The following is a 72,089-nucleotide window of genomic DNA, read 5'->3' as shown; positions in this document are numbered from 1 at the left end:
CAAGGCAAGTTAGGGCAGAATCAAGGATTGAATTGGGAAGCAGTAATACCATGCCCATCTTACAAAGTGAAGACTCAGGAAAACCAACTGTACTGTCTAGGGTTTTAGAGTCAGTAACTTAGCATATGGGCATCCACCCAAGGCGGTCTTACTTCTGGTGTGCTCTGAACTGCTACCTGCCCCATAATGCATCACTAAGGTGCTTTACATGCAATCTAAACTTGCAGGTTAAAAGTCATACCGCTTGACACTATTTTACCACATGCATGTGTTCAAATATATTTTTTCTCAGTTACGTTTTCTTCCTGTCCTAACTGGCTAAATCGAGGAATAAATTTCATAAAATTTTCATGTTAATGATGGTATTAGTAACAAAGAGATGTATTCAATCTGGGCTCCAGAATGAAGTTGCTTTAATTTTTTGAGCACAAATCAAACATTATGAATTATTTAACTTTGTGTATTTTGTATGACAACCCAAAAAGCTAAGAAACTTTTCAGATGAAACTGTCCCATGAAAATCTTTTTGAGTTTAAATTTCACACCACGTTTTTCTTCTGGTCAATTGACTGCTGTATTTCTTTTTCCGTGTACTATTGCCTTTTTTTTTTAACGTTTATTTATTTTTGAAGGAGACTGAGTCAGGGAGGGGCAAACAGAGAGGGAAACAGAATTCGAAGCAGGCTCCACAGAGCCTGACAAGCCGCTGGAACCCATGAACTGTGAGAACTTTACCTGAGCTTAAGTCCGACGCTTAACCTACTGAGCCACCCAGGTGCTCCTATGTACTATTACTTTTAACATTTCCTCCTTTCCCCTCCTGTCATCAGTTAGTATTTTCTTTGAGGCACGGGTGACCTATCTCTGAAAACACATTCTCATACAGTCCTTTTAACCAGCTTGAAGATTACTTTTTTTTTAATTTCAGGAACTTGTTACCACTGTAATATCAATATACAGAAGGTTACTAACACAATTTCAAGTAAAACTTAGTCCTAAGTAAGTTTCTATTTATTTATAAAACAAAAAAACATTAGGGTAAGTATCTATGTTTTCTATTTTCCGTCCATGTAATCACTAATTTCTAAATTCTTCGAGTACCAGATATTGAGCCATAGAGCCTTTTCTTTCTAAGATTCCCTTTATTATATAATCTGAATGTATTGTTCATCATTTTTGCAAACCTGGTATTTTTTTTTAATTTTTTTTTTTAACGTTTATTTATTTTTGGGACAGAGAGAGACAGAGCATGAACGGGGGAGGGACAGAGAGAGAGGGAGACACAGAATCAGAAGCAGGCTCCAGGCTCCCGGCCATCAGCCCAGAGCCTGACGCGGGGCTTGAACTCACGGACCGTGAGATCGTGACCTGAGCTGAAGTAGGAGGCTTAACCGACTGAGCCACCCAGGCGCCCCGCAAACCTGGTATTTTTAAGCAGTTTTATTATTAGAGTATAGCTGACAATGTTACCTTAGTTTCCACTGTGTTGCACTGAGTCCACAAGTGAATACATTATGTTGTGTTCACAAGTGTAGCTGTCACCTGTCCAGATAGACTGCTATGACACAGGATCACTGACTAGCTTCCTTATGTTGTGATTTTACTCCCAGGCCTAATTCATTCCATCACTGGAAGTCTATCTCCCACTCTCCACCCATTCTTCCCAACTTTCCACCACCTACCCTGGTGGCACCCAGTTTATTCTCTGCTTTTTGTTTCTTCTTTTTGCACACCTCATTTATAATATCTGAGAAGTAGAGTCAATGTGAAATTTAACAAGTAGAGTTTAAATAATGGTACAGAACAAGTTCCTAATTGTTCTAGCTTCTCCCAAAAAAATTCCATTTGTGTAAGTAATGTGGAAATAATATTCCAGTGTTGTGAACTCATCTCAAAAACACCTCTTCCTTTCTTCCCAAAGCCCTCATCTTCATAACAGGTTACGTTTTTCTTAGAGTCAAATACATTTCAGTCTTTCATTCCTCAACAGTCGTGCAATGCAGCAAACGAAGATTTTAAGAAGCCTGAGGTCAGTACTAAAAATGGGCATTTTTCACTCTCCAAAATTGGGCTCAGATACCTATTTACTCATATCACATACATCAGTGCTGCTAAAACAAACAAAACAAACAAACAAACAAAAACTAGCCATTCTGGAGGAGTAAAGCTGAGAATCCCTTCTGCTTGGGGACCTTATTATTAATCTTTTCATTTTCCACATTCTGGACTTCTAGAGTCTCAACCTAACACTCCATGGCACTGCCTCCTCCTAAGTTAGCTCTCTGTTTTGCCAGGAAGAGAATTTCAGATTTTCCATTTTCATTTCAAAATATCAGACCTGCATGTGTAACATCCTTCCACTTAGCCAATGAACAATTCTCCATTCCTTCAGCTTGTGTTTCATTTTTGCAGCATGCATTATGTGACAGTCTCCTGGCACTATTGAAATGTCCACGACAATGAAGAGGTCAGTTTTCTAACACACACAGAGCACATGGTATGCCAGATGCAGGTGGTACACAACCTCTACAGAGGAAAGAGGAAGAATCCTTCCTCTGGGAGTTTATATTCTAGCTTGGGACATTGGTAACTAAAGCAACGGTACAAACAGCACTATGACGTAAGTAGACACCAAGTATTAGGGATTGTATAAGGGAGGAGTTGAGACACTCTGAGATACCTTTCTGAACACTGTGTGTCTTTGAAGGAATTAAAGAGAAGGGATCTGCCAGGGAAATCCAGGAGGTAAGTCCAGATAGAAGAAACTTCTGCACAGATGCAAGCAATGGCACACATCTCTCTAAGAAGTACAAAGAGCTGCATTGTAGCTGGAGCCTCAACTTCCAGCAAATTGGGGAGGAAACACTAGTAAGAGGTGGTCCTGAAGAGGAGAATTTGTCCAATTTGAAGTGCTTATAATCTGTGGAAAATGGATTCGAGGGGCGCCTGGGTGGCCTCAGTTCTTTAAGCGTCCAACTTTGACTTAGGTCATGATCTCCCAGGTTGTGAGTTCCAGCCCCACATGCTGTGCTGACAGCAAAGAGTCTGCTTTGTTTGGATCCTCTGTCTCCTCCTCTCTCTCTGCCCCTCCCCTGGTCCCCTCTTTGAAAAAAATAATATTTAAAAAAATAAAATGGTTTTGAAAAGCAAAGAATGAGCCTCTGGAGGTCCGTCAGGGGCACTGGTGTGATCCTGAAGGAGGGAGAGAGATGGACAGTCTCCTTTCAATCATCCCCAAAATAGCAGGATTATAACAGACTATAATGACAAAAAAATATATATTTGCTATTGAATTGGTTTTAGAGACTTGGTTAATATGCTACATGTATCTTCTAAGATCCCATGTCATATAAAACATTATCAAGGATTTAAAATCATAATTTTTTTGAAGGTTGAGTTTCTCATTTGAAAATTTAATTATAAAACCTAATTTTGCTTTGTTACACAGTTCACATCCATTTTCCATTCTCTAGTAGTCTCAAGTACTCATTTCATCCTCAAAGCACGGGTACAGCTTCCTTTTCTTATATATTTTATCTACCTTTTAAAATATAAATGCTCTTGAGGCACCTGGGTGGCTCAGTCAGTTAAGCATCCGACTCTTGGTTTCAGTTCAGGTCATGATCTGACCGTTCATGAGTTCGAGGCCCGCGTTGGGCTCTGTGCTGACAGCGCAGACCATGCTTGGGATTCTCTTTCTCCCTCCCTCCCTCCCTCCTTCCCTCCCTCTCTCTCTCTCTCTCTGCCACTCCCCTGCTTGCTCTCTCTTTCCCTGTCTCAAAACATAAACTCAAAAATTCTAAATATAAATATTCTTTACTGTAAATTAACTCCTGTTTATTTTGCAAGTAGCTAATATATAAGTATCAATAGATCCTATCATCTTTACACTGATAATTTACAACTCTAAATCCTGAACATGAAACCCTAAATGATACAGAACAACCTGAAGGGGTAACTAGCTTAAAAAGCAACTGGAGTAGTGTTGATGACACTTTTCTTTAATAGTCTTCCATAGATGAAAAATTTTGTCTGAAACCTCAATGTTACTGTTAGGTCATGGTAACACATCTATTTTACTTAAGGGAGAACTTTTTAATGGGAATCTTTTTTCATTATAATGTTTTGACATTGTTAACTAGTCAAATATAAAACTTAATTCATTTTTAATCTACCTCCAGAGTATCTTAACAACTATTCTACATGGATGTGCTTTTCCAAGAAGAATTTACTTCACACCAATGATACAAAAGCATAATGTGCTTCCTAAATCTAGTCTTAGTCAGGAAGCTATTATAGTGCACTGTGAATTTTTCATCTAACCACATGAAGCTATTAGACTTAACTGTTAATGATCCCAAATTCTCAACAACAGTTCTAGGAAGGTTTCAAAAGTATTTCATTCACTTGTGTCATGTACTTAATTTTCGTTGAGCGAATTCAGCATTAATTAACAGCTTACTACTGAGTAGGCAATGTTGTATGTACAGAGGACATCACCTCTGAGCCGGTATACACCACCTTCCATGCAGGCCGTCATCTACCTTGAATTTAGGCTACAAATGTTAGTTGAGTACCTTCATACAGCTGTGGTTTAGTAACAGTATCTGAGGAGTTTGCTTGTCCTATTTATAATTTTATAGCTAACTAGATAGTACCTATGATACCCTCTGGACTGAGAACTAGTTTAATATACACTATAGGGCAGTAGTCCCTACTTCCCGGTTGTGGTATTTTTTCTTTACACGAATCTGTTGCCTTAATGATTGGTGGTAGGCAAGGCTGAGACAGAACTCACTGTGGGTGGTCTGCAATATACTGAACTGCTTATGCTTCTATTGAGCTTATTCAATCCCCTTCACCCTCCTCATGGGGCCTACTTTTCCCTCTGCTTTGTCTTTATTGAACAAATTACAAAGGAGATGCGTAGGAAGATATAGGGAAAGGGGAAAAGGATAAAGGGAAAGAAAAACTAGCCTTCCTTCACCCAATATTAGTTTTCCTGAGAAAGTAAACTTTCCCATCCAGTTTCCCCAGTATTCTATCCCTCCTGCTTTTGTGTCACCTGCGTGCGTACACACACACACACACACACACACACACACACACACCCCTTCCTGCCATGTGACCACACAGGATCATGGAAAGCTGCCATCTGGGGCTCCCTCTATAACCTACATGCATTTGGAGTACCTGTTTCTGAACCCCTATACCCACTGTCCTCTGATCCAATAAAGACTTCCTGGGTCATCTTTGCTAATATAGAATGGACTCGAGTAGGCTCTATTTCCGGGACTTGGCTGAGGAAAACTGGTCCTTCTTACCATAATTGTTATCATTTTGTTCCACTGGCCCGTTCTTCAACCAGAACTCCATTTTCATCAGTCTGTATTGAAAACCGTATTGCAACATATATACAAATTTAATCCCACTAGCATCATCGTTATCAATGTGAAGTTAATCCCCATTGCAGTATACGTGGTCTGCTCCTAGCTCCCAGTCCCTCCTTCACTGAGATAACAATGTGGCTAAACACTCTCTTGGTTCTGGTCCTCAAAGGCTCTTCCTCTGTAGGTTAACCACACAGCTGTCTCCTGCTAAGCCTCCTCTGCATTCCATGGTCTACATTTTCACCCAGGTCAAAATGAAATGACTGTTCATACCATAGATAAAACTAGCTTATTTATAATTGCTCAGTATTCGGATTTATTGTTCACAGGATGAATAGAGTGCTTCTATAGATTTAACATAACCAGCTCTTACTCATTACTGAACACGTCATGTCAATTTTGAACATGCTGGTATTATGGTTTTTAAAATATGCAAAATAGCTCTCTTTAAAGTCTCTCTGGGAGAGGTCACAAGAGTTTTATAAATGCAGACTTTGCTAACGGGAAGGGGAAGGAAATTATAGGTTCTTCTGATGCTATCAGTGTTGAGTTTCATGTAATACCCAGAGGTCATTTAGATTAGAAAAGTATTTCTGACAGGAGCATCAGTGGCAGAAATAACAGTTACAACTTTCTTATTCCTAATCCCCTGGCATCTTATTATTAACTAACCTCATGTAAAGATTGCTGTAACATTTAAAATATAATTGACTGCACATCTCAAAAAATGGAGAAGAGTTGCAAAAATCAGAAAGGAGTAAGACAAGAAAACATGTAAATGGCAATATTCGAAGGAAATGTTGATTTAAAAAAAAGCATTTAAACCCATCCAACAGTGTGCTAGCAGGGGAAAGGGAGGTGAGAAACAGCAATAAGGAATTGTTACTATGGTAGAGCAATCTTTTGGAACTTCTAAAATGTTCAAGAAATCTACAAACACAGGGACTCCATGAAATGATTTTGTTTTCAATAGGTGAAATCCGTCAAGATTAAATTGAAGGACTAAGAAACAGACGGACACATAAATACTAATTCAGCATTATTTTAGGTATCATACTAAATATATAAGCCCCAAGGATTAAGTTTTATTAAGCAATAGGAAAGGAAGGATTAATATGGTTAGGAAGTACAACTATTTACCAGCTATTAGAAGGACATAGCTGACATTTGAATCTAGCTTTTTTAATTGAACTGTTTTTAAAGGGACACATTTGAGTCTCCTGTGACTGAAAGCCAGTTGTGAAACAAAGAAACCCTTAATTAGAGTCAGATTCTGGATTTCCTCCAATTGCCAATTTCACAGTTCTGGTAAATCCACATTGGTTCAACATTAGATCTTTCTTGCACATGATTTTCAGCTAATGGTCAGCTAAAAGTTATTCAACATTTTTGAGATTTTGAACAATTTGTTCCATTTGTGAACCAAAGCCTTGCTAAATGGCCAAACTTTTAATGTAATTCAGAGCAAACCAACTCCTCAGGTAATGCTCAAGGCCATTGGATTCCAGCCATTCCCCCAGTTATGAGTCCAAAAGGAGGACTTCTTTCCACGGGAATCCACCCATCACCTAGCCTCTAGTCGGCTTCATGAAGTTTCGGCAGGTCAAGAATCCTAACACGTTCACATGTATCATATTATTTAAAGCATACACATGCCTCTAAGGAGGTCTTTAGATTTTGCTACAGGTTTAGAGCTGAGGAAGGGAGCCTCAGATAATTAAAGTTCACAAAGCATGAAGCCTGAAAACAACAGATAACCAAGTGGTCTCCAACTGAAAATTCTGTGCACTTTCCACTATGGTATATAGAATCTACCTCAGTGCCCTACAGCCCCTGACCTAGAAATAATCCAAAACTGGTGTGACTTCGGGGAGGCAGTCTAGGAGATTACTCATTAGCAAGAAGCTGCAAGAATTCATTCAATACAGGCAGAAAAATAAGAAAAATTACACACTATTGAGTCATTTTGTGTGTCATAGAGCCCAACATGCTTTCAAATAAATAGCAACGTTTCACTTCCATTTTCTTCTTTGATTCTTACATATTAAATGGACTGATCACAGGTATACATAGCAATCAACCTGCTATTTTAAGTTTTGTATCTATGAAGAGTAACAAGTATTCACCGTTAAGTTTGGAGATTTCTTGGTGTCTTTTATGGTATTTTAAAGAACGGCCAATGTGCTTTGCCTCACCTAGCTCTCCCTAAACCGAGGACAACATATTTTAAACACAAGATTCCATATTCTACAAGCAGAGACTTGAAATAAAAGCATGAGTAACAGAACGTGTCCAAGAAGCGAGTTTCCCTTCTCATATGCTCTAAATAGACTCCTAGGAGCTCAGTGATGGCGCCCAAAAATTCCCCAGAGAAAAACATTCCACAGAGAAAATAATTAACTAAACCATTCATGAAAGACTACAGAAAACGTTTCAAAATGACACATCATTTCCGTGAGTAATCATTCATTGAATTTAGATACACACGTAGAAGGAGAATCATTTATGTCAGGCAGCACGGTGGACACCATAGGGCATACAAAAAGGATTAAGATGGGGCTTATGTTTGGCGGAAACCTTTTATGGAGAAAAATTTTGAACTATCATCATAATTACAGTGAAATTGGTGTCATTGTGAACTTTTAACAGTATCGGGAAGGTGTAATAGTAAAAAGCAAAGTGGCCTACGGGTATTCAAAAGTCTTCACAATCCAACGTGTTCCACAAGGTTACACTATACCAAGAAGAAAAGAAAAAGATCTCACAGGTGAAGGTACCAAGTTACAAGGCCCAGATGTCATCAGGCATTAACAGATTCAGTGGCCTGAGGAGAGGAGTAGGGGATGAAAGTGATGGGCAAAGTGGAGACAGTTCATTCCTGTGAAGTCATTATCTAAATCCCAGGCCTAGTCTTTGGTGTGTCTTCATAGCCCTGAAGATACACACCAGGGTTGTGGATCTCATTAAATATTTGAAACGCATGAGGATGAAGTTAATTAAAATATTTTTAAAAAATAGAGACTTCAAGTAAAACATTTTTAGTGAAATGTGTGCTTTAACGTTAATTTCAGAGTAACTTAGACATCTTAACCCAAAAGATCAGAGGTGGAGTCTGGGAATCGCATTCAGCCAGCTTACAGGGTCAATTTCATGCCGGATAATGGCAGGACACACTGAGAAAATGTAGCTTCAAGGGGGAGGCACCAGTCTAGAGCTGCCGTGACTTGTGTGAATTGGCTAAAGGAATCCAGGAAATAGCACAGTTCCCAATGATTGCGGAAAATGCGTTCCTGTATCATTCCTAGCTACAGGGACAAGGCTTCAGCGAGGATTATAACTAATTTTAAAATTGCGATACATAACAATCACCCAGAAAATGTATTTTTTTTCTTTTTGTTTTTTTTTAATGTTTGTTTTTAAGAGAGAGAGAGAGAGAGAGAGTGCACGCTCAGGCAGGGAAAGATCAGAGATAAAGACCTGAAGCAGGTTCTGTGCTGACAGCAGTGAGCCCAATGCGGGGCTTTAAATCAGGAACCACCAGATCATGACCTGAGCTGAACTCAAAGTCTCAAGAGACTTAGAACCCAGGCAGCCCAAGATGTGTTTTAAAAGAAAGGTGCTACACTGAGCCTGGAACCTGCTTGGGATTCTCTCTCCTTCTGTCCCTCCCCCACTCACATTTGTGGGGTGTGTGTGTGTGTGTGTGTGCATGCGCGTGCGCACGCACACGCACTCTCTCAAATGAAAGATTAAAAAGATAAAATAAAAGTAATGTACCAGATTCCTCACTTCTAGAGTTCCTGATTCAATCAGGCTTGGTAAGGCCAATGATTCTGCCTCTTTTTTTTTTTTTTTTTTGTAATGTTTATTTATTCATTTTGAGAGAGAGAGAGCAAGCGAGCAAGAACAGTGGAGGGGCACAGAGAGATGAAGAGAGAATCCCAGGCAGGTTATGTGCTGTCAGCACAAAGCCCAACATGGAGCTCAATCCCATTAACAGTGAGGTCATAACCTGGCGGAAATCCAGAGTCAGACACTTAACTAAGACACCCAAGTGCCCCAAGGATTGTTCATTTTTAATATGAGGTCTTATTAGTGATTCTGATGTAAGTGACCCTCAGAAGATACTGGAAAACAGTGTCCTGTCCCCATGGGGTCCTTGTAAACATTTATTACAATTAACATACTTACTAATTTTTTGTTAGACAATTTATCTGATTTATAGCAGTTTCACCATGATTTATTTTAGGCCTTAAGTAACTGTTGACATTTAAAATTCATAGGTAAAGAATATAATAGTCTAATTATCTTTTACCTACATACAATGATCACTCTCCTGTAAGACTTTCAGGTAATTAAGTATGGAAAGTCAATTTTCATTTATCACAGTTGTTTCTTAGTGAGTCGTGATCTCCAGTTAATTACACATTTGTTTTATTTAGGTGGATGGATGTCAATTAAGCAACACAAGCCAATATTTAGCATCCTAATTCCCTATTAGAAACTATTCAAGAAAAAATTCAATGCACAATTCAACTACACAATTAAAAACAAAATTCAACTGTACATAAGTTTACCATAGAATTACATTACCATCTGCTCTACCAGGAAAAGATTTTTAAGGTTAGATTTCCCATTGGCAAAACTTGGATCTCCTATTACTGTGCTAGATCAGAAACCAGTTTGAAAACATGTTTTGCTGAATATATATAGTTTATTAGCTCAAATTGCCTAATAGGAGACCGGAATAAAAACCTAAGCTGTATATCCACAGTACATGCAGGTATATTTGGCCAGACCTGATGGCAGCTGGGCAATGGGGAAGATGCTGCCTTCTCTAGACAAAGGGCCCCAAATATCTCATCAAGGAGTTTAGCTGACAACTGGGGCCCCAAAAAGCACCCAAAAGCAGTCATCCTGTCCATCTTGTTCATCACCCTATCCCCAGCATGTAACATTGAGCCTGACAGGTAAGTAGTGAGTAACATTTGTTGGGTCAAACCATTCTCCCAAACAAATGAGAAGCCATCATCACCATGTGATCTCTAACACAATGTACCTGATTAAAAAAAAAAAAAAAAATCAAAAAAGCTTATGACTAAGTTGCATACATCATCAAAAGATACTGGTTTGAGTGTAGAGTGAGGTAAGGTATTAGTGATCATGGGGATTTATCTCCTGATCTCAAGCCTTGAAAAAAAAAATTGGAATTTTATTTATACTAGATTTCATTATAAATAGTCTTTATGATTATAAAACCTTATTTTTTAGACTGTACATATAAATCCAATTTTCACTAATGCCGTATCTTTTCCTCCATTCGCTTTTCAAATACCACACTTCAGGTGTATTTTTAAATGGTTCTTATACTAAAACAAGAATGTGACAGCAGTAACTTTTGTAGTTAACCTTCTTGGGGAAGTTTCTAGTATCTTTTTCTATTCCACAGAAGTTTATTTTTAGGAGTCTGTGCAAAACAGCTGTAACCACTTGTAAGGCTTGATGAAATAAAATCAACTGTGTCATTTATTAAATGCTTTAGAAACGTAACACATGTAAACATGTGTCATCATATTAAAAGAAAAAACAACCAAAACCCTCAAGATTTAGGAAGTAAAATTTAAAAATAACTAAGAAAAGCAAATTACCAGAATTCTTCCCTTTTAAAAGTTAATTCAGAATTGTAATATGGAGTATCAGACATTTTTATACAGTGCTTTTCAGGCTCTATGAAAATAATATAACACCTCTACTTAACTGGCCTGCTGTCCTAAACTTATTCTCCTCCCTAAAATTTGTCAAGGATAAAACAGTTGCCCTGTTTTGATTCGTAACATAGGACTGAATAAAGTTCTTCAATGTCCTTTTCAATAGTTGGGAAAAGTGGCAGTTGGCAAGGGCTACTATCTTAAAAATTAGCAGCTCCAGAGTATTCTCTCCTCTCTACCACCCATACCCCCCCACCCACTCCTCAGAGCATACCTGGGAAAAGAATTAATTCTCAGCACTTTCCCAGAGTAGATCCAAGAAAGAAAACAAACATACTGTAGTAATGGGGTATAAGGCGACAGGTAGAAAGCTTTCTATCCATAGCTCTTGATTCCTCTTTCTTGTTCCCCATACAGAAAATAAAAAATAGTTTTAGGTAATAAAATATGAATTTCAGTTTGGATCTGCTTCAAGGATATAAAGGAGTATACAATCTGACTGGGATCAGGATCATGAGAGGGTTGTCAAGTCTGTTTTAAGGCAAGTCATTTACTAGAACTTTGTTCCGTCCTTCCATGGCCTTAATAATTTAAGACAGTATGTGATTCAGTTTACAAAGACTGACTGAGGTACATTTTCTTGTGATTAAAAGGAAAAAGTAAGAATGGGCTTAATGAGGGACTCTATCATCAAAATTAATGCTTTGACTATTTCAAATTAGAAAATGAGAAATGACAATTCAAAAGCAGTTTATTAACCAAATAAATCTTATGTGATTTTTTGCAGGGAAACACACACACACACACACACACACACACACACACACACACACACACTAGTTCAGTAACTGTCCCAATGTTCTTAAAAATACCTTTCTCTTTGAATCTTTTACAAGAGATAAAAAGGTAGGATGAATAATTAAAGGCTTTGGGTTGTGTTCTTTTGGTCAGATCTATTAGGACTCTTATCTAAAAAGACATGAAATGAAAGAGACACCAGACTTCCATTTGTCTAGTACAATTAGCTTGTTATATTACGAAAGATTACTACATATGGTCTCACTCTGAGTTCAAAAAAACATAGTGAGCTAACACAGTGTATTATGATGCCCATTCGAGACATATAGTAAGTGAAGATAATGAAGTACCAGCTCGTTAGAACCAAGCCTCAGATTACTATCATCTAGTCTTTAGTGTTTAGAAGAAATGTTGTAACAACTTGCTGTAGTCACAACATTGGGTTAGGCTCTCTTTAAGAAGATAAGAAATAAGGAATCTTGGACTTCAGTGTATAGTATCTTCTAGTTCACCTTATTCCTCTTTCCTCTTACCCATGTACCCTTCACTCCCAGAAGTGAACTATCAGTAGCTACAAATGTCAAGAGTCCTAAGAACATGGAAAAAACTTGTTTAGGTCTTTCCATTTTTAATTAAGTATTAATACTTCAATTTCACTTAGGACCATGTTTTAACTCACACGTAGATGAACACTATGAAAAATGAAAATAGCATTTTTCAGTTCAAGTTCCTGAGATTACTACTTGTATTAATCACCATATTTTTCAATTCTATCCCCCTAATAGACATATAAATACTCAGGGTTGAAAACTGAACTCAGAGGATTATTGTTGGATCAGTATGAAGTCACATATACACTAATTTGGTGATGTCAATTACTCTGGCTTTGTCTTTGAGAAGGAGGAGTGAAACAAGCTGAAATTGAAACCTGTAAGTCATATCAAGGTAAGGTTGCTGGACAGTATTTTGTGTGAAAATATTCACTCTTAAACATGTCTTATTAATCAGACACACAACATTGGTCTTTCCTTAGAAATATAGCATTAGCATATCTCATCTTACCCAAAGACACTCATTCTATTCCTTCCTATGTCCCCAATAAATAGTCATATAGGAAACAATGTATGTTTCCCGATACAAAAAACAAATACAAACCAGAATTCTTATACACTTTTTACATATTGAGAGAAATATTCATTGACTTGATTATAGAGACTGAATCTGAAAAGATGTGAACCATGTAATTAAGTGTCCTATCAAAAAGACTAGCAGTCAGCAATTTGCCACAGGAAATTCACATTCAATTCAAAGACTAGAGTTAGTAAATGACTAAGGAGTATCATTTGGAAAATTTGAACTGTCCTTTGGTTCGATTTAATGTACTAGGAAATGGCCCTGCATGACATTTCATTCTTATAAACAATATCATTTAGAAATCCCTGTAATTTCCTTCACAAATTCTACAAATGGAACTACTGTCTGTTAAAAAGCCACTTGAGTAAACATGTAAAATTCTAGCTTTTGACAAATTACAGCATGTTTATCCTTTAGAGATCTATATTGGGTTTCCTAATTTAATCATGATCAAAAGATTCCCAGTGAGTAAACTTAGTTTTAAGACTGAGATACTGTCCTGAAAGCAAATTAACTATTTCCTCTGTAATGTTCATTAATTATATCTCACTGCCCATTTCTCTGTTCTTGAAACAGTCCAACAAAGTCCATCTGCATTCAGACAGCACAAAATTCTCTTCTCCATTCCCAGAGATTAAATAACATACTGCAGAGGAAACAAAATAAAGTAGCAACTAAGTGGAATAGAAGCTGAGTTTTGTATTGAAAAAATACAACTATAAAAATACAACTTGGCAAAGTTGTTAGTGGTCCACATGGCATTCAAATGTTGGCACAGAGTGGGGGAGGGGGGTATAATCGTGCATGCATTCATGTAGTATCACAAAAGTACCCCATCACCTAGAACAGACAGGTAATATTTTAGTTATCAGAGAAATCTCAAGTGAGAATTCCTTTCCTTATGTGTGGTTGTCCACTGTGTTCAAAGAACAGAGACTCTGTCAACCACATTCTTTTGTTCATAGTAACGGCCTGAGAAGGTGGTTCCGCAGAGAAGCTTAAGTTCCAAAGAGGTCAGGACTTGGTTGTTTTCATCTGAAGCTTCTAGTCCCAATGTTTGTATTATAATATTACTTCTCCCTTAATAATTAGTGCAGTAATGCAGTATTCACAGATTTCTCAAGGTCAGTAGGAAGGGAGTGGGTCCTTTGGTCTATTATTAAGAAAGTAAAGTAGTTACCTAGCTCCTGAAGCCAAGCAGACTAGCTCATCCCTGTCATTCAAGTCGGGGAAAGCCAGCAGCAAATGGGTGCTACTCCAAAAATCATTCTCATCTAACATTCAGGATGGCATACAGGCAAACCATCACTTGCCTACTCTACCTTATAGGTCCTTGTTGCCCAGAGAAGTGTGTGAAGAATTTGGGGCTTCATCTAAACTCAGCCATAGTGAGTGTTCTAGACTTCACCAAAAAACTGTTGGAAGTTATTAACAAAATAAGTAGCATTACAGAATATGAAATCAACATACAGCCATCAGGTGTTTTTCTACAGAGTAACAATAAAACATCTGTAAAACAATTGAAACAAACAGTACCATCAAAAAACAGCAACATATTTAAGAATACAGCTAAGGAAGTATAAAATCTATACAATAAAATATATAAGACCTTTATGAAACAAACTGAAGATACAAATGCAAAAATATCCTTTGTTCATAGATAAGAGTTAATTTTCTTAAAATGTCCATACTATCCAAAACCATCCATAGGTTCAAGGCAATCCCTATCTGAATTCTTAAGACATTTTCACTGAAATAGAATAATCCTAGAATATGTATGGAACCAGAAAAGACTCTGAACAGCCAAAGCTATTTTAACAAAGTCAGAGGTATCCCACTTCATGATTTCAAGCTATTCTACAAAGCTCTAATAACGAAAGAAATATGGTTCTCGCATAAAAAGATACATTGACCATGGAACAGAATTGAGAGCCCAGAAACAGACCCCCACATACATATTCAACTAGTACTTGACAGAGGAGCCAAGAAAATTCAATGAGAAAAGTGTAATCTCTTCAACCAATGGTGTTGTTAAAACTGGAGGATCACATGCAGAAAATTAAAATTGAACCCCTATCTTACACCACTGACAAAAAGAAACTTTAAGCACATTAAAGACTTAAATTTAAGACCAGATACCTTAAAACGCGAAAGAAAGAAAGAAAGAAAGAAAGAAAGAAAGAAAGAAAGAGAAAGAAAGAAAGAAAGAAAGAAACTCCTTGACATTGGACATTGGAATGGACAATGAGTTTTTAGTCTTTTGATTAGGACAACAAAAGTTCAATCAAAGCAAAAAATCAACAAGTGGGATGACAAAATACAAAGCTTCTGCAAAGGAGAGGAAACCAACAAAATTAAAAAGCAACCTACCAAGCGGTAGAAACTAATTGCAAATTATGCATCTGATATTCAATTTAATGAACTCCTACAACTCATTAACAGTAATGTAATGTGGGGGGGGGGATGGGCAGAAGAACTGAATATATAATTCTCTGAAGAAGATACACTAATGACCAACAGGTACATGAAAAGATATTAAACAGAACTCAACAGGGAAATGGAAATCAAAACCCCAATGAGGTTTTAATGGCTAGTATCAAGAACATATGATTTAATAAGTGTGGTGAGGATGTGAATTTAAGGGAACCCGCACACTTTGTTAGTGGAAATACAAATAGGTTCAGCCACTATGGTCAAGAGTATCAAAGTTCCTACAAATCAAAAGCACAATTGCTAGATGATCCAACAATCCCAGTTCTGGGTATATATCCAAAGGAAATGAAATGATTCTCCAGAATGAATGTATGGACTTCCATGTTTATGGCAGCATTTTTTACAACAACACTAAGTATTCTTTGATTAATGGATAAAAGAAGTTTTGTATATGGATAAAGAAGTTATTGTACACAGATACAATGGAATATTATTCAGCCATGAAGAAAAAGGAAATCCTGCCATTTCCAACAACACAGATGAACCTTGAGTGCATTATGCAAAATGAGAGATCAGACAGATAAAGACAAATCGTCTATGTTATCACTTTTATGTGGAATCTGAAAAGCCAAACTTGTAAATCAGAACACAACAATAATTGTAAGGGCCTAGGGAGTGGGGAAACCAGAGAGATTTAAGCATACCAAGTTGCAACCAGTAGATACAGAAGTTGTGGAGATATAATGCGAGGCACAGTGATTATAGACAGTAATAATGTATTACAAACTGCAACGTTGCTACAAGACTAGATCTTCATTATTCCCACCACAAAAAAGGAATGATAATTGTGTGACAGGATAGAGGCGTGAGCTACTGCTAATTGTAAATATATTGTAATATAAAAATTTATCAGATGTTGTATGCCTTAAACATATAAAATGTTATTCAATTTTGCTTCAATTAAAAACAAAGTTGTGATTTGATAACCATTACCTGTATTAATTTGATTATCAGATCTGAATAAAAAGAAATGAAGCAACTCAAAAATATCAAAGATCCAACTCACTGTGAAATTCTACTTTGTCATCCCATACTTTTCCATTGCTGTACATCTTAACCTTGCTCCAGGACATATCCTAGCATGACTTAAGATCCTAGCCCACTCATATTAATAACTGCACTCCCGTCTTCAATTCCTTATTCATGATGCACAGTATTTGCCATATAATAACTATGTGTTGGTAAACCTATTACTTAGTATAAAGGGTGCTTTGGCATTACATCTTTTATTTAGTAAAATTAGTCTCCCACAAATTGGTGATTCTAAAAAGAGGTAAAGCAGGGGTGCCTGGATGGCTCAGACGGTTAAGTGTCCTACTACTGCTCAGGTCATGATCTCACAGTTTGTGAGTTCAAACCCCGTGTCAGGCTCTGTGCTGACAGCTCAGAGTCTAGAGCCTGCTTTGGATTCTGTCTCCTTCCCTCTCTGCCCCTCCCCACTTGTGCTCTATCTCTCAAAAATAAATGTAAAAAAGAAAAAAAAAAGTTTAAAGAGAGGTAAAGCCAATTTTTTCCTAATGATTTTCCTTCATTCTGTTTATTTCTTGGCAGATTTGTTATCTGAATTAATGGCTCCTCGAGTTAAGGTCACAACTAATTTTCTTTTCAAAGGCTGTACCTTATTTTACTCTGGAAGAACTTAGTATCAGTAACGCCTCATCACCTTTTAGGACATGTAAGGGTGAGAATCCAGAAAAAAAATAAATACTACATGCTAAATTATTAAGATGAAACCAAATATTAGCATTTTTTAAAGAACTTTACACACTAAGTTTAAGACCAGAAGTCGAGGTTGAAATAAAAACAAAAAATCATAGGGGCGCCTGGATGGCTCAGTCTGTTGAGCATCTGACTTCGGCTCAGGTCATCATCTCACAGTCCAGGAGTTCAAGCTGCACGTCAGGATCTGTGCTGACAGCTCAGAGCCTTGGAGCCTGCTTCCGATTCTGTGTCTCAGTCTCTCTCTGCCCCTCCGCCCACTTGCACTCTGTCTCCCTCGCTCTCAAAAATAAAAAAAAAAAACCTTATAAAAAAATTTTTTCATCGTAAACCAGAGACACTGATACTGTTTCAAACCAGGAAGGGAAATCAAGAAGTGGTTTTTGTTCAATGGTGCTTGCTGCACAGTTTCCCCCTCCAAGGCCCCCTTTCCTTTTTCTCTTCAACTACCCACTTGTTTTTTTTTTTTAATTTTTTTTAATGTTTATTTTTGAGAGAGAGAGAGAGACAGAGACAGATAGAACACAAGCAGGGAAGGGGCAGAGAAAGGGAAACACAGAGTCTGAAACAGTCCCCAGGCTCTCAGCTGTCAGCACAGAGTCCAATGAGGGCCTCGAACTCACCAACCATGAGATTATGACCTGAGCCAAAGTCGGATGCTTAACCAGCTGAACCACCCAGGCATCCCCTACCCACTTGTTATTCTTAACATGCTTTTGCTTACACTTTCTATCTGCCCCAGATCTACTAGAAGCTCAAAAAGCAGAACTGGCTGTTTTGCAACAACTTTACAATAAAGGAATTGTCATATTGAGAACTGCTAGCCTGATTCTAATTCATCACTTGTGTCTATGAGTCATCAGTAAATGGTTTTTTGTTGTTTTTGAGAATTCCTTGTCATTTCTAGGTCCTAAAAATATCCCAGGATTCCCAAGAATCCAAAATTGCCCCTCCTCTCCTGCTGACCAGTCATAATATCCCTTAAGAGTGGCAGTTCATATTCATTTTGCATCTTCTTGTGAAAGATGGGATGATAGAAAATATTTGATCTGAGCCGGGAGAGGGGAACCATGTTACACAGAACACTGAGAGGAACCAGTTACAGAGAGATTATGGGAAACTGAATGTCAGCAATGATATTTTCTAAGACTATGTTCCAGGTGTTGGCGGGAGTGAAGGCTCCAGGTAGGGCTGAAGTAAGCAGGTAGCTGTAGAGGGGCAGAGAGCCAGAACACCACCTGCTTCTAGAAGATCTTCAAAAACAAAGACACCCCCATTCTACAAGTATACTAGATGAAGAGGATATATGCAAAGATTGCACATACGTTCTGTGTAAGGAATACCACTGAAGAAATGCTCAGATATTAATTTATAATATTCTCTTCACAGTTATCCTCTCAACACTGTTTAATTAAGAACTCCTTACTGCATGGAATCTTCTATTAACCATAAGAAATTTAGCCACCTAGATCACAAAGTTCACAGTTCACCCTCAAGCACATTTGCCCCAGAGCATAATTTTAAGTGGCAGTCATCATCCACTTTCATATGTCAAATATAGAAAATAGATCACAGTAGAAAATGAGTTTGACTATAGTATGGGTGTTTGCCTCATAGAATGGTGGCTTTAGAAATATTTTGGGTTTTTTTAGTTAAAATTTGTGTTTTTTTTTCCTTTAGACAAGTTCTTTGTTGGCCTATGTACATAAAAATAACATTTGTCTACTAAATAGAAACATTAAAGACTCATCATAAATGGAATGCAATTCACGAAAGTTGTGGTATTTATGGATATGACCGGTCTGTTTCCTCAGTGATCATTAAAACAGGAAAAGTTAAACTGTTCATGAAGTAATAATGAAGATATTAAATAATGTTAAGTATCTTATTCTTGAAGACATAAGTATACCAAGGATATCAGAACTATTAAATTGGATTTATTGTTTTTAAGTTTATTGATGCAGGTTGTTAAATACTATCTTTTCCATGTTTATATTTCTACCTCAAGGAAAAAAAATACCCCAAATTTTAAGCAAAGCATCTCCCCCTTTCACTCATTCACAATATAACTGTGCAGTAAAGATTTAGCAAACATAGCCTCATATGAGGCGAAAGAAATTTCCAATTCTAAAAACTTAAAACTGTGTTGTCCAAATTCCAGGTATTCCACAAGAGTGCTTCAAGGTTTCTACTGATATGTGATAGGAATTTTTTTTTTAACATTTTTTTAAACGGTGAAAGTATGTAACATTAGCTCATTACTGTCATGTCAGTTGAAATCTGGATGTACAGTCTTGCACAAAATGTCATTTTGCAAGAGACATTTTTCCCCTCTACTTCCTGTATCTGAGGATGACACATAATCATATACTTTATTTTTATCAAGGCCTTTTATAATAGACTCACAATAACTATCCAGTGATGTTGAGGAATGAATGAAAAGGTTTTTCTGCAAAGGAGTTCACCATATATGTTTATTGTGGAAGTTAATTCTGGAAACAGCCTATCCATTTGTATGCAAAATGGACTTACATTTGTTAGCTCTGTTTACACTCAAAAGCATTTTCACAGAAGGCCAGAAATAACTTCTATAGTTTAGTCCTCACAAAAAATACCATTTAATTGTTAGTATTATATAAAGAGAAAAGGGAGGCTGGGAGATTTGCCTAAACGAGAATATTAGATGCCAAGTGGTGTTAAGAGTCTAGAACCCTGTCATTTTCTCACTCTATTCCAATGCCATTTCTACTGCAGGACACTGCTCACAAAGTTACCACGAACTCACCCCAATTTCAAGTACGTTTTGTAGAAGTTCTTCGTCTCCCGATAAGCAATGCATGCTATTAACAACCCTAACAATTACTTTAACTTTAAGGTACAAACTAGTCAACCTTAAAAGCATGGATATTGGCAAACAACAAAGACCCAAGGATTTTCAGATCTAGTCTCTATCCTTAAAACACACGAATTTCTGTAATAGTTCTATGTGGAGTTTTAAAAAAACATTTTAATAGAAGCCTTCCAACATGGGAAATATTTTTGAAATGCCTTTTATGTTTAACTAAAGTGACAATTTTTATACTACAATTATTTGAAGTACAATCCATTTCCATTTTTCCCCCTAATGTTTACCTTGTAGAGTTTTCTTGAAAAATTAGAACCTCTTTAACATTAGCGCTTATGTAAATGTATTTTTACATAATTAATTCATTTTTCAGGTTAGTCATCATTATGTAACTTACAGCAGTGTATTTTGTCTTTAATGTTATTCCTATATTCTACCCAACAATGAATAGGAGTTACTTAAAAGTGATGAAAAGGAAAGAAAAGGTTACTAAGGAAGCAATCCAATCTCAGATGGTTAGCGCTCTCATGTTGTAGCCATTCTTTTCCTGCAGTTGATGTTAACCTAATTCGTGTTCCTGAGTTGTATAGACGCCAGTCTCCACATCTTCACTGGTTCCATATAATTAGGTGGTGCTCCTTATATGACCTAGAATTTCCTCAATCTTTTCATTCTTACTAATCATTATCTAAGTTAGCATTGCAAATCCAACATTATCTGGGTATATGCTATCATTTTAACCTTACATCCTCATCTTTTACTTACGGGTCCTTTATCATCTAGTCAAACTGCAATGATTTCATCAACATGCTTCCTATCTCTATGCTTTAAGTAGGACACCATCCAGGCTGTTCTTCCCCCATCGTTGCATGTGGAAATCCTATTCCTCCTGCAAGGGCTATTCTCTAGGATTCCCTCCTACCCCTGCACGAGGTGGGGGTAGGCAAGAATGGAACTAATACTTGTCAAGTAAGAATTATTTGAATTTACATATATTAATTCAGGTAATAAAACTATCTTATTACAGTTTTTTTATTTCTACTTTTTTATATTCATGTTTTTGTCAACCCATCAAATTTGTCCTTGTGAGAATTCTGGGTCTAACTTTCAAGAGTGAATTTACTCAGTACGGCTCCATGCAATTTTGGCCCATTTTCCAGGTAGATTGTCATTCCCACATTTAAACCCTGTACCTGTAACTAATTCTACTTATTGAATGTTCCAAGGAAGAGCTCCAAGTGCTAAATTGCCATTAACCTAGTAAAGATTCTATGATGTAACTATTGCCATCACTCTCGTTTTTTACTTGCAATAACTTAAACCTATAGATTAACAATTTGTCTAAGTTTACTGGGGGGCTAACCAAGTTTGTCCATCTCCAAATTCTGTGCTCTTTGTAATGCACTTGGGTTTTTTTTTTTTCTTTTTTAATGTTTATTTATTTTGAGAGAGAACGAGAGAGCTAGAGAACTCTAAGCAGACTCTGCACAGTACAGAGACCGATATAGGGCTAAATCCCATGCACTGTGAGATCATGACCTGAACCAAAAATCAAGAGTCAGATGCTTAACCAACTGAGCCACCCAGGCACCCCCATCTCTGTAATGCATTGGTAAATAGATCCCCGGATTTCCAAGAGTTGATAGAAGCACTGTGGCTGTCCAAGTAGCAGTGGGTTCAGGTGCCTACCAGAGAATGCAGGATTTTCACTAGCCTCTACAACCCGATGGGCCTGGCAGACACTGCCCAGTGGATACACATGCTGGATACAAATGAACCAACCCTTCCTCCTGTATCCAAATCATACCTTTCACTTTGTCAAAACAGATTCAATTGTACTACCAGGATACTTTTCAGCATAATTTGCTATACTGATTTATCCAAGCATAAAAACAGTGAGTCTAGGAAGAAAAAAAAAAGGAAAGAAAACCTGAAAAGTTTGCCCTATTCAATATTTCCCTCAAGATTAATGAAGTTGTGTTTTATGAAGAATTTCAATACCCTGGATAAAAGCTACAAGTACAAGTTTTCCCAGTATAAGAATAATATTATTCTCATCTTCTAGTATTTACAGAAACCCTGCTGGGTGAAAGAAATTAAGACATAAAGATACCACCTCTGCCACTGTTATGATTTTGCCAAGTTTTTTTCACATACACCATGGAAAGTTATGGGAACAGATTACAGATTTCAAGGTCATTAAAAAATACTGCTAAGTTGGGGACTAGTCTTAGGGACAGTCTCCAAATAGGGCATCCATTTACTCCCAGGAGAGGAGATATAAAATACAGAGTCCCAGAAGTGGAATGTTTTACATAAAAAGTACTAAATTCATGGAGTGTGACTGTAAACAGACCCTTTATATCTGACTTTAAGAATATACATGTGTTTATTGCATTGTTTGTGTCCAAGTTTATCTTAATGATTTATCATTTACTTTTGTACATCCCCCTCCCCCCCAGGTATAATGGGTTTGTTGTACCCCAGGAAAAAGGGTTAACTTTTGCTAACTGAATGCAGTGGGACTCAGGTTAGCCACTAAGTCAAGTCTAGGGATCGCAGATATGGAAGCCTCACCCCTCCATCTGCCACAGCTTCGCAGAAAAGCTGAGCAGCTGGAACCCCAGAATATCAGGACTAGGCATGTATTTCATCACAGGGTCAAAGAGTATCATTGGAATTTGTTAGTCCATTAAATTTTTATGATGGTCAACCATTTCCCTTATGTATCTCATTGATTTCAATTATTCAAAAATGCAGAGAAACTTAAAACATAATTTTACTCATAATATATCCCCGTAAGATTGAATTTTCATTTCAAAAACAACTATCTAGTCATGTATTCTCAGGAATTTACATCGAGTCTCCCCAAGTACACGGCCTGAGTTCCAAGTTAAAACAGAGGACTTTTTGGGATGCTCAGTCAGTGAAGTGTCCAATTCTTAGTTTCGGCTCAGGTTACCATCTCATGGTTTTGTGAGTTGAAGACCTGAGCAGGCTTCCTGCTTGGAATTCTCTCTCTTCATCTCTCTTCCCTTCCCCCACTCACATAGTCTCTGTCTCTCTCAAAGTATTTTTAAATGGAGGACTTTTCATTTAATAACAAAAGTCTTCAGAAAGATGGAGGGTATTCCTAGAGGTTGCTGGTTAGCACGGTACTTGTCATCTTGCCATCCTATATACCCTGACTGGCTTTACTTTCCACCATAAGGTAGCTAATAAGCTACTAATTTTTAAAAATTAAATATTTTTACCTAAAACAGATTATGTTAAAACTGGCTTCCTGAATTAACTAGATCAGAACAAAGTCCCATTGGACATCAAGTATTTTATGGGCATAAACTATGTTATTTTTATTTCTCCTTCACTTATCATAGTGCCTAACAGGTGATAGCATTTAAATGTTTGCTGCAAAAAATTCATAGAAATAGAAGGGAAACAGTAATGCAATTTGGTCTAGGTCTCAAAAGGTGTCCCACATGAAGGAGAATAGTTGAGACAGCAGTAATCACAATTGTCTGAAAGTGACCAGGGAGCCTGTGTGTAGATCCCTTTGGGATGCAGGAAAAGAGGAGAAGGTGCTTCTCTCCATACCCCAGGTGGAAGGCTGCACCCGAAGTCAGCTTCTGAAGGAATCACTGCCTCCATTCCCCCAGCATGAGGAGCCATAACACACCATTGATGCAAAACCTCCTTGTGCTCTGTCATGTGGCATTCCCAGAGGACTTATTAAATATCAGGTAACCCAAATATACAAGTCCTGGTGCATTATCTCCTAGACAGGTTGGTTCTGGGACTGCACCCTACATAAGGACAGTAACTACAGTGGGGTGAGGTGTGTTAACTAGAATATATACCCACACAGCTATGCCCTATGCTCTGAATGGCTCTCAACACCACAACAGGTTGATCAGGATAACAGAAGCGTTGCCTTCTCTGTATGAAATTCCTCCTTCCCCAGTAAACCTTACTTCTTAGCCTACACTACATTATCATGTGCAGTTATTACCCAAGTCCTGAGACATGACTGATGGATACCTCGAGGGATGGAATCATTATAGGTCATTTCAGTTCAATTCAATCAAAGTTTATTGAACATTTACTACATGCAGAGCTCCGGGAGACAGTATAGTGAGTACAACCATTAATACTTGGTAAATTATAATCTAGTTGTAAAAAATTGTGAAACCCAGAGGAGTATGAGCAAGTTTATTTCAGAAGTAAAACACAGCCCTGAGTGGCTGATTCTAAATTGAAAGAAGATCTTTTGGGAGGCTTTGCCAAGGATAGGAGTTTGAATCAAGCATTGCATCATCAAGAAGGACTCCAATTAGATAAAAGGATTTCAAGAGTTATGAACAACCTGAGCAAAAGCACAGAAAAAAGTTATGTTCCCTTGGTCAGATATCTATGTGGCTAGAGATGAGAGTTTCTAGAATGTCAGGAGGCTGAGAGTATGGATTAGGGTTATATAGGTTTATGTTTCTATGTCCAAGTGAATGGTTTCATTTAAACAGAAATTTTGCCTTTTCTAAGGAAATATGGAAACAAAAACTAACTGTTCTCTCCTTGTATAATAGGCCCTCACCCAAACATTCTAGGTCAAGGTTGATGGAACAATAATCATCAATAAAAGTCACAGGAATTATTACCAATTATTATGCCACATCCTAATAAAACCATCTCTTTCTCACAGGACAGAATGTCTGCCTGTAGGGTCACTGAACTCCAACTCTTAACTCTATCCCATCAAGTTTCAATCAGTATAATGTTTCTGAAGAGCAACCTAACATGTATGTATGTAAGTACATAAAAATGCTCATAACTCTGACAAAGCTGTTTACAGTAAGATTAGAAACAAATCTAAACATTGCACATTCGAAAATGGTTTAAAACTAACATGATATATTCTTACCAACAAGTATCATACATCCATAAAAAAATTACTTTTAAACAGTACTTAATGACCTAAGCATTCCTAACACAGATGGATCCAAATCTGAGTTTATAAATCCAGTTATTAACAAGGAGAAAAGGAAACAAAAAGGACAAGAAGCAAAGATCAGACACATGTCAATAAAACTACTTCTATAATACTCAAAGTATAAAATTATCTTTGGACTATTTGATTACATGATTTTTAATTTTTGCCTAGGCTGTGTGAAGAACTTCCATTTACATTTCTAAAAGGAAGTAGTTTGAGTATACCCAAGGATAAGTCTCTTAGTAAGTTTGTGAATTTAGGGTATTAATGGACTTTTTGGCTTGGGAAGATGGACCCTCCAAGATTTGTCCTAAGTAAGGGGCAAGACTGTGTTTTACAAGTAGTTATGATTTGGAGCACACCTGGGCAGCTCAGTTGGTTTAATGCCTGACTCTTGGTTTCAGCTCAGGTCATGAGCTCAAGGTCTTGAGATAGGGTCCAATGTCAGGCTCTGTGCTGGGCCTGGAGCCTGCTTGGGATTTTCTCTCCCCGAGTTTTTCTGCCCCTCTCACCCTTTGATGCTCAATCTCTCAAAATCAAAGAAACTTAAAAAAGAAGTAGTTATGAGACCACGTAAAGATAGTTGAGAGCCCTAGACATCTTTGTTATCTTTCTCAGTGGGCAGAATGCCGTTATTATTTTAATTTCAAGGTAAAAAACAATACTAAAGATATATTCTAACCTAGTTGTTTATTGTTCTGCATATTATCATCTTAGTGGGAAACTAAATGCCTTACAAATTTTCGTGATGAGTAGAAATATGAAAAAAATAGAGAAAAAAAATCTAAAAGAAGATGAAGACAAAAGGTTGAGTTTTCTTCTTCACTGGCTTTGTCAAACGGCTTACCAGTTAGCCTCAAATAACACATTTTATTGCTTTATGTATCAAATGCCCCTTCACAGAAGTATACCAACTTTGCCTTTCTTATCTCTTAACGAAATTTGATGGCCTCTGCATACCTTAAAGACTCACAAATTATCTCTTCGAAGATTTGCCACCAAATTGTATTGGTTTGGGGTTTGACTTGTATTAGGTACAAAACATGGAGAATAGATTTTGGTGTGATTTAGATTTTTCCTTTCGATACTTCTGTTTTCATGTTACTCACATTTGTGTGGGTCGAGGCAAGACCTGTCACAGAGAGGGCCAGCAGAACTATTTTGCCTGAGCCTTATATTTAAGAAGCGGTTTATATATTGATTTTGGTATTATCCCCAAATAGTATCCTCCATAATTCCTTTTTGATCTATGAGTGTATCCCCTTTCTAGGCAACAGCTAGGGTAGCACTGGCTTCTCATCTCACAAAAGTGAAGTCATAGCTCCTCAGGCAGGGTGGAGAAGCAGGCTTTGACCTTTCTACTTCAAAATAATACTTGTCAAAGTCCTGGAAGAGGTAGTGAGCTGAAAGGAAGCCATTATCTGCCCAAATAATGTATTTGAGAAAAATGAATAGGGATATGAAGAGCAAGGTTTCCTACCGTTAACTGAAGAATTCAAGAGTTGAGGAAAGGTAAGGAAGAAGTCAGAGAATAAGAGTTGTTTTTGTACATCCAAGTTCATAGAAGGACTAAAACAACTAAGTGACGATGTTTTGTCATCACAAATAAACAAGCATTCAATTAGGGACAGAGTTAGATAAATGGTTACTGGGTTGGTTTTTTTTTCTACACCCAAGTTATCATTTGGAAATTCCTACTGTTATATTTTACATTATCCACTATTTTTATAACCCTGTTTTGGCATTGCTGGTAGTCTCAAAATGTCAAAGAGGCCAGGATATCAAAGTAGGACGGCCCCATTCTACTTTCTATTGAACATTTGTTTGCTCAGTGTGTAACTGCTAGCGTCTTATAGAATCCGTAGCCATCAACATAGCATTACCTAGTAACTTGCATGGAATCTTGATTAAAAGGTACCTAACAGCATTTGGATGAAAGGACATAAAGGTTTCCTCCTCCCCCTTCCCATCCCCGCCCCCAAGTACCAGACCTGGGAAGCAACAGACTACAGGCTCCATTCCAGAACGGATATAGACTAGACAAATGGACTAAAAATCTGTTTTAAAGCAGATGGCTATTCAAGAGGTAAAGAACAGAAGATCATCTTAATAGAATTCATTGTACATAGAAGAAAAACATAACCAGTTGTGTATTTTGCCTTTTACATTTTTGAAAACCCCAATGGGTCAGTGTGATATTTACTGCCACAACTTGCTGGAAGATCGATCTTTTGCATTCTATCTCCTAGATAGTCAGTGTCAAATCCCAGTTGAAAACAATGTAGATGGACCGGTTACAAAACTACTTACTCAGCACCAGGACCTTTGGTCACTATCCACTGGTTAAATTTTTAAATGGAATCACAGTCTAGTGAGCCTTTTCTGTTTTGCTCCACTATCTGCTTTAAAAAATATATACTTTGGGGGCTATCTTACATAACCTCTCTGTCTGTATACTTTTCCACAAATTCTCCAGTTAAATGAATGGATTTAATGGGTTTCTATGCATCTCAAGTTTTCCCGCCAGTACGCTTAGTAACAAAATCTAAGAAGATAAATTAACTGCCAACCTTCTTGCTGTAATTAAATGGCACAAGGTTCTGCAATTTTAAATATTCCTTATTTAGACTTACTTTTCCACATTGATTGTTGTTTGAGGAGACAAAGCCTCATTCCTTACTGATCTTCACATTATGCATCATGTAACCACCCCCACCATTCACCTTCCACCCAAGGAGGATGTGGAATCAGCAAGTCTTTCCACACTCCCTACCACTGTCCTTCTAGGAACTGTGGTATCATTTTTCCCACAGCTGTGTGTTTGATTCTCTTTAGCCTTGAGCCACTAACCATACAAATTTTCCTGTGCCATTTCAGCAGAAATACTGTTCAGCCAGTTCTTCAACTACTGATTTCAGCTAATGGTATTCCAAGTAAAAATGTCTGATTTACATAAATCTGAGTCCTAAAATATTTGTAGAATGAGTAGGCAACAGAGATTTCTGACCAAACAAGGTATTACTGACATGTCCAAAACTGGATGGTATTTATGCAACGTTTTTTCATTACACTATTCTTACTGTTATCCTGGCCATATTTATCAGTATATTAGACAAGTCCTTACAAAAAGATAAGAAATTATGTATTATGATTCATTACTGATTGCAGTAAAATTGTTATAATGGAGCATAGCAACCATTAGGCCTTTTGCCAGATTGTCAAAAACCCTATAGGTTTTGTACAACTCAAAGCACATAATTTCTCTATCACAGTAAGTCCATCTCATAACAGTTTCCATGAACTTTGTTTCACCTCAGACTTCTACTTTTTAACAAAATTGTCTGATAGATATTTCCACATTCAAATTCCCAGCATTTATAGTTCAGATGAGGGTTGACATTTATCTCCAGTAAGTTCATGTATAGAAAGCTGTGTTGTTCAGGATGTCACTATCAAATCAAGGAAATGAGTATGTTGGAACTAACCAACCAGCAAGACCTGCTAGATGACCTTATTATACCACTTTTTAGATTAGATTGCCCCACGCGTCAACTACTTTGTAAGTTTTGAGTCAACATTTTAAATTAAAAAAATAAAACCAATCACCCAACATGTTCTCATTCATGTTCCTTCTACTTCCAAGTTTTCACTCATTTTTATGCCAAGTTTCTGCAATGATGCTGGACTTAATGAGCTCATTTCTGTTGTCCACATCTAATTTCTGTTGTAAGATCTGTGTTAATAAAGGTCCACAAGGCCAAGGGGCCCTCGTGGCATAACTAATTAAATCAATTTGGAAAAATTTTATGAAATGCTTTATAACATTCAACTCTAGAAGATTCTTCTAGATTGAGAAGTTGGCATTCTTCAAGAAGCCCTAGTGTCACTACAACTGTTGAATTTCTCACCAGGCATTTTTATGTATTTTCATGCAATAAAAACAGCCCTCTAGAGATTAGAAAGGTACATCCTCTGAATGTACCTATACAGAAGTACATTATATGAAGTTTAATATTAAGTGTTTGTTCTCTATTAACATGTTAATATTCCAAGTTTATAAAGAGAGAGAGACAGACAGAGACAGAACCCAAGCAGGGGAGGGAGGGGCAGAGAGAGGGAGAGACACAGAATCTGAAATGGGCTCCAGGCTCTCAGCTATCAGCACAGAGTCTGACATGGGGCTTGAACTCACAAACCCTGAGATCATGACCTGAGCTGAAGTCGGACTCTTAACCAACTGAGCCACAAAGGCGTCCCCCCCCAAAGTATGTAATGAGGTGGGTATGTAGATCACACACATACTTCTCGTACCACCTATGAAAATACTCTTTTACCATTAACAAGACCCTCTACTGTTATATATATTTACATAATGAAGTTAGTATGTATCCTTTTTAAAATCCCATTTGGGATTAAATAAAATTCAACATAATTTTAATGAACCTGAGCAACACTGAAATATTTGTTATTTTGAGGACTATCTTATTAAAAATAACTTTGTAGTTGTCTCATCCATAAAAATCAAAGAATGACATTTCATAATATATTACTTCCTGACATTAAAGGTTTTATGTAAAGCTTTAGCCTTTGGAGTCCTCCAGTTATCAAGTTTCAACACATTGTATTGGTTGACATTTAAAGTTGCTGCAAGCTCCTGTGGCATTTTAGTCCTGACTGTCATTACTGTTGCCTTACCACAGATTTTCCTCAGGAATGAAATCCAGTGACCCAACTAATACCACCAAAAGAGTGTGAACATATTAAATCCAAGTAAATCTAATCAACTATATTGGTAATCCCTTAAAATATTTTGCTTCCTAGAAACCTTCTGTTCCTAATGATGTAGGTTTATGGGAGATCATCCAGAATCATTTTCAACGAGACTGTTCAAAGAACTATTTTCTAATTAAAGCTGTCTAAAACAAAGTTCCTTCTCCCCTCTTGCAAAAGTTTCCTACTTTTAAGTTTTTTGCCTTGTGAATAATCGACATTAAGGATGATCCTATTATTCTAAACTCCCCTTTCTTCAAAGTTTTTGTACTTGACTCTTTCCCTAGCTCTATCCCAAATGATCTCAGGTGCGTCCCCACTTAGTGCATTCACTTCTACCTTTTCCTCTTTTCTCCCCACATGCATTTTGTTTCCTATATATCCCTAAACTATTTTTGTAATCTCACTCCCTTTTAGATCTGTCTGCAATTTTTAGAGTCCAGTATTCACACTTAGATTCTGCTAACCCATCATATTCATTTTACCCATCTCAATATCCTTATCATCATCAGTCAGGAAGTAAGAGATAATAAAAATAATGCTAACATATACTGCATTCCTAAGGTGTGTTAAGATCTCTCATAAGTGCTGTGAATTCATTTTTATTATGAGAGATAAATTTCCAGATAAATTACTGATATAGGTACCACATATATGGATAGAATTTTCTGTATTTCTTCTATTCATGTTCTTTAATCAATCCTCACCAACATTTGTTTCTCACTGTTATTCCATAACCTTGTGCCAATTTTCCCATCATGCAACTTGTGTTCCAATTCTTATACTTATGATATGCAATATGACTTCTTGTTTAAACATCCGTCTTGATTCATTCCAATAAGAAAGGCTTTTTGCCAAGCATTTTTTTTTTAAAGGGGAAAAAAATGGAGACTCTAACCTACCATGTGTAGATAAAAATACATCCCTCAATTCCACATTCTGAGTCAGAAAGTGCTCTTATCTAGGACCCTGTGTCTAGAGGTCTTTCCATTCTTAGGACTCAGGCACTGTGCTTAAAGAGAGAACTCTAACAACCGGGGGAGGGGAATAGGGACACACCCATTTTTTTTTCTAGTAATAATGAAAACAGCATCTCTAATATAATCTACTCTCTGCTGTATACAAACAAAGCCTGACTTTAACTCAATGGTTATATGCCTTGCCAAAGTTATCACTGATACATCCCTTCATATTTAACTCCAAAACATGAGAAGGAGGTAGCTGAGTTACTAACTCTCAATGCCCAAATCACTTTGTTGGTCAATGAGCTGCTACCCTAGTAATTTAAAGAAATATTTTTCATTACCCTAATTTCCCTTATATAATTCTCTTATATTTAAGGGTGAAAGTTACATTTCCACCCACCAAGTATGGAAAAGTAAAAAGTGCTATTTAAAGATTACAAGGGAGCACCTGGATGGCTCATTTGGGTGAGTGTCCCACTTCAGCTCAGGTCATGATCTCACAGTCCATGAGTTCGAACCCCGCATATGGCTCTGTGCTGACAACTCAGAGCCTGGAGCCTGCTTTGGATTCTGTGTCTGCTTCCCTCTGCCCCTTCCCTGCTTGTTCTCTGTCTCTGTCTGTCTGTCTGTCTCTCTCTCTGGCTCTCTCTGTCAAATAAACTTTAAAAATTTCTAAAAATTTTTTTAAAAATAAAGAAGAGTACAAGGTAAGATTTTGCAAAGTAAATTTATCATAAAGTAGTTTCTCACCAACTTGCATTCAACAACTAACCTTCTAACAGTCAATGTTCTGCCCAACAGATACACTGTATTTTTCTTGCTTTAGAGCAGCGATTCTTAATGGTGGTTGATTTTGTTCCCCAAAGGACATTTGGCAATGTCCTCAGACATTTTTGTTTGTCCCAACTGGAGGGCCCCTAGTAGGTAGAGGACAAGAGGCCAGGCAAGCTGCTAATCATCTTACAATGCACAGCACAATCGCCCACCCGCAAAGTTGAGAAAGCCTATGGAAGCAAGTTTTTAGTCTATGTTTAATTATATTTTAATATTAGAACATGTAAAGAGAAACACGTATACCCAGGAATAGTTCCACACAAGATGGTGGTAAAATTTCCCCTTTGGTCTTTAAAATCATTTGAAGTAGGGAAAGATCCAAAGGAAGATGAAAGGGGGAAGACATGATTATATACACACGCTTATCTAATTAACACTTCATGACAGTCCAGTGAGAATGTGAGAATGTTATGAAGTTTGTAGGCAACACTGTGGGTTCACGTTCCAGCTCTCACACATTCTAAACGTATAATATCTGGCAACTCAACATCTGTGTACTTCTGACCCTCATCTGTAATACAACAGTAAGAACAGTAGCAATTTTATAAAGCTGTTCTAAGGATAAAATGAGTTAATTTAAGTGTGCAGGGTACAACTAGCACTTTACAGGTGTTTGCTTTTATTTTATCAGTCTTAAAATTACGATTGCATCATAGTCATTTCAGTGATTAGAAATGTAAGAATCAGTTAAGTTTAGCAAGACAAGTTTCTAATTGTAGACAGTAGCAAAGTGTAGGTTGGGCCATGCATCCATCTGACTCCAGGATCAGTTCTAATCATGAAGTCACGCATTCGAGACTTAAAGGCCAAGGAGTTGCTAAAATGTCTCTTGGAGGTTCTGTCACATCAAATTACTACCCTGCTTATGAAGCTGTGCTTTTTCCTCAAAGTAATTCAGACTTTATTCTGAACTTGAGTATTTTGTTCTTTAAAAATTACACTGGTTTTGGATGCACTTGAGAATATTTACTAAATAATCCAACGTCTTAATAAACTGTGGGATATAGCCCATTGTTGTCAGTGCACTATCCTCAAAATTGTTAACAAGGATGTTCACTAAATGTATTGCTAGCTACTTGTCCCTCCTTATTTTTAACCTCCACTTACCTTATCCCCTCCCTCTCCTAGCTCCTAGGAAAGGGGAGGAGAGTTGGTCTCACAGTTCTGGGAATTACTTAGTTCAGTAATAAACAGAGCAATGAAGGCCACTGAAATCTCACTTACCTGTATCATTAGGTGAATGGTTTGTCAGTTTCCCAGGCTTCTGCCTCAGCCACAGCCACGAGATGACAATATGTTACCTCACATTCAGCTCTTATTTTCTGATTCAGACAAGTCACTGCCACCTTTGCAGACATGGACCTACCCAGGCAGACATTCCTTACAGGTTGCACCCCCAGTCCCATTGTACAGGTGACAGCTACTGAATTGAGCTCAAGTGTCTCATTTTGGCATTCCCCCATCATGGCCTTATAGCCACTGCTAAACCTCCTGATCATCCAACAACTGAAAAACCAACCAAGCAAAATCCCAAAATTGTATAAATGTATACAATTATATACATTTTCTTTTTCCTGTCTGTAAGCCATTATGAAGCTAATTTCCTTAGCCTAGATGACTTTGAATTTTCACTCTCATATTAACATTTGTGGGTTTCCCCTTTCTTTGCTTCCATTTTAAGAAATAGAATAACTCCTTTTTAGGCACTACTAACATTCTTTTGAGTTCTTTTTAAATTAAATCCACGTCATTACTGTCTATCCTTTCTTAATTCTGCACTTTATAGTGTGCCTTCTATTCTTTCATACCTCTCCCAGCTTTATACGAAAATCAAATTCGGCTTCACCACTGCCTCAGCATCACTGTTATTAGCCACAAATAGGACAGACAGTAGGAAGAACTTTCCTCTAACCAGAGGGAGAGGAGCAAATGCAGAAAAAGATATGGGAAAAACTTCCAAGGCAAAATATGAGGATTTCAAGGTTGTTTTTTTTCTTCACATTACGCATTCGATAAGATTGGCATCCCTTTCCTATTGCTGCTATGACAAATTATCACCAACTTAATGAGCAACAACAACACAGATTTGTTAACTTACAGCTCTGGTGGTCAGAAGTTCAACATGGGTCTCACTGAGGGGAAATTCAAGGTGTTGTCAGTTCCTCTCTGGAGGCTCTAGGAGAGAATCCATCTTCTTACTTTTCCAGCACCAAGAGGCTGCCTGCATTCTGTGGCCTGGGGCCCCTTCCTCCATTTTGAGAGCTGGTAGCTGCAGAGGAAATCTTTCCCACCCCTGCCACTGCCCCATTCCAACTCTAACTCCACCCTCTTTTGTTTATAAAGACTCTCCTGATTACATTAGGCCCACCTGGATCATCCAAAACATGCCACATCTGCAAGGTCAGCTGATTAGCAACATCAATTCCACCTGTAACCTTAACCTGGCAACACAACATATCACAGCTTCTGAGAATTAGGATGTGGCCATCTTTGGGGGCAAGTATTGTTCTGCCTATAACTTTTTGTTATAATGTTTTTTGTTTTGGGGTGTTTTTGGGTCACTTTTACTTCGTATACATTAGACAATGGTTAGAACGATAAATCTTTTCTTTCTCTCAGTATCTCTTAAATTCCCAGCTAGCTCACTGGACTAGTGGGCTATCCCAGAAAACTCCTAACACCTGTCTCTGTGTGTCAGAACAAAAATTATAAAACACTTCAGGAAATAATTAATGGGCTTTTTATAAATTTGTAAAACAAACAAACAAAAAAATGAATGCCAAATAAAGACTTACTAGAACCAGACTGGCTTTAGCATTTAACTTAGTTTTCTTCTCAAAATCATTTCTGAAACTTGGTGTTTTTTGAGAGAAGGTGGGAGACAGGGAGAGAGGAAGACAAAGAATCTTAAGCAGGCTCCACATCCAGCATGGAGCCCTACACAGGGCTCGATCTCACAACTGTGAGATCATGACCTGAGCCGAAATCAAGAGTTGGACGCTCAACCAACTGCGCCACCCAGGCACCCCCTGAAACTTAATATAAGTAATACATCGTAGAATAATTATAATTACAAATAAGTAAAAGGAAAATTATCAGATTGAAATATACCTAACCCCACTACAATGGAAAGCAGTTACCTTTTTAATATACATTCATCCAGACTTTATTATCATGAAAATATTTCTATGTCAATAATTACACATTTATAATTATGATGACTAAATATTTCCTTATGTAGCTGTACTATAATTTATAGTGCATGTTCTGTGTTTGGAGCTGCTTTCAAAAGATGTGATTAATATCCCTGCATAAATACCTCTGTGTACTTTAAGATAAATTGCTCTAAGTAGAATTGCTAACTCAAAGATTATGCTCATTTTCTAGTTGTTGTTTATGCACACTGTGCATTAGTTTTTAAAGGACATATATTCATGAACTTCTTCATCTGGAAATAAAGTTTAATTGTGGCCCATAATGTAAAGTATTGCATTTGTTTTAAATTTTGTGTTTTCAAGAAATTTTTTAATGCAAGTGGTAACATTATAAACATGATTATAAGTACTTAGTAAAGAACACAGTATATAGTGAGTAGTTAGTAAATGTTTTCTGAGTAAATGGATGAATGAGCATGTTTGCTTAGAGTTATGTAGGGCTACAAAATTTAATCAGCCTAGATGGTGTGAGCAATCTTACATGCATACACTGTGTATCACCAACATATCCACATAGCTTCTTAATATTTTTTGTCAAATGACAGATGATATTGTCTTGGAGTAATAACTCTCAACCCTGGCAGCACATTGTAATTACCTGGGAAGTATTAAGAAATACTGCAGACTATGCATTGATTTTTAAAAGCTCCCTGGGTGATTCTGCTGTGCAGTCAACTTTTTATAATCTACCAGTCCAGCTTTGTACCAGACCACACCATTAAATTAGAATCTCCAGAGGTCAGGCATGTGCAAGAGCATTTCCTAAAGCCTCTCAGGTGAATACCACGGGCAGACCAAACTGAGAACCTCTGAAAGAATCTTCTGGATCAATTCTGCAGTGCATTCATTTTACAGGTAAAGATAATTGAGATGTGCGCATTCAATAGTCTTCTCTCAAAGTTAAATGGCTGATTAAATTTTGTGTTTGAAGTCAGGCCACATTTACCATAGGCATTCAAAGTACAGAAGAAACCATTTTACGATGTAAGGACATTTGTCAAACTACCAAAAATATATGAAAATATGGCACCATTTAGAATCTTCTACAAGAACTAACCAGTTAAGCATCTTACCAAGGTGTTGCTTCTACACTATCTGGTCAGATTATTTACTGAGTCATCTTGGCCAATCTTGTACTTTAGGAGATTCTGAAGGGCCCTTGATCTAAGTTTAGGGAGATTCTTGGGACTATGAGTGCTACACCCCTAAGGTCCTGTGACCAATAATTGGTCCATTAATGTGTTAATGGCTACAGTTTAACAGAATGAAAACAATAGGAAAAGAGAAGATATATCTTTAGAGGACTGGCTGTTCTGTGCTGGGTTTCCTGTGTGGAAAATCAAACGACCTGCTACTAATTGTTTGTGTGCAAAAGTCTTTGGCAGTGATGCCAACAAAAGCACTGGATAGAGCGTCGGCTCAAAGCAAAACACGTCAAATTATGTATTCAGCAAATCCTTATTATCAGAACCTTGGTCATGTGAATTACTTGCTTTTTAGTTAGGCTTCAGGAGGCCCTTCCTGTGAACAGAATGTCTGGCCTGTTAAACTCAGAGCGGCCAAAACAGAGCCACAGGTGGCCATGACTTGGCAAGTGATAAAACACAAGCCACACCGAAGACAATAAAAAATGGACAGGATTTTCCATCTGGTTTTCAATATGTATACACAGCACATGAGAGTTTCTCGGGGAAAAGTGAATTTTACAATTAAACACAACGCCCAATATATTTTGCTGTGTTATCAAGCCCATACTTAAAATTTGAGACTTTTTGATTCAAGGTACCTGATTTAAAAGTCTGTGTAAAGACAGTATTTTGGCTGAATCGTAAGTAGCTTTTGCTTTTTTCCCCAATTTCTTATGTTTTTAAGGATTCGTCATTGTTATTTACATTCTCTGTAACCTTGGAGAAAAGGCATACAGAACATGTGTTCTGAGAATTTCCCAAGTCCAGTCAGCCTCCACCTTGTGTCTCACTCTTGGCCACAATACACAGTCAATGGGACACTCACATGATGTCATTCACCTGACCATAGAGATCTGTGCACTCATCTTTTCTTAATAGTGCATTCATTGTATTTCCTATCAGTCTGATCCTTCCCAGGGCTCCTGAGATACTCGTGTTAACCCAAAACCTCATTGCAGCTACCACTTTTCAACTTCACCCTACATTACGTTCCCTGTACAATCTCATCCAACACTGTATATTCCCTCTCCTATGAATCCTCCACAGGAATGTGTATATAATGAACAGCATATGAGTAAACTCTTGCACCTGCACTGTACGTCTGCTTGCTCCTCCTGTTCTCTGAGGTTATAAACTCCAGCCCCAGAGATGCAGTAATTGAAAACCAGGACCAGTGCCAGGGAAACTGGAACCTCTTCCAGGTTCTGCCACTTTGTAGACTAACCAGCTGGAACAATTTCAGGACCCTGTTTTCTTCATCTATAAAATAAAAATAAAATTTCTACAATGTACCATTAGGAGTATCTGTCATGATCAAGTAAGCTAATGAAAAGTGAGCATCTTAAAAAAAAAACAAACAAACAAACACATGACAAATTTTTGTGCCATGAAGGATTTCCATATTTTAGAATTAAAAAAAAAACTTACAGTCTGAAGGAAACTTAAAATACTACTAGTCTACGTGCAAAGATGTATTCTTCTTCTCTGGCAGATGGTCATCAGTTTCTGCTGGAATATATTTAGTGATGGGAACTCTTTATGTCTAAAAGCAACTCATTCCAATCTTAATAATGTATATTTAGCCATTATAAAAAAAAAGCACCATCTCTAATAAGACATAAATTGCAAAATTTTCCTTATGCTATTAGGAAAGCAAACAAAGCAATTAGTTTCTTTGTTTCTTTTTGTTTTTTTGTCATTATTGCCAAAAGATAGACAATTTATATTTAGGCCCAAGCCTCCCATTAAAAAAAAAAAAAAATTAACAACAGTCAGACCACAAGCACAAAGATAGTCATTTTCTGTTCTAAAAAACTTTGATTCCTGCACTCTGAAATATGACAGGGTCCATCTCACAGTGATTTTTAAGTTTAGCAAATCTAGGCTTAGATTGACAAAAGGTAACAAAAAGGAAACAGGGACAAGAATATTAAGAGTTACTAAGAAAAGTAAAGGCCAGTGGAATTTTTGCATAACTATGGCTATCAATGAGAACTAGTTTGGTCAATGGCATACGAAAATGTGCCCAACACATTAATTATCAGGGAAGGGCCAATTAAAACTACAATAATGTATCAATACACACAACAGATTGTTTAACAAGAAAATAACAATACAAAGCGATAGTGAAAACGTGGAATGCCTGGAACTTTTCCACACTGCTGTGGATATGTGTGTTGGTACAACCACTTTGAAATATTATGTGGCTAAGGGCACCTTGGTAGCTCAGTGGGTTAAGCCATTGGCTCTTAGTTTCCACTCAGGTCATGATCTCATGGTTAATCAGCTCGAGCCCTGAGTTGGGCTCTGCACTGGCAATGCAGAGCCTGCTTGGAATTCTCTATCTCTCTATCTCCATCTCTCTCTGCCCCTCCCCACCCAAACTAAATAAACTTAAAAAAAAACAAAGATATATTATGTGGCTATATAGTGGAACTAAAAATATCTATGACCCAACAAGTCTGGACCTGGGAATGTGCTCCAACAAGAATGAGTTCTTATACTCACCAAAAGCCTGTACAAGGACTTTTACTCATAATTGTCCAAAACTGAGTTCAACTCAAATGTCCATCTACAGTAGAATGGATAAATAAATTGTGCAGTATTCATGCTGCTCAGTAATAAAAACAACAATGAACCATTGCTACACACAATTTAAGTGAATAAAATAGACATGATGTTCAACAAGACAAACTCAAAAGAGAAAATAGCATATGATTCCATTTATATAAAATTCATGAACAGGAAAAATTAACTCATGATGATGAGGGTTATAATTATGGTTACCTTTGTGAATTGACATAAGGAGGGACATGAGGGAGGGTCCTGAGGTGCTAAAGATATTCTGTATCTTGATCTATGTGGTGGTTACAGGCATCTACATTTATAAAATTTTAATTGATTTGTATATTTAAGAATTGTGCACAGGGTGCCTGGATGGCTCAGTCGGTTAAGCGACCAACTCCTTATTTTGGCTCAGGTCATGATCTCACAGTTGGTGAAATGGAGCCCCACGTTGGGCTCTGCAAAATGACAGCATGAAGGCTACTTGAGATTCTCTTTCCCTCTCTCACTGCCCCTCCCTCACTCGTTCTCATGCACTCTCTCTCTCTCCCTCAAAATAAATAAATTTAAAAAAAAAAGAATGGGGCACCTGGGTGGCTCAGTCAGTTGAGCATCCGACTTTGGCTCAAGTCATGATCTCCCTATTCATAGGTTCTAGCCCCACGTTGGGCTCTGTGCTGGCAGCTCAGAGCCCAGAGCCTCTTTCAGATTCTGTATCTTCTCTCTGTCTGCCCCTCCCCTGCTCACGCTCTGTCTCTCTCTCTCTCTCTCTAAAATATAAATGAATGTAAACAAAAAAATTTAAAAAAAAAGAATCATGCACAGAAAAAATGCTACCAGTAGAGGCTTATAGCTTTACAAGATTATATTCTAAAATATAATTCATCTTTCTTTTTCCATCTCAGTCTCCTTAGAATATAACAAAACAACACTGCATGTAATACAGTCCATTTCAAAAGAGTTGCCAAGAGTTTAATTTGAATTAATTATTGTGTTTGGAGAAGAAAAGCTCCTCTAAAATTGTATATGTTGACAGTAAGAAAGTATATTTAGCACTTCTGAATATCTTTCTGTTTACTTAACATAAAAGCTTTATTAAAGTGAGCGGCAGAATTTCTCATTGACGAAAGCATTCTTGAAAAATAAGTGTTACCTTTAGTAGCAGTTACTGCATTCTCTACAAAGGCAAATTAGGCATGACCTGGGTCAACAAGTGGATTCAACTGAGAAGAGGTGCCTTGTGATTTTTGGAATTATATAGAAAATTTAAATTAAAATGATTTATACCATATAACTCTCTTGAAAAATGAAATTTGACAAAGAAAGCAGTCACTTAGAAAAAACATTCCATTAATATATACCTAAGTACTATAAACTCAAGGACCTAAGGTTTTGAGTCACTAATTCCCTATGGCAAACACTTGGGAGGTTGGAGATAGGAGTGGTTCCTCCTGCCCATGACCTCCCTTATCTGTGGAGTGGCCCAGGTACCAAGTGTACTCAATCCTTTTCAGTTATTCAATATTATTCAATATTATTCTAATAACATCTACCTCGCTTAGAGAGGAGTATAAAAATAAAAGTGATCTTACTTTTCTATTGTTAATAAGATAAAAATTAAAGCAAACTAGAGAAGACCAACCACCTAAAACATCTAATACTTAAAAAAAAAAAAAGTCACACACACACACACGCACACACACACATGCACACACACACACATATACTGGAGGGGAAAGAGACAGAAAAAAACTAATCTCTCCTGGGAGAGTTGTTTTCCAGTTGAGTGGAAAGAGAAATTAATCAGACAAAGGAAGGATGAAGGATCCCTTACAGAATTGAACACCAAATGCTTATACCTTTTATTATGTCATAATGACATTTTTACCTGAGTGGGGCATGAAAGAAAAAGGGGACAGTTTCTGAGCAAGACACAGAAACCCTGTTCCATGGGAGAGCCGGAAACTTAAGTCCTATCTTTTAGGGAGGCCTAAGCTCCACCCTAGAGCAAGTTTTAGGGATCCCCACTGATACCTACCCTCCGCTTAAACCCCTACTCACCACATCCCCATGTTATGCTTCAGTTAGTCCTGTTTTCATTTTGCAAAAGTAGAAGATATTCTCTAAGATGTAAGGAAAATGCTCTAGTTTCAGGGGAGTAGTTCAACCCTTCCGTTTATTCAGTAGACATTGAATAAACTTCTACTATTTTCAAAGCACTGATAGGTCCAGGGGGAAGAAAGACTACAAGAGGGAAAGAAGACATAGTCACTGAAAGGCTGACTTCAAATTGCTTAAAATCCTGCAGAGGAAATGGGAGCTGGGAGCTGTGGGGATGTTTGAAACCAACAGATAAAAACATGAATACAATTAAGGAAGTAAAAGAGAGAAAGGATATCCTAAATGCATCAAATCTAGAACAATTCAACTTTGTTTTTCCATTGGAAATAAAGATTTTTTTTTCTGTATGAGGGATTTCCGTAGTAATAAAGCAAACCCCAAATTTTATTCCTTGGGATTTGTTATTTTCACTGATTTTAAGAGCAGTGAAGAGAAAAAAAGGGATCAAGGATTATTTGGTTAAAAATTTAGACTTTACTTTCTGTTACAGTCTTTACATGTTTTGGCTTTTGATGTGTCTGGTAATTTAAACGAAGTAAATTATTAAAGTAAGATAGGCTCATCCCCCCATTGGAGTTCTATTAATAAAAAATGGAGGTCTGAAACCATAGTAACAAAACGCTCAACAGTAATAATTTATTTGACTTAATAACTTCTATCAGACTTACAAATGCAAATGAGAGAAATAAAAACATGAAAATAAAAATCTCTCCTTCAAAATATTTTATTATTTATAACCAAAATACATAGAAATTTACACTCAAGAAAAATACAACTAATTTATTTTAAGATATTAAATTATTTATAACAATTATTCCAATTCTTTCTAAAAAAGATTCTCTTGTACATAATCCTCTGAACTAAATTTTGAAAAGAAGGAGAAGCAGGTTATTAGTTAGTATTTAATGAAATGTTGCTCCATGCTCCTCCTGAGATCTAGTAGCTAAGAGTAATGAAGAAATGGGTAATAGACATAACAATTTTCTACACTCCATTAAGCTAGCTAGGTAAATGGGTAAATAATACGTATTACAAAAAATGGTCAATTTGCTATTATATTAAGAGAAAAAAGGAATAATGAAGGAATTATAGAATTTTTTCTGGACTGGACCTTAGAAAATATTTAATAAATCCTTGTTTTAAAAAGAGAAGGGAGGGGCGCCTGGGTGGCGCAGTCGGTTAAGCGTCCGACTTCAGCCAGGTCACGATCTCGCGGTCCGTGAGTTCGAGCCCCGCGTCAGGCTCTGGGCTGATGGCTCGGAGCCTGGAGCCTGCTTTCGATTCTGTGTCTCCCTCTCTCTCTGGCCCTCCCCCGTTCATGCTCTGTCTCTCTCTGTCCCAAAAATAAATTAAAAAACGTGGAAAAAAAAATTAAAAAAAAAAAGAGAAGGGAGTGGGAGGCATTCACATTAAGGAAACAAACAAAAACAATATTTTAACTTTACATGGAATCAGATGATTTTGGTTCAGAATCCAACCCTGCAACTGCAAAGATTTTTGTCCTTGAAAAAGCCATTTAACCTGTGTAGGCTTCAGGTTATAGGTCAAAAGATACATAACAACCTCATAGGATGGTCAGTTTCAGAGGATAGTCATCTTAAAAAAGATGCTCTCCTGGAAGATGATTTATAATCTGCATTGCTTTCCTCAAATATTGTTTATAAGCTAGAAGCCGCAGGTCAGGAAGCTCTTGAAGGGGCAACACCAGGACTGGAAAGATGAGCTTATTCACCGTCAGTGCTATGGGTTTGGTTAAGGTGTGCAGTGCTTGGATCCTCCAGGATTCATGTGGGGCCAGATGAGCCTTGAACGCTCATGGCTTATGGGCTAGTCTGTTTTGCCTGTAATTGGCCTTTCCCCCAGTGTACTGTACAAATAAAACTGCTTCCCACTTGTGCAGTCCCAGAACAAAGTTAGAGAGCAATACCTTTTTAATAGGGACCCCTCCTGCAGCCTCACTAATGGTCTCTCCTGATTGTCAGGACTTGATGGTTTGACGAAGAACTCACAGAGTTCTGGGAAGGCAGTTGTAACCCATAAGCTAAGGATCAGAAGCAGAGCCAAAGTACCCACTGGGGCCAGGGAGGGCCTCCTGAAGGCCACAGAAACACCCTTCCAGCTAGATCTGGGGCAATTGTGAACTGCTGCTCTTGTCTGAATTATGGACACAAGGCTCCAGGGCATTTCAATTTTCCTTGAAAATTTTGATATGTACTGTTTTGATTGTACAGTAAAATGCCAGTGTACTTTGAAGTAGAATAAGCCAGCCAAAGATTTTCTGCCCAAGTTAAAAAGTATCATAAAATCAGTGAGAAAATTAAACCCATTACAGAAGCCTCTAGAGCCTTCGAGTCACCTGTAACAGAGCCCAGCCCTCTGGAAGTACAAACACTGTGTGTGCCTGCACTTAGTAAACAAGTGAACAGGTCTCCCTTTTCCCTGGGGGAGACTTCCTCAAATAAGAACAGAAAGTAAGTCCCCTAAAATCTCACTTCATGGAGTAAAGATGGCTGATCTTGGAGGATCAAAGAGACATCACTCAAAGAGCCTTAAAGAGTGAGTGTCACTCAAAGAGACATCAAAATACCTCCAATTCCAAGTGACTAAGAGCAAAAATACCTTAAAGTCATCTCAAAAGATTATAGAATGTCAGAGGGAAATAGCTAATGGTTTTAAAGGTGTTCAGTGTCAGGAAAGCCAGAAGCTTTGTGCCCAGGAAGATGCTAAATGGTCAGAAAGAGTGGCAGAGTTGAAGGAACAGAAAAAAATGTTTGAAAACTTCAACACATAGGATAACAGATTGGGAATGGTAAAGAGAGCCTATTAAATTCCAGGAATGATTCTGTGCTGAAAGTGATACACTTATCTGCTCTCTTTATAAAAGTTTACATGTTGATGGCAACAGGAAATTGGAAAGAAAAAGTAAATCAGAAAATGGAGGCCAAGATTATCAGTCAGGTGTCTAGCTGAAGAAATTCACTGATGATATTAACTTAAATGTTACCTTTAAAAAACTGTTAAGAGGAAAACAAGGAACATTCTTAAAGTACAGGAGGAAAATCAAATACATAAATTACCTATAGTTCAAATCAAAAGTCTCCAACCAGAGCAGTGTGAAAATTCACAGTTAAAGCAAGGTTCAAAGGTTTCAGCTGAAACCCCAGAGATCCCTGAACTATATCCTGAACACCTGTGAAATGCAACTTCACAGAAAATCAATGGGGGAGAGAATTTAATGCTTAGAAATAGAGGAGAAATTTTCCAAAGTATATAAAAACATCAGCCATAAGCATCAAACCCTTGACTCCTACAGGAAGATGGCCAAATACCTGGAGAAAAAAAAAATATGGAAAGCACCATTCTTTCTGTGTAAAGTGGATTAGCTCTGTGAGCAAATAGCTCAAGAAAGTTGGTTGGCAGTTCTGTTGACCAAGGAAAAGCTCAAGGGATCCAGGGAAAGAAAATTTTCACAACGGGCAAAAAAAAGGCTGATTGGAATTTTAAATCTGGCCTTTTCCTTTTCTTTTCTTTTCTTTTTTTTTTCTTTTCCTTTTCTTTTGAGAGAGAAAGAAAGAGTAGGAGCAGGGGAGGGGCAGAGGGGAAAGGAGAGAGAAATCTTAAGCAGGCCCCACCCTGTCAGCACAGAGCCAGTGTCATCACAGAGCCTAACGCAGGGCTCAGTTTCACGACCCTGAGATCATGACCTGAGCCAAAATCAAGAGTCAGACATTTAACTGACTGGGCCACCCAGGTGCTCCTAAATCCAGCGTCTTCAAGGGGACCATGTAGCTAGCACCTGCTATCCACATGAGGCCCAAGGCAGAGACCCACCAGGGTCAAGGCATCTCTGCATCCTCAGGTCCCCAGGGGAGCCAGGGGGTGGGCTATGAGGACCCCTAGGTGGAGGCTGATGTGCAGACTTGAGTCACGTTTACAACAGGCACCACACCCCCAACATCCACAGGCACAACGAGATATTGGATGTGTTTTCCCCTTAAATTCATTCCAAGTTGTGTCCTTTTAGCTCAGTTTGTTATTTAATTGAGGCTACATTCGCTCTCATTGAACTTTTCTATAATTATGTTAGGATTGTGTTTCCAGAATATAAATGGCTTTAATAAAATTCTTAATAATATATCATTCCCAGTTCATTGCATCCTCTAGAATTAGATCTTATGAGTATTATATTTGAATTAATTAGTTCACTATTACTTAAAAAGTAATTAGAATTTGGCATGAGCTGGTAGGGACAATTGAAACATGAAAAACATTTTTAAATGCTATGAGATGTGACAAAAAATCTGTACAAGTAACCTCACATTTATTTCAATAAATGTTGAGTGTTTTAAAAAACAAAACAACACACACAAAAAAACCACGAAAATGACTATAATATCCCTTGCTAACTTATTGATTTTCTTATTTGTTTAGCCCGAAATTCATAGGTTACTTTAGGGGAGTTGACATTGATAAGTATTTATTTCTTTTTTTTTTCTCTGTTATGTGGTTTATAATACTCACTATTCTTTAAACATTACTAAATTGTATGCAGTCCAAACAAAGTTTCCTTATAAAGCTGTAGTTTTTTGTTGTTTTTTACTTGGAAACAATCTCTCCTAATAATTTTCTATAATTTTTCTCTTTGGTATTTTTATGGTTTCAAATTTGTACATTTAAAAGTTAGAAGTTTAAAGTCTTACATAAGTAAATATTAGAAATCCAGCATCATTTTCCCTATATCACCTGCCAGTTTTCAAATATAATTTATAAGATAATTTCTCATAATTATTTAAAATGTCACTTTTATCAGTTACTAAATCCCCATATGTATTCAGCTGTATTTCCACTGCTTTATAACAGTGCTTGTAAGGATTTTAAAAACCAATGGGATAGTGAAACTTTACTTTTTTTTTTTCCTAGACAGTTAATCTTTTAGGTGAATCTAGTAGCATCTCATCAAGTTCTCCTCCGCGCCCAAGAACAAAGAAAATTATAGATTAATTTAGGAGGATTGCCCTTTCCTTAATGTCTTCATATTTAAGATAAAGCATACTTTAGGTTTTGTTTAAATGTTTATTTATTTATTTATTTTAATTTTTTTTTAACTTTTATTTATTTTTGAGACAGAGAGAGACAGAGCATGAACGGGGGAGGGTCAGAGAGAGAGGGAGACACAGAATCTGAAACAGGCTCCAGGCTCTGAGCTATCAGCACAGAGCCCGCCGCGGGGCTTGAACTCATGGACCGCGAGATCATGACCCGAGCCGAAGTCGGCCGCTTAACCGACCGAGCCACCCAGGCGCCCCTGTTTATTTATTTTTGAGGGAGAGAGAGAGACAGACAGACAGAGCACAAGTGGGGGCAGGACAGAGAGTGAGGGAGACACAGAATCCGAAGGAGGTTCCAGGCTCCGAGCTGTCAACACAGCCTGACACGGAGCTCAAAATCACTAACTCTGAGATCATGACCTGAGCTAAAGTTGAACACTTAACCTACTGAGCCACCAGCCACCCCAAGAAAAAGCATAATTTCGTATTAACTTCAGCTGTTATTCATACATTACAGTTTTGCCATCCATGTTTTGCATACTTATTTTTAGGTTTGTTTGTAGTCACTTTAACTTCTTATAATTATGAGTTTATGATATTTTGAGATATTAATCTTCGGTTTCCTCATCCTGTATCTTCCTCATTTTTTTGCTTCAATTGTGTGCACAGAAAATTCCTTATGAAAGGAATATGATGGGAAGATAAACCAAAAATATGCAGAACATTTTTGCTTTTTATTTGGAAAATCACAAGCCCTAAAGGAGAGTAAGGACTTGGAGAGTGAAGAAAATGCCTTGGCAAAAAAGTCGATGAAAGTAGGATTTGTATCAATCAGGATTCTCTTGGTTGCAGGTGACAGAAACTAATGGCAGGGCCTCCATCTGTAACCATACACAAACCTAAACACATGTATATACCCCGCCCAGACTCCACAAGAATCCGAAGAGAAGCGAGGTAGGGCTGGATTTTCTAATAAGTATGCTTCTTCCAGCCTTATTTGTGACTCTAGAAACTTTCTGCAGCAGATGGGATGGGGACCCAATGAACCGTAGTGACAAACACATATCCTTCGGTCATTTTGTGAAGTCATTTGGAATTCATCTCTCAATTCTGTATTTTCAGGTGAGAAACAACAAGTTTCTATCACTTGCTACTATTTTTACAGAATACTCTGTGCCACTCAAAATCTGTAGACATATGTGTTTTCTCTTGCACTCCTCCCTTGATTTCATCGATATTTCACTAGGTTTGGGGTATATGTTTCATAGTTTGAGACAATTTTGATTGCTTCCAGGTTTGGAAGCTTTTCAGATTTTTTCTTTTATACACTTCTAATGTCAATTGTAACATGCATATACAAAAGTAAATAAACAATTAGTATATAGTGACATATAAGTAGAAAGTGATTCCCTCTCTCACAACACTGTCTCCAACAAAAAGAACAGCACCTCCAAAAAGCCACACCTCCCTGCCATGCCTTGCAAGGCCAAGGCACATGACCACATGAGATTTTATTGCATGGATATGAATCCCAAGTGAGGCCAATGTCCTCTTCTTTTTTCTTTAGTTTAGAATTTAACATATAATTTATATACAGTACAATTTACCCTTTAAGTATTCAGTTCTGTGAACACTGACAAAAGTCCACCTTCATAGACTCACCACCACAATCAAAACATAACAGTTCTGTCACCTCTTCCCCAAAGTAACCGCTTTCCCTTTAATGTCAATCAATCCCCACTCCACACTTCTCTTCCTGTTCCAATATGATGACTACTCCAAGAATGTCATATAAATAGAATCCAACAGTGTATAGACTTTGAATATGACTTCTTCCACATAATATAATGCATTTTGGTTTATCTATCTTGTTGCATGAATCAGTTCTTCACTCTTTTTATCGCTGAGCAATATTCCATTTTATGGGTGTACCTCATTTTACTTATGTCTTTATCACTGGAAGGACATTGGATTTTTTTCCAGTCCTAGTAATTCCAAATAAAGCTATTATGCACATGTGCTTACTGGCTTTTGTGTAGACACAGGTTTTCCTACGAGTAATGCCAAGTTGGATTGCTGGGTCAAAAGGTAAGTAAATATTTTCTTTTAAGAGAAATTGCCAAATGGTTCTCCAAACTAGCTGCGTCATTTAGAGATTATTTCATTAATATATGAAAATTTCAGTTATTCTGCATCCTTGCCACTACCTGGAGTTGTTACTTTATTTAAAAAAAAATTCTAGTAAATATATAGAGATATATTCATGTGGTTTATCAGATGAATAAGGATGTTGGGCATCTTTTCACATGCTGCTCTGCCATCTATATGTCTTCTTTGGTGAAGTGTTTGTGCTAATCTATTGCCATTAAAAAAACTTTTTTGTTATTATTTGTTTTTTTTATGAGTTAATAGTTGTTTAGATGTTATTTGTATACAAGCATCTTATCAGCCAATTCTTATGGCTTTAATTTTCAATTTCTTAAGTATCTTTATTTATTTAGAATACTTAGAGCAGAAATTTTTAATTTTGACAACCCAATTTGTTAGTTTAGATAGACAGATAAGATAGATAAATAGATGATAGATAGATGATAGATAGATAAAGAGATAGTATTTTGGGCAATGTATCTGAGATATCATTGCCTAACTGAAATTCACAAGGTTTTTTGTTTGTTTGTTTTGTTTTTTAACATTTATTTATTTTTGACACAGAGAAAGAGAAAGCATGAACAGGGGAGGGTCAGAGGAAGAGGGAGACATAGAATCTGAAACAGGCTCCAGGCTCTGAGCTGTCAGCACAGAGCCCATCGCAGGGCTCGAACCCACAGACCACGAGATCATGAACTGAGCCAAAGTCGGACGCTTAACCAACTGAGCCACCCAGGCACCCCTCACAAGGTTTTTTATAGACGGTTTTACTTAGAAGTTTTATAAATTAAATTTACATTTAATTCATTTTGAGTTCATATTGTATATATTGGAAATATGCACAGTGTTTAGAAAAATGGCTCACATACGAATCACCATGTAAATATTTGCAAGGATAAAAGCTAGACTCATTGCCCCCAACAGAGTCCAGGCTCTGTCTCCTCTCTTAAGTTCACAACCCAAGATTAAAGGAATCTTTTCCTATAACTGTAGCCTAAAAAGTTCACAAGAAGGCCTTTGATTATTTTGTTTGGTTGTATGCCCCCTCCTGTGGCATAGCGGGAAGGTGCTGAGAAGGAAACTCCATGCAGAATCACATGGGAATGGATTACAGGAGGAACAAATTAATACACAAATACACAAAATGTGCTTTTCATTTTCCAAAAGAAGGTAAAGAGTGGAGCAAGCAGGAAAAAAATATCACTGTCTACTTTTGTTCCTCAGTTTTAATTCAGTGGAATTTCTTTCTAAGTGCTGACTGAAGTAGTCAAATTGGCCACAATGAAAGCTCAGAGAACAAGTTAGAATTTAGGTAATCTGTAAGTTGAAAGATAAGTAAATAAATATCTGAAAATTCAAAGAATACTTTACCCCCTTATTACTACTAAATTAAACATATGTATATAAATAAATATGTCTATAAGCCTTAATTACCAGAAATAAAATTCATCTTACCTCAGTTAACAAATAACATTTATGTGTCTGATCTTTTTTTTATATTGAAATATATTTGACATATAACTGTGTAAAATTTCAGGTATCCAACATGTTGATTTGATACATTTATATATTATAATATGATTGTGTGTCCCATCGTAAAGATTTCTGAGGTTCCTCAATCCAACAGATGCCATCAACCTCATATCACCAGTTCATATATGAATATGGACAGAGAAGCAAACATTTGACTGTTAGCTAATATTCTAATAGGACTTCCATTTTTTATTGCCCTTATAAACTTATCTCTGAACTTAAGATCAGCTGTCCTTATCTAGATCATTTCAAGTGTTTTTATAAACTAATTTATCATCATTTCTGCGTGTAATGTTGCCCTAACTCAGCATTATATTTTAATACCTCAGAACATCTAAAAAAAAAAAATCAAAGTATTCCATGTTGTATACTTTGGAAAATAAATAATTCTGAATAATTCTCTTGGCTTTATCCTTTCACAAATCCAGTTTATTTGAATTATATAGATTGGTAAGTTATTTAGGATAATCAAAGGATTCATTAATTGACCGGCTCCCTTTCTGGAAGGAGAACACAATGAAATAGAATGACTGGTAAAAGTGGTATCAGGACCAGAACAAAGGCTATGAGATATGTAACTTCCACGGGGAGCAAAAAAGAGGAGAAGCAGTACATTTGGACTTCATGCTGGCAGCCTGAGCACCTCGTAGAATGCCTGGATGCCAGTGCCCCGGGGGGACGGCTCCTGGATGCCACTGCCCAAGTCAGAGGCTGTTTGCTGCCATGCAGAGCTAGTATGTGCTTCCCCAGCTCCGGCTGCCAGACTGCTGATAAACACACTACTCTGAAGCACGGCGTGGGATAGCACTGCCTTGTCATCAATTTCCTGTATATACGTGAACCTGGAGCAAAGCAGAACTGATAGAAAAGATAGACTTTGGGGATTAGGAGAGAAATCCTGCAAAGAATCACCCCCGGCTTCTCCCTTTGTATCTCTCCTAGCCAAACATGTCAAATGCCGCGCCGTTGGCAGGAGACAAGAGAGGAGGGGGATGGGCAAGTGGCATTATACAAGTAAACTAAAAGTAAGTGATACATACAACAAACTTTGTCTGGATTTTTACCTTTGGAATGAAAGTCATAGCTCATCAAACTGCTGAAATCGCTTTATGCGCTGCCCAGGGAGGGGTCCATAGGGCGTTTTGCATTCCCGTCCTAACTCAGAGAGAAACTTTCACATGTTGGGAGCCCCTGATGGCCTGCAAATGAAAGAGGAGGATGTCCTCAAATTCTTCGCAGCAGGAACCCACCTTGGTGGCACCAACCTCAACTTTCAAGTGGAACAGTATGTCTACAAAAGAAAAAGTGATGGTATCTACATAACACTGAAGAGAACTTGGGAGAAGCTTGTGCTGGCAGCTAGAGCCACCGTTGCCGTTGAAAATCCGGCTGATGTCAGTGTCATATCATCCAGCGAACGAGCTGTGCTGAAGTTTGCTGCTGCTCGTGGAGCCACTTCTATTGCTGGCTGCTTCACTCCCGGAACTGTCACTAACCACATCCGGGCACCTTCGTGGAGCCGAGACTTCTGGTGGTTACTGCTCCCAGGGTTGACCACCAGCCTCTCATAGAGGTGTCTTATGTTAACCTGCCCACCGTCGCTCAGTGTAATACACACTCTCCTCTGCACTATGTGGACACTGTCACCCCTTGCAACAACGGTGGAGCTCACATGGTGGGTCTGTTGTTGTGGATGCTGGCCGGGGAATTTATGCCCGTGCAGGTCACCATGCCTGCGCATGCCTGATCTCTACTTCTACAGAGATCCTGAATACATTGAAAAGGAAGAGCAGGCTGCTGCTGAAAAAGTTGGGACCAAGGAGGGATTTCAGGGTAAAGGGACGACTTCAGCTCCTGAGTTCACCGGACTTGACCTGAAGTCGAGGACCGGTCTGAAGGCATGCAGGTACCCTCTGTGCCTACTCAGCAGCTCCCTGCTGAAGACTGGAGCGCTCAGCCTACCATTGAAGACTGGTGTGCAGCTCCCTCTGCCCGGCCACTGAATGGGCAGGAACAACCACTGGATGATCTTAAGCTGCTCTTCTACAAAGGCAACAAAATAGAAATGAGGTTGACAGAAAATAAACAGTTTCAAAAAAACTGCCCAAATCACCAAAATTTAAAAAAAAAAAAAAAAAAAAAAAATAGGCTCTAACTTTTCCCCCAAAGTGCTTGTTAACAGAAATAAAAGAATAGAAAAACAAACAGGGAATAAATTAATCATAACTATTAAAAGCAATGCTTGTTGTCTACTTACTCAGTGCCAGCTTACATAGAAATTTCATTAAAGTTCACAACAATGCAATGAGACTGGTAATATTGGATATTAAATCAAGGTGATGAAATGAAAACTTAAGGGTGAGATAACTTGCCCTGAATTTTGAACGTGGTCATCTTACTCCAAGTCCCGTATTAATGAACACACATGCTGCCCCTCTCATGTCAGTGCTGCCCCCCAAAGTATGAGGAATGAGAAGTTTTCAGAGTAACAAAGCACCATCTAGGAAACTACATGACCTGAGAAGATACTCCTTTAGAAGGAGTTGATACTTGAAGAGAGGAAAATCCTCTTTAATTCCCTTATACCTCATGAAGCTTACCCTTGGCAAGAGAAATAAGGGTCATCTCTTCCTTTTAACATCAGCCCACATGCAGTGTGAATATCTAAGAAATGTCTGAACTTGTGTCTCAGAAGCGCACAACATAACTCAAGCTCATACTTGCAGAGGCCAAAAAACCTTATTTGTTATCATGCCTTTTCAGCCTACTGTATGGTACCCGGAATGTAGGGAATCTTCACAGAAATATTTCCAACATTCACCTAAGACTTAACTCTGGACAACTCACATAAGTTTTTAATCTCTAAAGTGGAATGGGACTTTAAACATTATTTTTATACTTGTACAATTTTTGGAGAAAATAGAAAGCCAGCACCAATTATACATTAGCTAAAGTACAAAAATATAAGAATTGATAAAGCACAGAAATGATAAGAATAAAGCATGAAATGATTAACCAATTTATTCAATGTCCTGGGTTTGTTTTAAATATGTTTGGCTTGATGGCTTCAATTCCCCATACATATATTTTGGTATATAAATGCTCAACGGCATATTTGTGTAACTTCCATATTGCTAGACTTGGAAATTTTCTCTTGTGCTTGCCTGCTCTACATAGGTTATTTATCATTTAACATGGGTATTTGAGACTGTAGTTCTTTCATAACTTAATGTTTTCATTTATGTGTATATGGAAAGTTTTAAAAATCAAGCTGCTAGCACATGGACCAAGAAAACTTGTGAGAATGGCAATTTTCTCATTATTCATGATAATAAGTCTCCCCTATCATTTTCCTAAGGCTCTCCTCACTCCTGTGAAGTTTTATTCTCTTTAATGAACCAGTCTATACCAGTAGGTTTATCCTCAGAGGTGACATTGTCATGTGATAGAAGTCTCTGAATACTTAAAGGACAGACTCTATTGCTGATATTTTCAAACTCCATGAAGTTTGGAATGTATGGTTCCTTATAATAGCTGCAACTCAAATTGTGTTCTGGGTTCTATAAAGAGAAAAAAAATCCAAAAAGCATAAAAATGAAAATAAAGATTTTCTGTGTCATTTTAAAAAATTATCAACTCACTAATTCATTTTGCCATGAATACATTCAACAGTATGAACCAAGCACTTTTTAAGAACATGTCTTCCAAAAAAATAAATAAATAAAAGAACTTGTCTCCTAGAGATGTAAATAAAAAGATGACTAAAATGCAGTCTTTCTCTCAGAGAAGTCTAGAAGAAACCACACAGCAAGTACTACCATGGTGCTGAGTTCCATATCAGGAGTAGGCATGTGAACAGTAGACGCACAAACTCATAGAAGCCATAATCTTCCAACAGACAGCAGAATGAAAACCATCGTGAAAGCCTTCAGAAAAGAGGGAAATGTTAAAAATGAGTTTTAGAAAGTAAAGATATATGGCACGGGGACTTTTGGTGTGGAGGAAACATGAGGTGTCCTGGCTCAGAGGATTAGGATGTATGGCTCATGATTGGCACTCTGAGTGATTCAGAATGGCAGGCGATGAGTTTGAAGAGTTGGAGACCAAATCATGGAAGGCCATAGATTCCCTGCCAGGGGTTTGATATTATCCTCTGAGCAATGATTTGATACTGAATTTTATGTGTCACTATTTCTCTAGGGAACCTCAACTAATACAAATGGGAAACCACCGAAAGGTTACAACCAGAAATAATGTGATCAGTTTTATAGAGTGGAGAGTAATTTCAGTGATATGAATTTCATTCTTTTGTTAATTTTTCAAAAAGTGTGTGTGTGTGTGTGTGTGTGTGTGTGTGTGTGTGCATTCCGTACCTACTATGTATTAGGCACTAGGATGGCATTAAGATTACAAACATAAAAAAAAAACCACAAACCTTGTCCCCATAGTGAGTTAAAATACTTACAACATACATTTGTTAGAAGGGAGATCAAGTAAGAGATTATTGAAAAACCCCATCAAGATATAATTGGAACAGAAATGACAGGCTTGGGGAGCCTGGGTGGCTCAGTCAGTTGAGCATCTGACACTTGATTCCGGCTGAGGTCATGATCTCACCGTCATTAGAAGGACCCTGTGTCAATCCCTGTGCTGAACATAAAGCTTGCTTGGGGTTCTCTCTCTCCCTCTCCCTCTACCCCTCCTCCACACATGCATGCTCTCTGTCTCTCTGTCTCTCTCTCTCTCTCTCTCTCTCTCTCTCTCTCAAAATAGATAAACTTCAAAAAATAAGAAATGACAGACTTGTTATAACATAGATTAGAGAGATATCACTAACAAGACCCTAGCAAAACAAATGAATGTAGGGTAGGGGTGATTTAAGAGTGAAAAATAAATCAAAGATGATCCCCAGGTGTCTCTCTTGGGAATAGCACAGAAATCACATTCACAGGATCATTAAGCAATTCATTTCAAAGAGCTAACCTATACGGTCCACAGATCTAGGTGCTTCACATAGATTATTCAATTAGTAAAGTAATCCTATGGAGTAGGTATTATTATCTCCTGCTTCTTCTGCAGATAAGGAAACTGAGAATGGGGAAGTTTGAATGTCTAAACTGACACATCTTGCATGTGGCAGAGCTGAATTCAAACTCAGACAGGACAGAAGCCAACCCATGTCCTTTCCCTGCAGCATGGTGACCACAGCGTGCTGCCTCTCACGTGGTTCTCGGATGAGCGAGCCAACAGAAAGATATAGAGCTTTAAAAAAATGTAAGTTTTTACAACACCACACCTTCATTTAGACTGTCATGAGTCTGTAGTTCACCAAAGATAGTTTCTCTATTGGATTTCTCTGCCGATCGCCAAAGATAGTTCCTCTGTTCTATTTCTCTGCCATGTGAGTTTAGCACGATAAATTAACAATCTTTTGAAAGTCATAAACCAACACATACTTACTGATTGAGAAATTTATTGAAGTAGAGAGGTTTTTTCTTAATGAACTACTTATAAATCATTAACCCAACACTTCCTTCGCACCATTTCAGCCACTGCAAAATGACATCCATTATGTATATTCACTGATTGGGTACAGGTACTTGGTTCTGATTTATACCTGATTATCCTGTTCCAGAAATGATCTAGCTACATTTAACATAAAGGTGCTCTCATTATACTTTTGAACATTATCTTCAGGCATCATAAAGATATGCTGTGCCACTTTTTTTTTTAATTGCAGAAAAAGCTCTTCAATGCCAAATGATACCCAATATTTATGTAGTGCTTATGTGTCAAGTACCCTTATATGCACTTCATAGATGCTGCGCATCTATTCTTGATGATGGCCTTATGAGATTTTGATTATGATTATTATCTCCATCTTACGGGTGGAGAAACTGAGACATTAGGTAACATCGAGGTCACAGGATTAGAAAGCAGCAGAGCCAGAAGTAGAACCAGACTCCAGAATCAGCTCCTAACACTACATTGCCTCTGATCTAAAGGATCTCCATCTTTCAACCCTCAGCCTTCCACTCCTAGAACAAGTTCTATTCTTTCTTAGGTAATAATAAAAAGCAAGAGTGGTGGAATTCTCCTAAACCATAAAAAAAGGGTTGGGACTAGGTGAGAATTCTGAGTCACTACAGTCCATACAGTACAGATTTGAAAAGCCCTAATCACATTAATCATTTTCTTTCCCTTCCATATAAGTCCAGGAACTGACACCTGGACCTCATGTCCCACCTTCCACTCAGGAAGTAAAGCCAGGACTAAGTTCCCTGCTGCTACAGACGGGGCAGTGCAAGATCAGATAAAACTAATCAGTAACTAACCATGGCTGCGAAGAGAAAGGTAACAGGGCTCAAAATACACATCCCAGGAATCAGAGACCTTGCCAATAATTTACCTGCCACATCATTAATAGGGACTTTGCACTTTTTATTGCAAGATTGAGACAGCACGGATAGAAGAAAAAGCAAACATTTTAGATTTAAGACAAGCTTCGAGTTCGGGTGTGGCCCTGCCATTTGCTTGGTGAGTGACACCAAAGAACACATTTAATCTCCCAGGTCTCTGTTTTCTCATTTGCAAAAATGAGACTAAAACTATTTTATTATGTTATAAGAGATTTAACTATGTAAATTGTAAAAGCACTTCTTAAAGACGAGATATTATCATTAGAGCTAAACAACCAGAGTTGATTATCCTTGGTGGTTATGCACATGATCCGACTGGCCACCATTCTGACTATGTACTACTGGGTCAAAACATCTTTTCTATGGGGTAGGCCATATTTTATTAGTATTTACATGCAAAGCAATACCTTTTAAATATGCCTGTATATATATATACAGAATATATATATATATATATATTCTTTAAAAAATGTTTGTTTGTATTCTGCTTTCCAAAATACTGTATTTGGATATTTGGCGTCTCCCTTTCATATCTCTCCTTAGTATCTTGACCATATTGATGATACCTAGTGAAATCTTTTTCTGGGAAATATGAAAAATATGGATACTGGTAAAGAGAAGATACAGAATGAGAGGAATGTTTTTGGTGGGGAATTGTTCACAAATAGCTTGTTTGTAACAAAAGGGTTTAAATCATTTTTCCCTAGCCATTTTTTATTGGGTATCAGAGGGGTGTGTGTGTGTGTGTGTGTGTGTGTGTGTGTGTGCTTGGAAAAACTATGATCTTGAAACCTCTTTCCTGAATTACCTTATGAAAATTATAATTACTGAATATTACATAAGAAAATAATAGTGAGAAAAAGAATCTATGTATTATCTTTTGTCAAAAGAGAAGATAAAATCTATTTTTAAAAAAAGATTTATGTAAGTCTTACACTAGAAACTGAGTCTATAATTCAGCAAGTAATTATTCTTTTGGTTTTGTTTAAGGAAGAAGGAAATTATTGCAATTATAACTTTCAAGCTTCTATTTCTTCTGAAGAACATATTTTTTAATGGCAAAGGCCCAGCATCCTGAAAAAAGATTTTATTTGTTTCAGAGAAAATAATTTCCAGGTAAAATCCAGATACAGGTGACAACCTTAGTAAAAAAATATTACGAACTAACCTCTTCTAAGGAATTTGGGACCAAATAACAGCTCTGACTAGAGAATAAAATGATCTGGAAGGAGACACAGCAAGTTCAAGAAAATACCTAGCTTAAGAAACAGGCAGAAAAGTGAGTAAGTTCAGATGTGCTGGTTAAACTTCACCTGTAATGGAGAAATTTCATTTATATTAATTCAAGGCCTATATTAATTCAATGACTACAAGGTTTTTGCCTTCATTAATTAGATAACTCATAACTTCATTTATGCTGTGCCCCTAGTATTTTTGGAAATCATTCAGATACAAAGCCCGTGTAAGAACAGATAATGATCATGCATACGAATAACTATATTTTTAATATCAGCACCAAAATAAGTGTAGACAATTTTTAGCACTTTCATTCTAACGTGAAATATAGGCTTTGCATTCCTTCCATATCTAAAAATGTGACCTATTTCTCATGTACTTTCCAAGTGAGAAAAGAGACAATTAAGGAAGTAATTGAAAGACATTTGAAATGTAACATCAGTTTTTTAAAAAGCATAATATAAAACTTTCATAGAATTGGTTATATCCCTTGATTGAGAGATGCTCATTTTCTTTAAGGTTTTTTAACAGATTGCATGGTGTCATGAAATGAGGTGCCATTGCATTTAATACCGTAACAATATCTGAAAGACAAACTCAAAGACATAGTACTCTCCTTCACCATAAATGTAGCTGAAAAAAAAAAACAAAAAACAAAAAAAGTTCAATGGAGAACACATTGTATTACTGGTATAGTCATGTGATACAGTGATGCAGGCTTTGATGATGATAAACACTAATATGACATCTGCAGATGATTCTTTGGGTCCTGAAGTCTACCCAGTAACTGCACTGTGTAGTGAGAGTGTCCTCTGTTAAAGCTATCCATCTTCTGCTCAGAAGCTTTTATTAATAAATGTGAACTTAGATCCAACACCGATGGCTTTCTAAATTTGGAGACTGGATACAGAATCCTTCTGTAATGGTAATTAAAAATTTATATGCATTTTAAGAAATCCAATTCAATAGCAAATTCTTTTGGAATTAGCCCTTTCCTATTAGAAGGATTTTTAAACTAGGTTTATTTAAAAAAATTTTTTGGCATCTATTACTTCTTATATTTATTACATCAATTAATCTAAAGACACTTACAAACTCTTTCAAATAGCACTAAAAATATTCCATAAGTTATATTTTGGTTAAAATTGGATCTCTGGATCTGGGAGAAAACTAACATTAGGTATAGGGGTAAAAAAATGCTTAGGATATAAGGTTTTGTTTACTAGAGAGCCACAGTTAGCTCTCTTCAACATTTTGTTGATGTTTGAAGGTAGCCTCTAGTAAAGGATATTAAATTATGTAATTGTGAAGTAGTCACGATTATTCTCTGGGGCAGCGAAAGGCAGCTCAATGTACCACCCCGAAAGATGCCACTTTGCCATATTGATTATTTTGAGCTGTAGGCACTTGAAAAAAGCAAAGGCAGGAGAGGCTTTCTCTGAACTCCATTTATCTGTCTAAAGACACATTCTCAAAAGGTACTCAGTGGTCCCCAAATCTACCCAGAAATTTCATCACCCAGAAAGAATTGACTCTTACCACAAGAGAGAAGCCTGGAAGTCCATTCGACACCCAGAAAATTTTCACAAACTCTCATACCCCCCGTGTATTTTACTGAGGGCACATTCATCTTTCCAAAAATCATTTATTCTCCCTTAAAAGGCCTATACTCCCATTTCCCTACTAAGATAGTATTTAAGCCTGAATCCTATGAGTTACTCACTTTTTCCTGGGCATCTCTCATGTATATGCAACTTGTATGTGTTAATAAATTTATTTTTCCCTTGTTGGTCTGGATTTTACCATAGGGACCTCAGCTAAGAACTCAGAAAGGTGGGGGGTGGGGGGAATTATTTTTTCTCCCCTACAGCAGGATACCAGAAAAGTTATAAATATTAAGCAATAATATCACTTATATTGACTGAGGTGTAGGCTCTATATGACACAGCCTCTACAAATTTCATTTCCGGTACTGTGTGGATATGGAATGGGAGAGAAGTCCTTTGATATGAAATCCACATATGTCTTCATGAAAGAACTTTCCCCTATTTACAAGTAGATTTCCGCAAACCTGCCCCAAATGGCAACTACTTAAATTAAAATATAATTATGCTTGGTTTCTTGAAGTCCAATAAAGGGTTAGCACGTACTATGTTTTCTCTTCTCTGAAATAATTCAATAGCGCACCAGGATAACTTTTTAATTTATTTCATTATAATAGTAAAATCTTCATAGTAAAAATCTCAAACTGTTCAGAGGGTAAAAAGCAAAAAAAAAAAGTCCCTTTTACCCAAAACAACCCTGCAGTTTTATCCCACAGAGGTAAACACTGTTTACAGTTTCCTGTGCATCTTTGCAAAATTCTTATAATTTGCATTAATTTTTAAGTCTTCTCCAAGGGTAGAATTATCTCAATTTGGACAAAAATAAAAAGAAATAAGTAATGAATATGATGAAATTAATGCATCAATTGAGAACTTTCTCAGGTAGAAGCTTTTGACTTTTTTGTGCATGGATACAGGCTATGTGTGCAATCATATAGTAATGATGTAACTATCACAAATGGTCTAAACTTACTCAAAAGGAAAACTTACAAGTTACCAGAATATTATTATTTATCACATAGAAAATCTCCTAAATTGGAAAAATTTAAAAAAATCATTTTAAATACCAAGTTTTGAATGTTTTACATAAAAATTTTCATTCTACACACTACTAAGGTGGGAAAAGCAATTGACAATTGTTTGGGGATTGGAAAAACACCTTGGCTGTTTTTAATGCAATTTGTGGAAATCTTGTGTGTTTTGTGGTTACATGTTTGCCCACTCCAGCCATCTGCAGCACCATTTTAAAAACCTGGTAACAAATGTCATTATTAATTCCAAAACACAGTCTCCAAATAGGCCAAAGATTTCTGGAGAGCAAAACAAGTGGCACAGACATTAGGAAATTTCTTCAGTGACACGAATGAAAAATTCAAAAGAAAATATTTTTTATCCTAATGAGGGAAGAGAAGGGAACATACAGTAAGAAAGAATTATGAGAACAAAATGGGCAGGATTCCAATTCACTTAGTTATATCTAATTTATCTTCGTTTGCAATGCATGTTAATTTCAAACAGTTCCTCATACTGAAACTAAGGATTTCTCAGTTACTAATAAGTAAGCCCCACAAATGTACAACTAATAAAATAGTTGTTAATAGGTATTTATTAACTTTCTATAGATGGAAATGGAATCACCTGAGAATAAAGACAAAATGATAAATGATCAACAATGGGAAAATAGTTTAATAAACCTGGTCACCTGCTAAAATTTTTATTCCACCAATTTTACCAGGATAAAAAATCTTAGGAAAGAATGTGTAGCTCTGGGAAGAGGTCTTTCCCTATCTTGACCTCTAGGTTTTCTTCAGGCAACACATTTATGACTTTTCTTCTGTTGACCTTACAGGAAACATATAAACATATATATGTCCATCTCTCCTATTCTTTCATTCCAGAAAATCACTGGGAACCACCGGGGGCTGTTTGGTTGGGTGCATACCTACCTGAGCCTTGAGAATACATCTGGTCCTTAGCAAACCTCATCTGGACAGAAAAAAAAAAAAAAAAAAAAAAAAAAAAAAAAAAAAAAACATGCCTTAAAAACAAAACTCAGATGTGGAAAAATAAGGTTATCCAAATCTTGTTTGCCTTTGACTTCAAAGGACTCCTATATGGGATAAACTTTGAGGAATATGAAAAGAGAAGATTTGGCTCAAAGAACAGAAGGATCAAATCAAAGTACAAAGTTGTGAGAAAGAGCCCGAAAAACATTTTACTGTGGTTGGAGCCATTGGCCGTGCACTTTGAACAAAACCAAGTTCACACAGAGTAGTGAACTTAGTGAAGAAGTGAGTGATGCTAATGATGGCATTTTAATTGTTATAATTGAATAATATAACTTACTTAAGCTTGAAGAATTTTTTTTTCTTTTTATCCAAAGCCAAAGTAAACTGACATATATTATTGAATACTGCAAGTTTTTATTTACCATTAATTCTGAATGTGGAGATTAATTAATTATTCAAGTACGCTTGGAGTAAAAAAAAAATCACTATAGTACTTACTTGAATTTCTAAAAATCAACATTTTACGTATAAATAAGGGTAGTCTACCCTAACTGCATTGTATATCTACTCAAAGATGTCATGTACTTACTACTCTAGTAATGCTATTATCATTCAAATATGTTTTCTAAACTCTCTTACAATAAAATGTTAAGCCCTTGAGGAAAACTACCTCTAAACTTCCATAGGATGTTTAATGTTTTCTTCTGGCCACAAAATAATATATCCCTCGTGTAAAATTTTTTGAAGAAATTTTAAAAAGAAATATAAAAATAAAATTATTCATGATTTCTTTGCCACATTAACCTTATAATGTATATTCTTCCAGAACGCTCCTATGAACTTGTTAGACGGAGATATTTGACATAATAGTATCATTCTATATATGCTTCATTTTCCTTAATATATAGTCCATGTTATATATGATATATAACATATATGTAATGTATATATCCTATACAATACATACATATATACAGTCAGTAATATGGTTATATATATTACTAAAACTTATTTATTTTTTTTTAACTTTCTAAGTCAGTAAACATGCCTCATTAAATTCTTTATTAGTGAGTAATGTTTTATTAAATGGATCTAACACAAACTTTTTAACACTTTTTTCCAAACTACTTTCTGAAAGTGTTCCAAGATGTTCTAAATTACAAGAAGGGAGAATAGAGTCATGTGGATCAAACAAAGTGGAAACAGTTGTAAAAGTTTTAATTGCAGGACTTCTCAGAGTGTTCAGTATGCTAATTCGAATCATGAACTTTCAAATGTGGAACATCTTATTATGCATTTACAAAACAAAATAAGCCACTGGAGTTTTTATTTGATAAAATCTTATTAATATTCTGATTTAATCATCCCCTATCTTTGGTCTTTTAGGCTGTTTTAAGTTTATTAACCATTCTTAATAATGCTTTGGTAAACATTTTCAGAATTCATCTTTGAGCATTTTTCTGATTATTTCCTTCAAATAAGCGTTTAGATATAGGATTGCCTGGCTTATTCCCAGATTTAACGATTTGATACATATCACCAAATTGAACACAAAAATATATCAAATTACATACAGCGCTTTCTGAGGCTATTTTCCCAAAATTTAACCAATACCTGTTATTATCATTCTTTACAATAACTTTTATTTTTTCCTGCCCTGATTGATTATCCACCTTAGTCAAAAGTCTTACTTCTAAATGGCATTTGGTAATCTCTTACACAATAAACCACATCAACCTGAGGATATAGATAGAGTAGAAGAAAAACTTAATCTGTGGAGTTTCACAAACTGCCATCCCTCTTGGCCTGTCTCATCTCTCATCACCACCACTGGTGGCCTGTTTCGTAAATTTAGTTTTTATGTCACAGCAGGAAAGCCACACATGAAGCCACACCTGCCTAACTTAATCTAGGTGAACAGAATCATGCACCGCATTGCAAAAATTAAAATTAAAATGCATATATTAAAGGTTTTAAATCTCCCAACCACTACTTGATCATTGTACCTGCTCTACAAAAATAGTGTTAGAACTAATAGATAGTCCAATAGGAAACCTCAAGGAAGAAGATAACTCTCCAGCCAAGAATTTCCAATCATTCAGGGAAAGCCAATACTATGAAAGAAAGAGAAGCAATAAACTAAGAGTGGGGAAATTTGGTCTAATAAAACATCAGTAATAGAATACCGAAAAATAAGAGTTTTTAATTTTGAAATAGTTACTAAATCTTAAAAAGAAAAACAGTGGAAAGGATAAACAAAAATAAAATCTGATATTGTCACTAGTTTTATTAAACTGACAAGAGAAAAATTAATCCTTACCTGATACAATTTTCCAAATTATAGAAAAACAGAAAAAGTCACCCAAAACTTCATTTATGAGGCTTTCCTACACTGGACCCAAAATCACATAAGGACTGCATAAGAGAAGAATGTTTTGAACAACAGATTCAAAAATCCTGAATAAAATATTAGCAAACTGAATACAGTAACATACAAATTACTATATCATCACTGTTTAGAGTCTATTCTAAAAAAAAAAAAGAAAAAATGGTTTATTTAGTATGAGAAAATGTGTTACTGTAATATCTACATTAAAATTTAGAGAATAAATTGTTTTTATCATAGAAGTTGGGGCAGAATAAAAGAATTCAATATACTTCGATGTCCCTTCATACAAAACAAGAAAATATCTTAGCAAACCAGGAATAAAGAGAAATATACTTTTATATATACATATATACATATATATATACACATACATATATATACACATACTTTTATATATATATATAATTTATTGTCAGATTGGTTTCCCTACAACACCCAGTGCTCATCCCAACAGGTGCCCTCCTCAATGCCCATCACCCACTTTCCCCTCTCCCCCACCCCCCATCAACCCTCAGTTTATTCTCGGTATTTAAGAGTCTCTTATGGTTTGCCTCCTTCCCTCTCTGTAACTTTTTTTTCCCCTTCCCCTCCCCACTGGTCTTCTGTTAAGTTTCTCAGGATCCACATATGAGTGAAAACATATGGGATCTGCCTTTCCCTGCTTGACTTATTTCACTTAGCATAATACTCTCCAGTTCCATCCATGTTGCTACAAATGGCCATATTTCATTCTTTCTCATTGCCAAGTAGTATTCCATTGTGTATATAAACCACAATTTCATTATTCATTCATTAGTTGATGGACATTTAGGCTCTTTCCATAATTTGGCTATTGTTGAAAGTGCTGCTATAAACATTGGGGTACAATTGCCCCTATGTATCAGCACTCCGGTATCCCTTGGGATAGAATAGAATAGGGACTCTAGAATTGGACCCACAAACGTATGGCCAACTAATCTTTGACAAAGCAGGAAAGACTATCCAATGGAAAAAGACCGTCTCTTTAACAAAGGGTGCTGGGAGAACTGAACAGCAACATGCAGAAGAATGAAACTAGACCACTTTCTCACACCATTCACAAAAATAAACTCAAAGTGGATGAAGGACCTGAATGGAGACAAGAAACCATCAAAACCCTAGAGGAGAAAGCAGGAAAAAACCTCTCTGACCTCAGCTGCAGCAACTTCTTACTCGACACATCTCCAAAGGCAAGGGAATTAAAAGCAAAAATGAACTATTGGGACTTCATCAAGATAAAAAGCTTCTGCACTGCAAAGGACACAATCAACAAAATGAAAAGAGGAATATCATACTGTATTAAAAACACTATAGTGTTTAGCAAAGACTATAGACAACAGTGGGATAGCAAAAAATTTTGCTTAATCTCAAGAGCAACACAAATTTGTCAGCACTCACAAATTTTTAAAACACTAAGAATAGCTAAAAGTGAAGGGGACCCAACACCCTCATATACATTCTCTGTAACACAGCCACCTGGAGGGGCATCTGCAGTGTCTGTTAAAATAAGAACTTGTGCTCACTGTATGATGAACAACTCTTTGTATGTGTACGTGTACACGTACCAACAAAGTCACATAAGAACAAAAAGGCCCGGAAATAGGTGAAGGGCATTAAGAGTACGCTTATCTTGTTGAGCACTGAGTAATACATAGAACTGTTGAATCACCATATTGTACACCTGTAACTAATATAACGCTCTATGTTAACTGAAATTAAAATTTAAAAAATACAATTATAAAAAAAAAGAACAAAAAGGCCCATATGGGATGTAAACTACAGCACTGTCTACAATTGCTAAGAATTAGAAAGAATCTATACTGCAAAGCTAGAGTAATCAAAACAGCATAAGGCACATAAATCAATAGAATAGAATAGAGAGCCCAGAAATAAACCTACGCATATGCAGTCAATTAATTTACAGTAAAGAATGCAAGAACATACAATGGGAAAAAGCCTCTTCAGTAAATGCTGTTAGGGAAACACGAGAGCCACATGCAAAACAATGAAACTGGACCACTATCCTACACCATATATGGAAATACATTTAATATGGATAAAGACTTGAATGTAAGATGTGAAACCATAAAACTTCCAGAAGAAAACAGTAGCAGTCAGCTCATTGATATTGTATTATTTACAATAGCTGACATACGATAGTAAACTAAGTGTCCATTGATAAATGAATGGATGAAGAAGCGGTGATGCACGCACACACACACACACACACACACAATGGAATATTACTCAGCCATAAAATGAAGCCATCTGCTACAACATGGATGAACCTAGAAGGTATTATGCTAGGTGAAATAACTCAGACAGAGAAAGACAAATACTATATATGTGGAATCTAAAAAAAAAAAAAAGAAACAGACTCATAAATACAAGAAATTGTTGGTGAGCAGGAGGGGAAAGGTTGAGGGGACAGGTGAAATAGGTGAAGGGGATTAAGAGGTACAAACTTCCAGTTATAAAATAAATAAGTCACAGGGAATAGAGTCAATAATATTGTAAAACTTCATATGATAACAGATGGTAACTAGACTTCTGAGGAATCATTTCATTATGTCTAAAAATATAAAATCACTATGATATACACCTGAAACTGTTAGGATATTTTATGCCAATTATATTTCAATTTTAAAACAAACAAACAAAAAACAGTCAGAAATCACCTAAATGTCCATAAGTAGAGGATTGTTAAATAAACTATGCTGTATCTCCTATATCACTAACATAGAGAAATATCTAAGATGTGGTTGGGGGACAAAAGGAAAAGAAACAGCAAAAAAAAAAAAAAAAAATGTACACTAAGCTGTAATGTAAATTCTAAAAGAAGAATTTGTATATGCATACAAAAAATTCTGAAAGAACCCTCACCAAACTGATAATAGTTGCCATGTCTGAGAAGTGAATATGGATGTGTTAACAATAGACTTTAGCTTCATCTGCAATGAATGAATGAACCTATATTGATATAGCACATACGTAATTATACATAAATACATTTTTAATTATTAGAGGCCAATAAATGATACTTTCCCAAATTAATAAAACACTAAATTTGCTTACTTAATTTTTGTAAATATTTATTTATTTATTTTGAGAGAGAGACAGAAAGACAGAGAGCACAAGCAGGGGAGAGGCAGAGAAAGAGGGGGAGAGAGAAAATCCCAAGCAGGCTCCATACTGTCAGCACAGAGCCCAATGCAGGGCTCGGTCCCACGAACCTTGAAATCATGACCTGAGCTGAAATTAAAAGTCAGACATTTAATTGACTGATTCACGCAGGTGCCTGAGTAATCCCAAATTTCTAACAAAGATACTAGACTTGTGAGGAGACCAGAATCGACCTTATGACAGAAAGTTAATTATTGAGAGAGGTACTAGATAGTAGATGAGACCAGAATTAGCCTTAAAACAAACCAGAACAAACCACACGACAACTACAAAAAAGACTCAGGAAATCTATTGTGTCCCAGGTTTTTCCTTTAACAGTATTTTTTGATCCTATATAATGGAAACTATGAATTCTAGAGTCTTTTGTACTAACCAATCCTACTCTCCTGTGTAGCTACTATAGATTCCCCAAATCTTCCTGTGGAAAAATCACAATTCTCATTTGTTATAGAACTTTTAGAGACCTCTCAATAACCATACATCTTGTCCTTGGCCCCGGCCCCAAGGAAGGAGTAGGGTTCTCAAATATAGTGTGGATGCATGGCTAGCACTGGGGGTCTATGGACGAACACGGAAGAGCCAGAACTCTACCACTGCTTGAGCTGCAAACCAGGAGGCCTGGGTTTTGATCCCTGCTTTGCTCTGTTACTTGGTCAAGCCTTAAACTTTATTTTTCTCACGTGGAACATAAGGAACCTAGATCTATCAGCTTCTTTCTAATTCTATAATTTATTTGATGGCTATATTTTAACTGCTCAGCATGCATCCCAAAACACCATTATCTCTTGAAAGGTCTTGGGCCAACATCAGTAATGATAATGTCTGGGTCTGCCCTCCAAAACTGTATCCTTTGAGACATTAATCACCAACATAATAACAAAATGTAGGTGTGTTGTCAAAGAAAACTCTATTACTGCAAAGTCACCTGGAATTAGGAAGTAACATGGACATAAGGGATAGATAGCACAGTCATTATTTGTCATAAATACTCAACCAGAAGCAGCATGGGTATTATATTTACACAAACAATTCAATTTCTTATAAAATTTATGTGTATGAAAGCAAAAGTTTCACAGCAATTTTGTTAAAAAGGCCTTTACTGGATTTCTCAGAAAGGATTTTTGAACAAGAGTGTGTTACTTAATTCTAAGTATAGCCAGTCTTATTCATTGGCAAAGAGGGGTTTGGCTTCATGGAGGACAAGAACTTACCTGTCTTAAAGTAATTCTTCTAAGGACTTGTTATGGCACCATCTCCACTATTTTCTGATCCAATTTGCCTTTCCAGATTCAGTTCATGATAGAGAAAATCAGAATGTGAACAATAGGAAACGAAACACCTAGAGCAGAGTTGAAATAAATCTTAAGCTGTCATAGAACCACAGGGAGTGCTGTACGGGAAGTGAAGGGTCCCTCCAGGAACAACAGGCAGCCAGCCTAGGGGACAAGGGCATTACTAGGGAAGGTTGGGTAGGGTAGAATGGAGTGTTCAAGAGTAAATGCTTGGCAAGCTGATTTGGATGAAGGAGGGGAGACGTAAGGCGCCTTGGCTTAGGGTGAAACTTTGGCCAGAGGCTATAATTAATTTTAATCATTTCAAAAGCCATTTTGCTAAATTATTTTTGTTTTTTTGCTTCACTACTTCTCATAAGTGGTGCTGATTCATCAAATTTAATTCCACTCCAGGACTTCTCTGATTTCTTTTCTCCCGAGTGAACAAGTTAACATTGTGCGCAAAGGCTTACTACCTAAAAATAAACCCCCGCTGAAAGAAAGTGGCACAAGCTGGCTGAAGTCCATGCTAACTGGCATAATTGCATGTTATCCCCCAGTATCTTAAGGATAATCACCAGTTCCACCTCACCCTGCCTCTCTGACAGCCAGAGGGAAATAAATTAGAGCAAAATCACTCTCAGTGGTTACAATGGATATAAAAGCAGGATGGAAACTTCATGACAAAACTACAAAAAAAGAAAAAAAAACATAGATAATTAGATAGATGAGAGAGAGAGAGAAGAGAGAGATGTATATGTTTATCCAAGCTTATTGAAATACCAGACTAAAACTTCTTGGGTTAATCACTGTCAATAACAGAGAGGATGGAAGAATATCTATTTAAGACTGAACGTTAGGCAAGTGAAGGCTAAATTGATTCATGATGGATTGCTGCCTCTGGTCCAGTATCTTTGTGTTCCCTGGATAGTCATTTGGAATCCATGCAGACATTGGACTTGAATGATTTATATAACACTCAATGAATTCTATTGACTCTGGGGGTAAAATATTTGATGTATTCAAACATTAAGTCATTTGTGTGGAATTGTTTCACCAAATATTATCTGTTGAAGTCATTTTAAATGGCCTGGACATTGATGATTTGTACTGATCACCTTTACCTTCTATATATGAAACCTCATTTAATATGCTTTTCAAAAATAATAATAATAATGTGCTTTTTTTAATAGTTAATTTTGCATCATCCAAATGTTATTAGCTTCTTTCCTGAAAATTTAGCACCTTCAATCCCCAGTATTGATGCTGTTCTGAATAGAAAGGAAAAAATATTAAAACTGACTTGATAGACATATATTTCCTTTAAAAAGATTCATTGTCCTTTTTATGAGCACAAAGTCGGACCTTTTTAAATCTTCATGTAAGGAAGCTTAATTCCTTTGATTTGAATTTAAGAGTCTGCATAAATAAATAAATAAATAAATATTCAAAAATTTAACAAGTGACTGGGTGGTTCAGTCAGTTGAACCTCCAACTCTTGATTTTGGCTCAGGTCATGATCCCAGGGTCATGGGATGGAGCCCCATGTTGTGTCCATACTGAGCATGGAGCCTGCTTAAGATTCTCTTTCTCTCTCTCTCTCTCTCTCTCTCTCTCCCTCCCTCCCTCTGCCCCTCTCTGCCACTCATGTTCTCTCTCTTTCTAAAATAAAAATATAATTAAATAAAATTTTAAAAAATTAAGAGTCTACATCATAAACGTGGAAGAAAAACAAGAACTACTAAATAAACATACCTTTCCAAAGCAGGTCAAATGACACTTATTTTCACTTTTATCCTTGATTGCTATAAAGTTTCTTATTGCCATTTGAGCAGAAAAAACTTTCTGAATTCTGGGCTCAATATAGGAATAGCCAAATGAGTTTTTCCAAGCATTAAAACAAAGAAGTGACTTAGAAAGTAGAGGTTTCTATTCCTGCTGTGCTCCAAGTCCTTCTGTGGCATTAGATTTTCTATAACGTGACAAAATAAGCAAGCCGCAACCTGTCCTAAAACTTTTTTTTTTTCAATTATGAATTTGATACAGAATATACAATGGTGTGTACACCTTGTCATCGTATGACTATTGAGTTCTATTGAGAGAATTAAAGACCTCAGGTGATCTCAAAAAAAGGCAATCACAGAGCACCTGGATGATTCTCTTAGTTAAGCATCCAGCAATTGGTTTCCGCTCATGTCATTATCTTATGTCTCATGGGTTCAAGCCCTGTGTCAGGCTCCATGCTGACAGTGCGAAGCCTGCTTGGTATTCTCTCTCTGTCTCCCTCCCCTGCTCTCTGCATGTTCATGCGCTTTCTCTCTCTGTCTCTCTGTCTCCCTCTCTGTCTCTCTCTCTCTGTCAAAAAAAAAAAAAAAAAAAAGATGATCACTTCCACGTTGAGCACCATTTACATATGTTAAAATCACAACAGACACCCACATGCCAAAGAAAGAAATTAAACGCCTACCTCACACCACCCTACACACATTCAGAAATTAACTAAAACTGAATCATAGGTTTCACTCTAAAAACTAAAACTATAAATGGCATCAAAACACATGTGACAAAAGGCAAAATAGGTAAGTTTGACTTCATCAAACTTAAAAACTTTTTTGCTGCATAAGATATTATGAAGAAAGAAAACACACGCCAGGAGAAATATTTGTAAATCAATCTGATAAACGTCTAGAATCCACAAAATATAAAGAACTCTGACAACTTAATAATAAAAAAAAGGCAACATCCCAATTAAATATAGGGATTAATTTTAATAGACATTTCTCCCCCAAAATATATACAAATGGCTAAGAACATGAAAAAAAGATTCAAAATCATTTGTCACTGGGGAAATGTAAATCAAAACCACAATGAGATACTATTTTACAACCACTAGGAAATGGTTATAATAAAAAAGACAGACAATAACATTTTCCTGAGGCTATAGAGAAATTGGAATTCTCATACATAGCTGGTGAGAACTTAGAATGGTATGCCTACTTTGGAAAATAGTACAATTGTTCCTCCAAATGTTAAACACGGAGTAACCCAACAATTCAACTCCTACATAATAAACTAAAGAAAATCGAAAACATGTTCACACAAAGACTTGTACATGAATGTTCATCATAGCATTATTCACAATAGCCAAAAACTTGAAACAATCCAAATGTACAAAAACTGGTAAATGAATAAACAAAATATGATATATTCCTATCCATTCAATCAAATATGTGTCAACAGAAAGCAATGAAGCATTAATGTATGTTAAACATGGATTGACTTTGAAAAGATTATGCAAACAAAAGAAGCCAGTCACAAATGGCCATATATTGTATGATTCTATGTGTGTGAAATGCCCAGAATTGGCAGACGTAGGCATACCTCTAAAGAAAGTAGATTAGTGGTTGTCTAGGGCTGGGCAGCAGAAGGGGAGAGGGGAAATGAGGGGACGCTGGTGGGAAATGACTGCCAAAGTGTGTAAGTCTTTTTAGGAAGATGATAAAAATGTTCTAAAATTTGATTTGGTGAATGGTTGCACAACTATGTAAATATACTAAAAACCATTGGGTTGTATGCATTTAAATTGTAAAGTACATGCATATAAATTATATCTCAATAAAGCTGTTTTTTTTAAAACCATGCATTAAAAAAAAAAAAAAAACTATGCCGAAAAAGTTACACCATCATGCTTTGCTCCTTAAGCTTCTATTCTGATACTGCATTCTTAATCACACAATGTTGCACGCATGGGATTCCATTCCATTATATATCTGGTGTTCCTAAAACTTTTTACTCCATTATATATGGAACATTCTACTATTCAGCTACTAAGCAAAACTTAACTCGCTTGTTATGGAAAAAAAATTAAAGCCACATATTCCCCTAATTATTGGCCAAGAATAATGATGGAGAGGGAGTAAAAGAAGATCAATGATGCTATATGACAGGGATCTTATGGCTTAGGGTAGTGTGGGGGTCTTTTGAATCTCTGCGGTTGCATCTGGCAGAGACTTGGGCTGAGAATGTGAACAGTCTTGGAATGTTCCAAGGCAGTAATTCATACTCTCATTGCGCTGGTTGGCATACTGACATGGCTGAGCCCACAACTGGATCCAGATTTGTCTGGGTATGGTTGATAGCTCATTGCTCTGGCCTAACAGGGAAATGAGGAGCTCTGTGGAAGAAATCCAAATGGAATAGGGCAGTAGGCACACCAGGTTAGCCCAATAACCATGGTAGGTCAGGAAGGTGTAGCAAAGTACTCTGTGGCCTCTCTTTCATTTGCCTTCCAGTCCCACGTCCCAGGGATTTATGTCTGACATCTAAGACACAGAGTAGACTATGAGTAAGAACTGAAGAAAATGGATATCGAAGGAAATCATAAACATCTGGGCTTATTTCTTTACTTCCTCACTCTTGCACTTCTACCCCCAAATAAAGTATAAAACAGTGTGTACAGCACACCATCATTAGTGTCAAAGCAAATGTATGTGTTTTGTATTC

At 36.8% G+C, this 72,089-nt stretch overlaps 2 long non-coding RNA genes across 2 annotated transcripts; both read right to left on the bottom strand.

Moving 5' to 3' along the window:
- Positions 1 to 33,736: 33,736 nt before the first annotated feature.
- Positions 33,737 to 50,651, bottom strand: LOC122213487. The gene is made up of 3 exons (XR_006199539.1): positions 50,522 to 50,651; positions 37,132 to 37,302; positions 33,737 to 33,815 (listed from the first exon to the last, which is right to left on the bottom strand). It is a non-coding gene; the product is annotated as an uncharacterized LOC122213487 (long non-coding RNA).
- Positions 50,652 to 51,264: 613 nt separating this feature from the next.
- LOC122213486 lies at positions 51,265 to 67,650 on the bottom strand. Its single transcript, XR_006199538.1, has 3 exons — positions 67,527 to 67,650; positions 60,663 to 60,702; positions 51,265 to 51,500 (listed from the first exon to the last, which is right to left on the bottom strand). It is a non-coding gene; the product is annotated as an uncharacterized LOC122213486 (long non-coding RNA).
- Between the last annotated feature and the right edge of the window lie 4,439 nt (positions 67,651 to 72,089).

This window comes from Panthera leo, chromosome A2 (genome assembly GCF_018350215.1).
Source record: "Panthera leo isolate Ple1 chromosome A2, P.leo_Ple1_pat1.1, whole genome shotgun sequence".
Lineage (NCBI taxonomy): Eukaryota > Metazoa > Chordata > Mammalia > Carnivora > Felidae > Panthera > Panthera leo.
Note: the sequence above shows the minus strand (reverse complement) of the source record. Positions and strands in the feature narration are given on the sequence as shown.